The sequence below is a fragment of the Oryctolagus cuniculus genome, chromosome 18 (assembly GCF_051225735.1).
Source record: "Oryctolagus cuniculus isolate XC-2025 breed Fujian yellow rabbit chromosome 18, ASM5122573v1, whole genome shotgun sequence".
In the NCBI taxonomy this organism is placed as follows: domain Eukaryota; kingdom Metazoa; phylum Chordata; class Mammalia; order Lagomorpha; family Leporidae; genus Oryctolagus; species Oryctolagus cuniculus.
In genome coordinates, this window is record NC_142884.1 from 77,090,799 (window position 1) to 77,158,742 (window position 67,944).

At 65.0% G+C, this 67,944-nt stretch overlaps 3 long non-coding RNA genes and 1 pseudogene across 3 annotated transcripts; 3 read left to right on the forward strand and 1 right to left on the reverse strand.

Annotated features, from left to right (window-relative positions):
- The first annotated feature begins 247 nt into the window (after positions 1-247).
- LOC138846372 (uncharacterized) lies at positions 248-6,991 on the forward strand. Its single transcript, XR_016225512.1, has 3 exons — positions 248-830; positions 2,136-2,314; positions 6,047-6,991. It is a non-coding gene; the product is annotated as an uncharacterized LOC138846372 (long non-coding RNA).
- Positions 6,992-10,912: 3,921 nt separating this feature from the next.
- LOC138846681 (adenosine 5'-monophosphoramidase HINT2 pseudogene) lies at positions 10,913-11,762 on the forward strand (annotated as a pseudogene).
- Positions 11,763-12,014: 252 nt separating this feature from the next.
- On the reverse strand, positions 12,015-17,191 carry LOC149121042 (uncharacterized). Its single transcript, XR_016224636.1, has 3 exons — positions 16,906-17,191; positions 15,045-15,474; positions 12,015-14,875 (listed from the first exon to the last, which is right to left on the reverse strand). It is a non-coding gene; the product is annotated as an uncharacterized LOC149121042 (long non-coding RNA).
- A 30,242-nt stretch (positions 17,192-47,433) lies between these two features.
- Positions 47,434-65,095, forward strand: LOC138846593 (uncharacterized). The gene is made up of 2 exons (XR_016225006.1): positions 47,434-47,578; positions 63,999-65,095. It is a non-coding gene; the product is annotated as an uncharacterized LOC138846593 (long non-coding RNA).
- Positions 65,096-67,944: the final 2,849 nt, after the last annotated feature.

The window sequence follows — 67,944 nt, forward strand, 5'->3', positions numbered from 1 at the left end:
GCTATGCCTCCTCTCCCAGTCCCAGCCCGGCCTCTTTCCTGTGGGCAGGTGGCGCCCCCTCCAGCCAGGGGACAGGGCTTGGGGCGCCCAGGTCCTGGCTCCCCCCTCCCGCTGCCGGCAGCAGGAAGTTCACTCCCGAGCAAGGTGCTGGGGCCTGCTCCGTCCTCAATGTGCCCCCCCCCCCGCTCCACCCTCTGGCGACTGGATGCTGGTTTACATGTGGAACGTTCCCTGGTGAAGCAAGCAGGTTCCGGAACGTTCTGCGGTGCTGGGTGCACTACCCAGAACGCAGAAACTTAGCTACGCCTGCTGCCGCCTCTGACGCAGGTGCTGTGCGCCTGCCGGCCCCCTCAGCTGCCCAGGGCGTCTCTCCCTGCACCTCCCTTTCCTATACGCTCTGGGAGGCCCGGCCCAAGTGCGGCTCTTTGCCCGGCATTCCTCAGGCTGAGCTGACGGGGAGGCAGGAGAGGGGCTGGACAAGCCGGCCGGGCAGCCGTGGGCAGTGAGCCGCAAAGCCAGCGCAGGGTCTCAGCCAGGTGTTCCCCAGTGCGGGTCCTGATCCCCGGCCCCGAGCGCCCGCGGTGCCAGCTGTGGTGTTGGCCCGGGCGCCCCTGTGGCGGGCTCCCGAGAGCTGATAATGAGCGCCAGGCGATCCCGGCAGTCTGGAGGGGAACTGCTTCGAGATGGCCTCACGCTCACTCCCGGCACTGTGGACGGCGGCAGCTGAGCCCAGGCCGACGCTGAAAGTGACCCTGGCCGGCGAGCGAGGGAGGAGGGGGAGGCGGCCTGTCCCGACGGAGCCAGGGCTTCCCACCTTCGGAGCTGGGCAAGTATGCAGCACTTCATCCCTTCACCCTGGGGGGCGCTGCCCTGCCCTCCCCACGCGGCCTTGTTCGGAGGCCCAGCCGTGTTTCTGAGTTTTATTTCCCCGCACGGGGCCTGCAGCCATCGCTGTTTGGAACTGACTCCTAAGAAAAACAAAGTTGTCTTTTAAATGAAAGACAGGCCGGGTCCATTGCTCGCCGGGGCTTTTGTGAGAGACGGCAAAGCTGGACGAAGGGCCGGCCGTGTCGGCCAGAGGCTGGGGCACCCGCTCGCCTTGCTGGGAGGAATTCCGGGCTACTTGACGCCCGAGCGCGGGTTGGAGGCGCAGTCGGGGTCGTGCCAGCAACTGTGTGGGCTCCCCCACGGCCACTCCCCTGCAGGGAGGTCCTTCTCGGGGTTGGGACCGGTGTGAGGGGTGAGCGGGTGGGCGGCAGCGGGTCACCCTCGGCTTTCCGCCACACTCGTCACCTTCCACACCTTCTCCTCCATGGGGACCTGCGGACTCCATTGTACCTCTGGGTTCCTTAACAAAGGCCACTTGGCCAGTGCAGTGGCACAGGTGACAAGGAGGGGCTGCGGGAGGTCTTCCCCTGCTTCTAGAACCTTCCCCCCGCGGCATCCCTGACCGACGGGCTTGTGCGTCTGAGCACCTGCTCGTGCGTACTGGCCGGTCATCTCCTGACCCTGGGAGGGACCAGGCTTCTGTCCACTCTGAGGGGGCAGAGGGAGGGCTGTGCACAGTGGACGTGAGTCTCTGATCGTTGCTTGTCCACCCAAGCCAGCCTGACTGCTGCTGGGCCTGCACCCTCCGGCTATGCAAAGTGCCTCCCCACCCTGACAAAAATACATCGAGGTGCTGGGCCCGGCTTCCTCCGCAGGCCACTGCTTGCACAAACTGTTGACACCAGGCTCCCAGGGGCGGGGGAAGTCCCGGGCAGGCCCGGCTGTGTGAGCTCAGCTGAGTCTCAGCGTCTCTGATCCCATGTCCAGGAGGCTGTCCTGTGTGTCTAATTTAATGCACAGATCCAACGGCTGCAGTGTCCCGCTCAGCCCCGCTGCACAGAGAACTGTCTCCCACAGGGTCCCACAGCCGGCACGTGGCACCGCACGTTCCTGGCCCCGGGCCTGACTCGCCCGCCCATGCTTCCCTGGCTCAGTACAAAGTGCAGGCTTTGGGGAGCTGCGGCTCCCTGGGTGCCACGGGTGCACTCGGTGTCGTCCCCCCTGCTCCCCGCTGTTCCCTGCCGTACCCCAGTCTCAGCCCTGGCAGCTCCCTATCTGGTCACTAAACCCTTGGTTTGCGTTTTCAGGCTTTCATGCCAACGGGCTCAAGCCGCCTGTGCTGCTGTCTGGGGGCTGCGTTTCTGACGGAGCACCGTGCTTTGGTGTTGTCGCCCGCCAGGGTCTGAGTGTGGGCCCCGAAATCCCTGTCCCGGCATGGCACGTAACCTCCCAGGCCACGGTGCTCAGAGGCCCTGGGGGCCATCAGGTGAGCGGGGCTGTGGTGGGATCCCAGCCGGCAGAGAGCTCGGAACTCAGTGAGAGGCCCCGCCCACGAAGCCGAGGGAGGCTCTCCCTTCATCCCTGTTGCTGTGGATTCGTTTCTGTGAGGAGCAGCGTGGTGGGGGCAGGAGGCGCGGCGCGGAGTCACCACACAGACCCCAGGAGTGAGGTGAAAGCGGGCCAGAGGCCAGCAGCCTGCAGACTCATTTATTTCAGTTGCTACAGCTGCTTATGTAGCCGAGGCAGCCAATCCAGTCAAGGGGTAGTCTATGTCCTAACCAATCAAAGCCTGTTGCCAGGCAGTTTCCAAAGCCATCCAATCACGGCCTGTTGCCAGTCAGGCTCTCTTGTCATGTGGTTTCCGAAGCCATCCAATCGCGGCCTGTTGCCAGGCAGTTTCTGTTGTCAGTGGCCATCTTGGCATGACCTTCTCACCTTCTCATTCCACCACACATCCCGGCCTTTCCAGGAACCGGGAGAAGTCGGTCTCCAGTAGCTAAATGCCCCAGCGGGAGCTGACACAGCGGGGGCGGGTAGTTCTGTGTCATGAGAGGAGAGTCCCGTGGTCGGGACGCTCTGCTTATGCACCCACTGGTCAGTGCCGTTTCCAGTTTTTGGTGTTATGGATGCCGTGGACAGCCATGTGCTGGAATCCACCTGTGTGCCATGGGCGACACCCAGCTCTGCCTCCCCTACGCCCACATGTGTGCTCATGTCCTGGGCCCGGCGCTCTGCCTGTGCCCCCCGAAGCTCACGTGGGCTCTAATCTCCCAGGTGACGGCATCAGGGGCCGGAAGGCACGAAGGGGCTGTTGGGGGGTGGGGGGTTGGTGACCGTGTCCTGCGGGATTTTGAGCTGTAATTAGGGCATAGGCTGGCGGAGAGGGAGACCCTCTGGCATCTGGGCGGCCCCAGGCCCACGAGCCCTTAAAGGCAGAAGCCGTTTCTGGCCGGAGAGTGAGTGCCAGGGGGTGGGAGGCCTGGACGTGCCGCGGCAGGGCAGGAGCTGGAAGCACAGGCCACGGGGACAGGGACAGCAGCCCTGGGACCGGGACCGAGCTGTGCCGACAGCCTGCCCGAGCTCGGAGTGGGTTCTTCCCGGAGCCTCCGGCAAGGAACGCAGCCCGCGGCACCAGAGTCTGGCCTCGGGAGCCCAAGTCCCTCCCAGGAAACCGGGAGCGCCTGAGGGTGGTGCTTAGCTGCTGGTCTGTGTGACCGCGGGGACAGCCAGGAAATGGCTCCCGCGTGTTCGTGTCTCCTGGCAGGCGGAGGAGGCCTGGTCAAATCCAGGTGCACGCTTCTCATCTCCCCACAGTGCTCGCCCCAACTCACATCAGAGAGATAAATACATAAATAAATCTTTAAAAAAAGGTAGAGTGACAGAGAGAGAGAGAGAGAGAGAGAGATCCAGTGTGCCGGTTCGCTCCCCAAATGCTCACAGTGGCCAGGGCTGGGCCAGGCTGAAGCCAGGAGCCAGGAGAGCCATCCTGGTCTCCCACATGGGCGGCAGGGACCCAGGACTTGGGCCGCCACCTGCTGCTTTCCCAGGTGCATGGACGGGGGCTGGATTGGAAGCGGAGCCGCCGGGACTGGGCCTGGCGCTGCTCTGTGGGCTGCAGGCGTCACAGGGGGCCGCTCACCCCGCTGGCCACAGCGCCGGCCACTGTTTCTTGCTGTGTGAACTGTGGGGCAGACGTGGCGAGGGTGGGCGTCCTCGCCTCTTCCCTCCCCTCGGGACGCCATGCTTCCCGTTCGCCCAGTGAGGCCGGTCTTGGCCTGGATGTCCTCTTCAGGGCGAGGGAATTCCCTTCCGTCCCGAACCTGCGGAGGGCTTTTCCCAGAAGTGGACGTCGGTTGTGCGGCTGCTGGGACCGCCTCCCGGGATGGCCACGGGTTCTGCTTTCCAGTCTGGTGATGTGACGTGTTGAGACACACTCCACGCAAGACACACCCCATGCGACACTACCCACACGACACTCCCCACGTGACAACACCCCACGTGATACTCCCCACGCGACACTCCCCACGTGATACTCCCCACGCGACACTCCCCACGTGAGACACCCCACACGACACTCCCCACGCGACACTCCCCACGTGACACTCCCCCCGCGACAACATCCCACACGAGACACCCCACGCGACACTCCCCACATGAGACACCCCACACGACACTCCCCACGCGAGACACCCCACGTGGCACACCCCACATGAGACACTCCCCACTGGCTGTCGCTGCACTGCTCGGCGAGTTTTCCGTTGTTTGTGTGATCGGCTTGCTTTTCCGAGGGGCTGTCGGCAAGTCTTGCTCTGTGCTCACCAAGAAGGTTTGTCTGTGGCTTTCCTGTAGTGCCTTCATCGGGTCTGGGTATTCAGGTTATCCTGGCTTTGTAAACGGGGTGGGAAACTCACTCCCCTTTAATTTCTGGAGGAATTGTGAAGAACTGATGTTAGTTTTCCTTCAGTGCTGGTGAAGTCCACGAGAGAATCCGGCTGCCGTGGGTGGTCACGTGGCCGCTCAGACCCCGCCCCCTGAGTGGGCGCTGTCACTTTGTGTCTTTCGAGAAATTTGTCAACTTCCCTTGAAGTGCCCGATTTATTGAAATCGCTCAGAATTTCCCCCGCTGAGCCCGCGGCGTCTGTGTTGTGGCCGTGTTACGGCTTCCACTCCTGGTTTTGGTAAAGTGTGTCTCTCTCCTTCCTGGCGAGTTTGGTCGCAGTCACGAATGGCACAGCTCCGAGCCGGAGCCAGTTCTGCCTTCCTTGCTCTTGGTTCTGTCTCCTGTTCCGCTCATCGCTGCTCCGAGCTGGAGCGTTCGCTCTCTTCTGCTGGCTCTGGGCTTAGCTTGCACTTCTCGTTCTGGTTTTTAGGTGGAAATGAGGTAATTCATTGTGGCATTTAAAAATTTTTATTTATTTGACAGGCAGAGTGACAGACGGACAGAGGGAGAGTCTGGGGAGGGGCGGAGAGCAAGCCAGCTCTCATCTACCAGTTCACTCCCCAAATGTTTGCAACGGCCAAGGCTGGGCTGGGATGAAGCCAGGAGCCAGGGCTTCTTCCAGGTCTCCCACGTGGGCGCAGGGGCCCAAGCACTTGCGCCATCTTCTGCTGCTTTCCCAGGCCATTAGCAGGGAGCCGGATCAGAAGTAGAGCAGCCGGGAATTGAACCGGCGTCCATGTGGGATGCCAGCGTGCCAGGTGCTGGCTTAACCCGCTTCACCCCAGGAAGCTTCCTTTCGTCCCTGTCTTTGATCCTCTGTAAGATGCGCCCCACCCCCAGGTGCCTGGCAGGTCTCATCGTCCTCTCCGGTTTTCAGTAACCGATGATGAGGCTGGGTGCGTGTTGTGCTTACGTTGGTGTGGGTGTGGGCCACTCACCAGGACCGGGCCTTATTCACACAGGGTCTCAGCCACTTCCCCGCCCCCCACCCCCCTGCTCGGGGCCTCCAGGGCGCAGACCCTCTGCTTTTCAGCTGTCTCCACTGTGTCTTCAAGTTCACTAATTGCGTGTTTTACCGGGGGGCTCCTGTCCTAGGTGGGCACGGAGAAGGGGCCGGCTGAGGCCCGTCCCCTCACCCAGGACCTCGCAGGGCAGCTCCGAGCCCGCCACCCCATCCCTCCGTTCCCCACGGCCGCTGCTCAGTGCCTGCCTGCGCCCCTCAGCCCCTCTGCTCGTCACAGCAAGTCTCCTACAGGCGGCTGTCCACCCATTTTGCAGATGGAGGGCCCCCACCCTGTATGAGGCCACGCAGCGAGGAGCAGCGTCACCCAGATTTGAGCCCTGGGGTCGGACTCCGGAGCCCCTGTCTCCCACCCGCTCTCTGGCACTGAGGACCCATTTTGCGTGTGAGATGACTGAGGCACAGCCTGGGACATCGCCTGTTCGAGACCCCAGAGTGAGCTCCTGTTGACACGGAGGCTGCAGCGGACGGCAGCTGGGCAGCCAGGGAGTGGCCAGGTTCAAGTGGACCTCCCGGTGGACAGAGCCCAGGGCCGAGTGTGGGGCCTTCACCTCCTGTTTCCTGGGGCAGCATCACTCCCTGATGTCGGCAGCCGCTCGTGCAACCGTGGGACGGCAGGGGGCGTCCTGCCGCATCTTTGAGGGCTAACGTGACCCTGCGGGCGACACGTGTGGCTCAGAGCCGAGGGCCACGAGGGACAGCAGCAGCCACGACAACAACCCGACCGAGTGTGTGTGCTCCCCGAGCCCTGCCCGGCTCTGCCTGGCGTCCCCGAGCCGCTCGGCTGCCCTCCCTCGTCTCCCTTGTCCACGGCCTCCGCTCCTTTCAGGACCCGGCAGGCCCACCATCCTGGGCAGGGGGTGCTTAGACGGGAGCTGCCGCCATTTCATTACTAAAGAATGACAAAATCCGGGAGGCAGTCCCGTGGCGCAGTGGGTAAAGCCACCACCTGCTGCTCCCACATCCCACATGGGCACAGGTTCAAGTCCCAGCTGCTCCACTCCCGATCCAGCTCCTGCTAACGGCCTGGGAAAACGGCAGAGGACAGCTCAAGTGCTGGGGCCCCTGCACCCACGCGGGAGACTCAGAGGAAGCTCCTGGCTCCCAGCTTTGGCCTGGGCCAGCCCTGGCTTTTGCAGCCATTTGGGGGGGGGGGTGAACCAGTGGACAGAAGCTCTCTCTCTCTCTCTGTCTCTCTCTCCCTCTAACGCTTTCAAATAAATAAATAAACCTTAAAATTTTTTTTTTGAAAAAATCAAACCAAACCAACCAACCAAACAAAAACCCCCGCTCCGAGGTCTCCTGATGGTTTCCCCTTTCGCAGGTGGAGAGCAGACATCAAAACCAAACCTGGCGACCCCGCGGTGGGTTCTAGAAAACTCGACCGCAGGGACGAGGAAGCGCACGCTGAGTTATATAAGAAGTGGTGTGCGGCTGCTTCTGGTTTTGAGTCCGAGCTCCGGGGCGCAGTCATTGTGAAACGCCCTGCCCCAGAGCCCAGGTCCCTGTCCGCAGCGCCCGGCAGCCTGCAGCCTGGCCGGGGCTCTCCTGGGGCGGAGAGGGGGACACCTGCCAGCACGTGTCTTCCGCACACTCTTGTGAAATTGCAAACGGGGGTTCAAGACTCCTGGGTGTTTCCCGGACAAAGTGCTCATCTGCGTCGGCTCTGAGAAGCGGGTCGTGGCCGACACGGGCAGTGGCTGCCGAGGTGTGGGCGGGGCGCCGCCGGGCTCACACCGGGTGGGCGGCGTTTCTTCTTCCGGGAAGCAGAGCCGCGGCAGGCTCAGCCGTGTCCACCCCGGGTGCTCGCTGCTCTGTGGGGTCCGAGGTCCTGTCCTCCCCGGCTCGGGACCAAGCCGAACGCTTGGCTCCGCTCTGCTGCCCAAGCCTGCTCAGAGTCGTGGTGGAAGCGGCACGGCGCGTAATGTCTCCCGAGAGCCTGGACACATCCTGCCGACCTGGTGACGGAAGTGACACGATGTGGCTCCTCTTCCTCACGGCTGCGGAGCCGGCCCCTGCCCCCGACCGTCCTGCCCGAGGTTTAGGTCTGAGCTGCCCCAGTCCTCACAGCTGGACACTCCGCGGCTGATTCCACCGCCCAGGCTCCGGGGCACCCACGAGCCGCGCCCCCTTAGGGGCAGAGCACCGGGCTGGAGGGAGACGAGGTCGGCCCGATGCCTGCCTCCTGGACTCCTTCCAGTGGGGGGCAGGGTGACCGCCCGTGGGCTGCACAGGGGAGGGAGGGGCCTGGAGGGCGCTGAGTCTCAAGGACCGCGAGGGGTCTCTCGAGGAAGCCACCAGGGCGGGTCCTCGGGTTGCGGAACACAGTGGTGCCGCCCCCGGCAACGGCGCTGGGTCGCTGTGGTCACCGTGCCGTGCACTGGTTGCCCGTGGAGGCTCCTGGGGGGCCCTCTGGGTTCTGTGGTCGCCTTCGGGCCACAGAAAGCTGGGGCTGCCCGGGGGCAGGGTCGTCGGCATTGCTGCCGCGCCCTGGGCACCGGGCTGGCTGGGGCGGGAGGCGTCCAGAGTGCGGCTGGGAAGCGAGAGAGCACGGCGGGCATCCCAGCTCCCGGAGGCAGCCATGGCTGACGAGTTTGTGTCCCTTGGCTGAAGGCGTCACGGGAGGTGGGGGGTGGGAGTGAGAGGTGGGGCTGGTGGGTAACGTGGCCAGCACTGGGCAAGGACCTAGGTTCCATCGTTGCCATTAACCTGACCGTCGCTGTCGCCACCGCCACCGTCATCCGTACATTATCAGCATCATCACCACCATCGTCACCACCGTCCTCATCATTTCTTCATCGTCGTCACCACCTTCATCCTCTTCATCCTCATCTTCCAGACAAGGCTAAGGCTTTGCTCTCTGCCTTTATTATTTTTTAAAAATTTTATGTATTTGAGATCGAGAGGGAGAGAGCATGTTCACCCACTGGGCCGCTCCCCGAACGCCCACCGTGGCCAGGCCTGGGCCGGGCCAAAGCCGGGAGCCAGAGACTCACTCCCTCCAGGTCTCCCACACGGCGGGGACACGATGCCGGGAGCCATCCTCACTGTGTCCGGGGTGTGCATGGAGCCAGGGGGAGCCGGGTGTTGAACCCAGGTCTTCTGACGTGGGACTCGGGCGCCTCACCTGGTGTCTTTGCCGCAGCCTGGGAGGCGGCCCCTCTGAGCCCGCGGTTAGCAGGGAGCAGGGGTGGAGCTGATGCACGGTGGGTGAGGGGGGCTCTGAATTCTGCCCCCAACAGGCGTCCGCTCCGGGAGGGCGGGAGGGTGAGGCCGGCCTGGCGGGGGAGAGGTCAGTGCCCTGTGGGAGGGCACTTGTGCTGGTCAGAGACCGTTCTCTGTGGGCGGGGGAGGGGAGCACATGACAGGCAGGAACCCTGTGGCCAGCAGGCAGCGGAGAGGCCGGGCTGGACTTGGCTCAGGAGCCAGCGCTGTGGCGAGAGCCGGCTTGCACGGCCACGCCCCGGGGGCCTGCGGGCCTCTCACTAAGCCCACCTCCCCGACACCGTAATGAGATCGCGTTTCTTAGTCCATTCACACGAGACTCTGGGGACCCAGCCCCAGGCTGCCGCCCAGCTCCTCACGGTGCCTCGGCCCTGGCGCCTTCAGGGACGGCTCCGACTTCCTTGTGGGAGACGTGGAGGAACCCGTGTGGCTCCTCTGGTTCTCACAGCTGTTCCCCGTGAGGACTGAGTTTAAAATTCTGCAGAGGGGGGCAGGCGCCGCGGCTCACTAGGCTAATCCTCCCCTTGCGGCGCCGGCACACCGGGTTCTAGTCCCGGTCAGGGCGCCGGATTCTGTCCCGGTTGCCCCTCTTCCAGGCCAGCTCTCTGCTGTGGCCCGGGAGGGCAGTGGAGGATGGCCCAAGTCCGTGGGCCCTGCACCCCATGGGAGACCAGAAACACCTGGCTCCTGGCTCCGGATCAGCGTGGTGCGCCGGCCGCAGAGTGCCGGCCGCGGCGGCCATTGAAGGGTGAACCAACGGCAAAAGGAAGACCTTTCTCTCTGTCTCTCTCTCTCACTGTCCACTCTGCCTGTCAAAAATAAAAATAAAAAAAAAATTCTGCAGAGGGGCCTGCCGTGTGACGGAGTGGCCGTTGGAGGCAGCCGGCGTCGTCCAGCAAATGGGCGTGAAACGGGAGCCGGCTGCTCAGCGTTCAAATCCAGGCTTCGCTGCTTCTCACCGCGCGCCCTGGGTAGGCGCTCTTGCAGCCTGGATCTCATTAAGAAACAGGATTAGCAACACGGCGATGCACGTGCCGCAGGCGCTGGGGGTGCATACGACGTGGGCTTAAATCCGCGTTAATGGATAAATGTGTGAGGTTCCTGTGACGGTGGGGATGTTCCGTGGGCCGCAGTCGGCACGGCAGCGGTGTGCCCCTGGCCATGCGAGAAAGACGGCAGCTCCCTGTGGCCCCCCAGGCCGGCAGGGGGGAGCCATGTAATAGCCGGAGGGGGCTTCCCACGGCAAACCGTGGCCTGCACAGGTAAAGGAATCTTCTCCAGCTTAAGGAAAGCAGTTGATGGTTGGATGCAGGAGGCCCCTGCCTGGATGACTTGGGCCGCACCTCCAGGAAGCCCTCCCTGGTGACCTGGCCCAGCAGGATTCCACAGCCCCGCCTGACCCTGTGCTCCTAGCAGCGGCCGGCGTGACAAAGTCTCTCGCAGCCACTGGGTGGACACCTGGCCCGCTGGAGGGAGCGCCGTCTCTGGCATAGCCACGCTCAGCATCTGCCACCGTTCCAGGCCTCCAGCGGCATTCCCTGGCTAGGGCGCGTGCCATTCACGGCACACAGGGAGCACCGGCAAAACCGTGCAAGCTGACCTCTGGACTTCCAAGGGACAGCACTGCCCGCCTTCTGTTTCCTGTTTCACGGACATCAACGGGCATCCTGGGAAATCTCAAGGCTGGGCTCGGGGGCTCAGAGGCTCAGCAGCCCCGCTGTACCGATGGCAGAGTGAGGCTTGGCGGGGTGACACCGTGAAGCTGGCGGGTGAGGAGCTGGTAGGGTTGACAGGCTGTTGGGAAGGGCCCTGCGGGGAGGAGGAGTTGGGTGTTTGCGTGAAACCTGCTGTCCGCTGATTAGACGAGAGACGTGCCCCCAGAAAATGCAGAGCTTCATAGGGGAAGTGCTGGGGGACCAGCATGGTTCCCACGGTCACGTCTCCCAGGTGGACGGCAGGGTGGCCTGTGTTAACTGCTCAGGAACCGTGGCCCTGCCGAGACCCTGGTGGATCCAAGCGGCTGGAGGAACCAGTCAGTTGATCGGCACTCCCTATCCAAGCCCCCAGGACCCAGCCCTGGACGGAGCCCTCCCCGGGGGCCTCTCCCACCAAGCAGGGTCTGTTTCTCACTGCAACCTGCTTTCACTTGCTTTGCTCACCTCCCCGCTGCCCTTCCCGCTCTGGGAAGATGGCGGCAGCCGCGGTGCTGGCCGCCGGGGTGCGCGCGGCATGCCGGGCCCTGGTGGCTGCAGGGCCCCAGGGGGCGCAGGTCCGAGGAGCGGCGGGTATGACGGATGGGGGTGAAGTGGCCAAGGCCCAGCAGGCAGCCCCGGGGGGTGCGGCCCCAACCATCTTCTCCCGGATCCTGGACCGAAGCCTTCCGGCTGACATTCTGTACGAGGAGCAGCAGTGCCTCGTGTCCCGTGATGCGGCCCCTCAGGCTCCGGTGCATTTCCTGGTCATTGCCAAGACGCCCATTCCTCGGATTAGCCAGGCTGAAGATCAACAGCTTTTAGGACACCTCCTCCTTGTGGCCAAGAAGACAACAAAGGCTGAGGGCCTGGGAGATGGATACCGACTTGTGATCAATGATGGGAAGATAGGCGCACAGTCAGTATATCACCTGCATATTCATGTACTTGGGGGTCGACAGCTCCTGTGGCCTCCAGGTTGAAGCTGTCTACTGAGCTGGACACTTGCTTGGATGGTGAAGGGAAAAGTGGGCCCCTGCAGTGCTAATAAACCTATTCTCCATCAAAAAAAAAAATTCTTCACCACAGAGACAAAGAGCAGGCTCGGAACTCCTGGAGCATTGTGAGCTCAAGCTTCCTGCCCGTCCCGTTAAGGAAGTGCTCCCTTTCCCAAACACCCCTGGCTGGAAGACCGGAGGCAGAGAGCCTCCCGCTGCCCCTGGAGCCGCAGGCACCTGCTGCTTGGGGCTGTCTCTGGGGCGCTGGCTCCCTCTAGTGACCACATTGGGGAATTACATGGTGGCCCGTCAGGGTCCAAGGTAGACTACCCCCTCCAGGGCAGCCGGAAAGCTGACTCCAGGCCTCATCCTCGGAGACCCGGACTCCGGGGTTCTGGGGCGGAACCTGGACATGTGCATTCTAACAAGCTGCAGGGTGGATCCATGCTGCTGCTCCACAGTCCCCACTTAAGGGCACTGGGCGTGTGTGGGGTCTCTGGCCCTGGTGGCCGTGTGACCTCCGGCAGGGGACATCCTCTCTCTGGGCCTCTGTGTCCTATCTGATGAGTGGGTTTGATCAGGGGTCGTGGGGATAGCGCCCCTCGGTAGCTGCAACGGCCGAGTGCAAGGGGCAGGAGGGTGGCCACATGGACCCCAGGCCAAGGAGCTACATACCCTGTGCAGGTCGTGGTCGGGTCTGCTGTGCCCGTCCCCAGCACCCAGCGCCTGAGACAGGGACACAGGCCTGCAGCCAGGCAGCAGCTCACGCGGCCACGCCTGGCTGCCATGGGCCACGCCGGCTCAGTTCTCACCAGCATAGCCCAAGCAGGGGCCACGCTGGTGTCGCACGGTCACTGCCAGGCAGAGGCGTCGGCTAGGCTTCTCCTTCTGTGGGCGGCGAGGGGCATGGCCACTGGGGGCACGAAGGGGATGCCCCCCTTTCCTGGAGCAGCTTCTGCGAGTGGGACGTGTGCGTTTGATGTGCGCCGTGCAAGAGGGGCGGGCTGGCCTCCCAGGGCGTCCGGCTGGCCTCAGCCCCAGGGCAGGGCGCGGGCGCCTCTCGTGGGGCGTGGCGGCGAGGCCACTGTGTGTGGAGGGGCGGGAAGGGTTGGATTTCCTTGCAGGGCAGGCCCTGGCCTGGCTCTGGGCTCCCCCAGGTTTCCTTGGCAACCAGCTGTTGTCAAGAGGCAGGGTCAGGCGAGGAAGGTGCCCTGGGGACCCCTGAGCGCGGGGCGGGGGTGGGGAGGGTAGTGAGAGGGAGTGGCCAGAGCGGGTGTCGGGCCAGGGTCCTGAGCGGGTGCACTGGAGCCGTGGGAGCCGTGTTCACTGGGGGCTGGCGGCCCCAGGACGTGCTTCCCAAAGCAGACGGGAACAGATCTGGGGGCCGGAGACCGTGTCTCCACCTGTCAGGGAGCCGTCAGATGTGCACAGACGGGCTTCGATCGAGGGACCTGAGTTTATCCTGGTGCCGGGGCCACACGCCGAGGTCAAGGCTGCCTCCTGGCTGGCAGGCGCCGCCCCTTGTCCTCACTCACTGGAGGGGACAAGGCGCTTCCCTGGGGTCCCCTGGACGAGGGCACCGGTGCCTCTCAGGACCTCCTGACGCTGTCCCCTGAGAATACTGGGGCGGGGTCCTTGGTCAGAGGGGTTGGGTTGGGCTCCCCTGACTTCACCCCCCCACACAGCCGCCATGGCACAGCTTGGGGGGGCCCTTTGTTCACACCCGTGGCTCTTTCTCCTCCCTGGCACCAGGCGACAGCCTCCCCCAGGCCACAGGGCCCTGAGGAGCCGGCTTGGGCTGACGTCATCAGGTGTTCCGGGGACCGCTCCAACAGCACGGCGTCTGGGCGCAGAGAAACGGGGAGCGCACCTTTACAACTGCCTCCAGTGACTCGCTAATTTTGGGGGTGGGGAGAGAGTGAGCCTGCCGTCTTGTCCGCTGGTTCCCTCTCCAAATGCCTGCGACAGCCGGGGCTGGGCCAGGCTGAAGTCAGGAGCCCGGAACTCAGGCAGGTCCCGTGGGGTGGCAGGGACCCAGCTGCCTCGGGGCCGCGCCGGCCAGAGCAGGGGCCGGGTATTCAGCTCCGATGCAGGGTGTGGGCGTCCTCGCCACAGGCTAAACGCCCACCCCAAGCTCCGCTTTTCATTCCGGTCTCCCCAGACGCCCCAGAGTCCTCCCCATGCCCCTCAGCACGGCGTCTCCCGGCGCGGGAGCCAGGCCGGAGCCCAGGCGGCCTGGGGGGTCGCCCGACAGCCTTCAGGGACCCCACGTCGGGGGTCCCAGACCAACCAGGCCCTTCCAGAATCTTCCAAGCCCTGGGATGCGGCGTTCCTCCTGGAGGCTGCCCAGGCTCCCCCACCAGAGCCTCCCGCGGGGAGCCGCTGCCACAGCCCAGCTGCAGCTCCTGCGGGTGTCAGCTCTGGGCCCCGGGGGCTGTGCACGCCGCCGGGCTGCGCCTGTGTGGCCTCTTCACACCTCGGCACTCCCGCTCTGCCAGAGATAAGCATCTGTAGCAGGGGGCGGCCCGCTGAGGTGACCGCAGCTGCTCCCGCCCAGCCCACGTCCCCGCCAGGAGCCTGGCTGCCGGGCCCCCAGCCCGGCCAGGCCCATCCATCAGCAGAGCGGCTTTGATTCCGATAACGGGGACGGTCAGATCTCCAGCCCGGGACCGGCGGGCGGGGGTTTATGGCTTTCCCCAGGCCTTGTGTCAGCCAGGCTGGGGGCCTGCAGGGTGGACGGGAAACTGGCCCCCAGACAGCCTCCATGTGCGCTGCGCACGGAGCACCCGTCCCCTGTCACCGCCGTGGCTGGCGGGGGCCGCAGCTCGCTGCTTTTCCCACGGGGAGACTGAGGCTTGGCAAGGCTGGGGAAGGCGTGGCGGGCGCCCACTGGTGAGCAGAGCCTCCGGGCGTCTGCCCCCAGGGCCCTCGTGGGGCTGAGTGTGGCCGTGGGATGCATAGAGGTCCCCATTCACGGGTTCACCCCACAAAGGGTTGCAATGGCCAGAGCCGGGCTGATCAGGAGCCAGGGGCCAGGAGCTTCCTCCGGGTCTCCCACACAGGGCCCATACACCTGGGCCATCTTCTGTTGCTTCCCCAGGCCATCAACAGGGAGCTGGATTGGAAGTGGGGCAGCCGGGACTCGAACCAGCGCACATGTGGGATGTCGACCCTGCAAGAGGATGCCCCACACGTTTTCTCTCTATCCTTTAACGTCAATCCACCTGTTCCATTTTCTTTGAGGGGAATTTCTCTCTCTCTCCTCTCTCTCTCTCTCTCTCTCTCTCTCTCTCTCTCTCTGAGTTACAGAGAGGAATCTTCCATCTGCTGGTTTCACTCACCAGATGGCTGCAACAGCCAGGCTGAAGCCAAGAGCTTTCCCGGGTCTCCCACGCGGGTCAGGGGCCCAAGGACTCGGGCCACCCTCCACTGCTTTCCCAGGCCACAGCAGAGAGCTGGATGGGAAGAGGGGCAGCCAGGACTCGAATCCGTGTCCATACAAGATGGTGGCTTTACCCACTGTGCCGTAGCGCCCACCCCAAAGACAATTTCTTTTAGACCACAGTTAGGTCGTTTGAGACCTTCCTTCTGCCCGCCTCTGGTGCCGATTCTGGGTCATCTGCCAGGGAGTGGGCGACGCGCTGGGACTCCATTCGATTTTCTCTCTTCTGTTCCGCCCTCTGCATTCCTCGGTCGTGGACTTCTTTAGAATTCTACTTCTGATTGGAGCGCATTTCTTTGAATAATGTGGTGGCTATTCTATGTGTTCGCCTGTGCACACGCATCATAATCATAGTGTTATTCACAACCAATGTGACTACACGGGTGCAGTGTGTGAGACCCAGAGCAAGTGGCCGTGCACATGCGCGGCGTGGACGCTGGCTCTCATCAGGGTCAGGATGCCCCTTGCTGGGGGTCATTACCCTCCCTGCTTCCTAGTGACAGCGACAAAGGCACAGAGAGGTCCAGTCGCCCGCCCAAGGCTGCACAGCCCGTGAGGGGCACCGGGGGGTTGGGACCCCCACTGCTGGCTCACTGTGACCTGGCTGTCCCCTAAGGCCTGAGGGGGAGAGGTGGCGGCACCGCGAGGGTGGAAACCCCAGCTCCCCCTGTTTCCCTCCAGAACCTTGGCCACGGGGCCCCCTGTGTCTGGGAGAGGGGGCAGAGGCGGCGCTGGCTTTTGGAGACAGCCCTGGAGGCACCGTCCCCAGCCAGCCTGTGGCACCCTGGGCACCCAAGGGCACGCGGCCCTGGTGTGAAGAGGGCGGTGGCCATGGTGTCCACCTCACAGGCCTCGCCTCCAGGCTGCCTCCCAGGCCGTTCCCAGCTGCCTCCACCACGTCGTCTCTCCTGCTCCCCCGCCCGTCTCTCTCCTGCTCCCCCGCCCGTCTCTCTCCTGCTCCCCCGGCTCTGGGCCGGCCCCACCCTCTCCCGCTCCAGCCCCTCTCAGGGCCCAGAGGCCAGGGCTGGGGGCTCTGCTGGCCACCTCCGTGCGGGCGCAATTTTAAAATTTCCACTTCTGCGCTGGCTTCAGCCCCGCCCAGGACCTGGGCTTTGGGGAGTGGACGAGGGCTGTGCCCGCTGGGGAGCAAGGCGGGGCCGGCTTGGTCTCGGCTGGGCGTCTCGGCCTGCCTGGCCCAGCTTATCTCCACGAGAGCAGAGGCCTAGGAGTGCGGCCCTGGGAGAGGAGACTCCTCCTGGGCCCAGCTGCTGCCCGCTCCGGCCTCCTGCTCCTGCAGACCCCAGGCAGCTGCCCTCCAGGCCACCCCTGCCCCAGGCCGCCCCTGCCCTGGGCCGCCCTGGGTGGGGAGCCGGGGAGCGCAGGCCCTGCACTGGGCAGTCCTGGGGTGGGTAAGAGGGGAGGGGTGGGGGGGAGATCTGTGGGGGGGAACAGTAGCGCCCCCGGCTGCCAGCAGGAGGCTGGAACCGGCAGTGGAGCCGGGACTCGGACGCCCGCACCCCAGTGCCCACCTCTCAGCTGCCCCGGCAGACGCCCACACCGGGGGGGTTCTCAGCTCCCCCGGATACTGACCAGAGCCGGCGCCTGTGCAGAGCATTCCCGCTCCGGCCCCTGCTGCTCCCCTGCCGTCAGAACCCCCTGGGCAGGCGTGTGACCCCGAGCCTCACCTGCACAATGGGGCAGATAAGGCCTCCCCCCTCCCCCTCCTCCCCCTCCCCCCCGCTCCAGGGACGCCTGCGCACCGATGTCTCACGGGCACTCGGAGCACGGGTGGGTACCTGTCGCTCCCCCTCTTCGTGGAGGAACGACACAGGACCCTGCGCTGTTCTTTCGTCTGCTCGGCTCTCCCCGGGTTTGCTGCTGGTTCTTCCCGGGTTGGCTACTGTCCCTTCCACCTCCGTGGAAGGGCAGTTCCCCCTGGCCGCATTCCCCACTTCCGCAGGGGAGCGGCACACCGCCGGCCGGCTCTTCTCCGGGGCTGCACAGGTGTTCCCTCAGCTAGATGTTCCCCATAGATGTTGCTGGTGCATGCCGTCTCTCTCCTCCTTTATAGTCCTCCTCCGCCAATCCCAACTCGGCTGAGTACGCTGCTCTCCTCCAATCAGGAACAAGTCCTACAGTTTATTGGTTGAACTGGAGGCAGCTGTGCGGAAGCTGTTTACTTCTCTCCCAGCGCCATATTGTGGGAGAGCAGATGCATAGAATAAGTCCTAATTCGAGTAACTTAGTCTAGTCCGGATTGCTCCCCACAGGTACCCGCAGGCGGCAGCTCGGCTCACACCCCTCTCTCCCCTTCTCCCCCTCCCCTCCCTTTCTCTCCCCTCCCTTTCTCCCCCCTCCCCTCCCTTTCTCTCCCCTCCCCTCCCTTTCTCCCCCCTCCCCTCCCCTTTCTCTCCCCTCCCCTCCTGTTCTCCCCCCTCCCCTCCCCCTCCTCCCTCTCTCCCTCCCCCTTCTCCCTCCCTTCCCCTCCCCTTCCTCCCCCCTCCCCTCCTGTTCTCCCACCTCCCCTTGCCCTCCTCCCTCCCTCCCCCTCCTCCCCCCTCCATTCCCCTCCCTTCCTTCTCCTCCTCCCCCTCCCCCCCTCCCCTCCCCTCCTGTACTCCCACCTCCCCTTGCCCTCCTCCCCCTCCCCTCCTGTACTCCCCCCTCCCCTCCTGTTCTCCCCCCTCCCCTCGCCCTCCTCCCTCCCTCCCTCCCCTCCTCCCCCCTCCACTCCCCTCCCTTCTCCTCTCTCCCACCTCCCCTTCCCCTCCTCCCTCCCTCCCTCCCCTTCCTCCCCCCTCCACTCCCCTCCTTTCCTTCTCCTCCTCCCCCTCCCCCTCCTCCCTCCCTCCCCTCCCCTCCCCTTCTTTTCCCACCCCCCATCCCCGCCCGGCCTCTGACAGCTGTGAGCCTTGGAGCCTGAGGAGAGAGCAGGGGTCTCCCGCAGTCGCTGCCCACCCATCATGCAGATGGGGCCACTGAGGCCTGGCAGGGAAGCAGCAGAGCTGAAGCCACACTCGTCCCGGCCCTGCCGCCTTCCCTCCCCGAGTACCCCTCGCTCTGTCCCCCCTGCAAACCCCTCTCCCTCCTGTGCCTGCTGCAGGGGACTTGGTGTGGCCTGAGCCTGAGACCCGCAGACTGGCAGGTAAAGGCTGCACTTCTACGAGGCCTTGTTGCTAGGTGTGCAGAGTGACAGGGTCATGGCCAGTGGGACCTTGTCCATGGGATCCTGTGGGCACATCCCTGATCACGGTGCATGCGCGTGGCTGTTCTTCGACTTTCTAGTTGGCCAGAATGTGAGCATGATGGCCGGAGCTCCAGCAGCCATAATGCAGCCGGAGGTCCACACGCATGGTGGGGCCACAGAAGCAGCTCTTCGGCACTAGTGCTGCCTCTGCTCTCCCTGAGCACCACAGAGCACCAGCTGTTTGGCTCAGGACACCTGCTCTTGTTCAGGTTTCCTGGTGCTGGTGGCCGGGCCCCACCTGAGTCCATCTACAGGGCCGTATGGGGAGGGGTCGTCTGTGGCTTCCGCTGTGTGTTTGCAGGGACCCACGAGTGGCTTTGCTGAGTCTTCTCACAACACTTGTCACACCCCCTGCCTGCAGCTGGCAGTGTAGACAGAGCCCACACTCAGAGGCCGCCGCCCAGGGTGTGACTTGGTCAGATGGCGCCGGCCCCGTCCACCCCCAGAGCACCAGCAGGAAGCAGTGGCTGGGCAGGGGGGGGCTCCTGGCTCCTCCCCCGACCCAGGAGGCACAGGTGCTCCTGGGCTCGTCCCCGCCCCTTCCCGATGCCTCTCCCTCCAGGGCGGGGCACCCACCCTGCCCCACACTCCGTCCTGTCCTGGGCCTGGGCACGGTGTCCAGCGTCTGCGGGGCAGGAAGGGAGCCCTGGACTTGGCGCCGCCGTCCCTCACCTCAGATCCCACGGCCGCACGTGTGATGGCAGCCAGGGACCTCCAGGGCTCCGTTTTTGTTTTTTTAATGAAAGATTTGTTTTATTTGAAAGGCAGGATTGACAGAGAGAGAGGGAGGGAGGGAGGGAGGGAGGGAGAGGGAGAGACTACTGACTCCCCAAATGGACACAGCGGCCAGGGGTTGGGCTGGGATGAAGCCAGGAGCCAGGAGCTTCTTCCAGGTCTCCCACGCGGGTGCAGGGACCCAAGTGCTTGGACCATCTTCTACTGCTTTCCCAGGCCACAGCAGAGAGGTGGATGGGAAGTGGAGCAGCTGGGACTCGAACCAGCGCCCATGGGGGATGCTGGCACTGCAGGCGGTGGCTTTACCCGCTGAGCCACAGCCCCGGCCCCCGTCTCGGCTTTGTCAGATGCAAGATGAGGCTGGGCAGAGGCTGTGGGGACCCTGCCTCGCCCCCACCAGGCACCCAGCCATCCCCAGCCTCATCTTTCTCACCTGTGGGCAGGGACAGGGACAGGGAGGGTCCGCAGCCTGCGGCGTCTGCGGGTGCCGGGTGGGGCCGCCTGCGCTGCCCACCCCACGCATGCCGGGCGGCTGCTGTCGTGAGAACCCGGCCCGGCAGGGACGCCCGTCCAGGAGGCTGGTGCAGCTGCACCCGCTGGCTCCGCTCCCGTCTAATCCTCTCGCCTTGCAGGCCGCTTTGTTCTGCGTGAGGTCTCCGGGGTGCTACGGTGGGGCTGACAGACCCGGAAATGCCAGCAGGGTTCCCAGCGGGGCTGGCTCCGGGCTGCGCTGGAGACCAAAGCGGCCTCACACGTCTGACGTCTGCAGGGCCGGCCCGACTTCCCTGCTGTCCTCGCCCCCTGGGAGCCCCGCCGCCCGGCCGCCTTTGAAGCTACTGGGAACTCCGTGCCCAGGGCTGCTCCCAGGGATCTGGGACAGGATGAGGCGCTGGGTCCCAGGAACACTGCGGGCAGTCAGCGGGAACTTCCCGAGGGGACCCCTGGCCTGGGGGGAGCAAGCCAGGCCGGCGGCAGGCCTGACTGACCGCCCCTCGTCTGCAGCTGCGCGGGTCGCAGGGGGTGGGGTGAGCTCGCTCCTCTTACGCCCAGGAGCCCACACCGGTGCTACCACACAGCGCAGGCCGCGCCTGAACCCAAATCCAGCCCCTGGGGCTCGGGCGGTCACCCCGCCCCCCCCGGCCTCGAGTTTTCCATCCGGAAACGGGCATAGACTTAACGTGCGCCTCACAAAGCGCACAGATCAGAGCCCGAGCGTTGATGGGGCCGTGGGGTGTTCTGGGAGGAGCCGGCCACCTGGGGCCCGGCTCCAGGGCTTCCAGGTACCCCTCCCGGGGAGCCTCAGCCGAGCCCGGGGGACCGGAGGAGGGGCGACCAGGGTGGTCTTTCTCATTCGCTGTGATTTTCGTTTGGAGAGGCTGAGGCCCGAGGCGGGGGTGTGGTCTGCCCCCGACCCCACTGTGAGGCTGAGGTTTGAACCCTGTGGGTCCCCAGGGGGGCGGGAGTTGGGGCGGGGGATGAACGGCCTGGCCTGTTTGATTGGTCAGCCCAGGTTAGTGGGTGCTCTGGGTGTTGGGTGGATTTGGCTTTGTGCCCAACCGTGTCACCCAGGGACTCGATTTCTTGCCGTCTCTTCCCTCTTGGTTGCAGAAGGGCTCCCAGGGTTCCGGGCATCACCACCACACACCACCCCATTCATAGGAGAAAGAGCGGGTCCCTAGGAGCGGCCTCTCCTTTTCCAATGGCTTCAGCTCACCCCAGGACATCCGACCCCCAGGCGGTCACCTCCCGGCCCTCTCCACAGGAGCACCCCCCCGACAGGTGTGGGCCTGATGCGCCCGCGTTGGTCTCGGTGACAGGGATCCCCTGAACCCCGGGCCGGGACAAGCCCCTGCGTCTGAGTCACAGGGGGCAGTGTGGGCTCGTGGGACGGCTCCACGGGGCCCACGTGAGCTCCTGCCACGTGCCGGCTTTGTGCTAGGTCGAGGGGTTGGCCAGGAACTGTGCCAGGAGCAGGACGGTGGCACCGTGGGGGACGCACCAGGACAAGGCGAGCGCCCGGTGGGGGTGGACCTGAGACCTCGCCAGGCCCGTGTGCAGGCGCCGGTGTCCCCGGCAGAGCAGCCAGCCGGGGCTGCCACCCCAGGGCTGACGTGGCCGGTGGCTGACTGGCCGCACGCAGAGGCTGCACGGCCGAAGCCGCACCCTGCCAAAGGGCGTCCCCGAGGTTCCCTGGGGACCTGGATCCGGGAAACCCCAAGGCGGCGACAACAAACTCACGGAGGACCCGCCCTGGGCCAACGCTGCCTACCTGCAAGTCCGCTCATCCCCACATCTCAGTGCGTGGGAGGCGGGAGGCAGGTGGCGGGCGGCGGGCGGCGGGCGGCGGGCACGGACCCGCACGCGGATAAAGGCCTGGAACTCTGGTCCCAGCCGAGGGCGACCGCGAGGATTCCTGCAGCCTGCGTGGGCACAGGGAGAGCGCTCACAGCTGTGACGCCTCGCTCTGCCCCCCCCCCCCGCCTTTCTCTCTCTCTCTCTCTCACCCTGGCCCCTGTCCCTGCTGCCCAGGCCTCCCCCGAGCTCTGCCGTGCCCTCTGCCCTCTGCCCCCTGCCCCAGGACTCGGCCTGATCCGAGCTGGGCTGCTTTGCAGAGCTCTGGGGGCGGGGGGGGGGGTTCCCAGCAGCAAGTGCCAGCTCCCGGTTCCCAAAGTCAGACTAGGTGAGCCCAGCTCAGTCCTCCCAGGGTAAGCAGCCCCCAGCCACGGAGACCCAGCCCCCGCCCCATCCTCTCCCCCGCCCCTCCCCCTTCCCCACTCCTCTCCCTCCCCCTCCCCTTTCTCCCTCCCCCCTCCCTCTCCCACTCCTCCTCTCCCTCCCCCTCCCCTTTCTCCCTCCCCCTCCCTCCCTCTCCCACTCCTCCTCTCCCTCCCCCTCCCCTTTCCCTCCCCTCCCTCCCTCTCCCACTCCTCCTCTCCCTCCCCTCCCCTTTCTCCCTCCCCCTCCCTCCCTCTCCCACTCCTCCTCTCCCTCCCCTCCCCTTTCTCCCTCCCCCTCCCTCCCTCTCCCACTCCTCCTCTCCCTCCCCTCCCCTTTCTCCCTCCCCCTCCCTCCCTCTCCCACTCCTCCTCTCCCTCCCCCTCCCCTTTCTCCCTCCCCTCTCCCTCCCTCTCCCACTCCTCCTCTCCCTCCCCCTCCCCTTTCTCCCTCCCCCTCCCTCCCTCTCCCACTCCTCCTCTCCCTCCCCCTCCCCTTTCTCCCTCCCCCTCCCTCCCTCTCCCACTCCTCCTCTCCCTCCCCCTCCCCTTTCTCCCTCCCCCTCCCTCCCTCTCCCACTCCTCCTCTCCCTCCCCCTCCCCTTTCTCCCTCCCCCTCCCTCCCTCTCCCACTCCTCCTCTCCCTCCCCTCCCCTTTCTCCCTCCCCCTCCCTCCCTCTCCCACTCCTCCTCTCCCTCCCCTCCCCTTTCTCCCTCCCCCTCCCTCCCTCTCCCACTCCTCCTCTCCCTCCCCTCCCCTTTCTCCCTCCCCCTCCCTCCCTCTCCCACTCCTCCTCTCCCTCCCCCTCCCCTTTCTCCCTCCCCCTCCCTCCCTCTCCCACTCCTCCTCTCCCTCCCCCTCCCCTTTCTCCCTCCCCCTCCCTCCCTCTCCCACTCCTCCTCTCCCTCCCCCTCCCCTTTCTCCCTCCCCTCTCCCTCCCTCTCCCACTCCTCCTCTCCCTCCCCCTCCCCTTTCTCCCTCCCCCTCCCTCCCTCTCCCACTCCTCCTCTCCCTCCCCCTCCCCTTTCTCCCTCCCCCTCCCTCCCTCTCCCACTCCTCCTCTCCCTCCCCCTCCCCTTTCTCCCTCCCCCTCCCTCCCTCTCCCACTCCTCCTCTCCCTCCCCTCCCCTTTCTCCCTCCCCCTCCCTCCCTCTCCCACTCCTCCTCTCCCTCCCCTCCCCTTTCTCCCTCCCCCTCCCTCCCTCTCCCACTCCTCCTCTCCCTCCCCTCCCCTTTCTCCCTCCCCCTCCCTCCCTCTCCCACTCCTCCTCTCCCTCCCCTCCCCTTTCTCCCTCCCCCTCCCTCCCTCTCCCACTCCTCCTCTCCCTCCCCCTCCCCTTTCTCCCTCCCCCTCCCTCCCTCTCCCACTCCTCCTCTCCCTCCCCTCCCCTTTCTCCCTCCCCCTCCCTCCCTCTCCCACTCCTCCTCTCCCTCCCCCTCCCCTTTCTCCCTCCCCTCTCCCTCCCTCTCCCACTCCTCCTCTCCCTCCCCTCTCCCTCCCTCTCCCACTCCTCCTCTCCCTCCCCCTCCCCTTTCTCCCTCACCCCTCCTCTCCCTCCCCCTCCCCTCCCCCTCACTCTCCCTCCCTTTTTCCCTCCCCTCTCCCTTTCCCCCTCCCCTTTCCCCCTCATCCCTCCTCTCCCTTCCCCTCTCCTCTCCCCCTCTCCCTTACCCCCTCAGCCCTCCCCCTCTCCTCCTCTCCCTTCTCCCTCCCCCCAACTCCATTTCCTACCCAAGCAGAAGCCCTCTGCCTCCGCCCTGCCCTGGCCAGGCCCGCCTTCCCTGCCAGCTCAGTTTCACACGCCGGCCTGTGAGACCAGAGCTCCTCTCTCCGGCCCTTCAGAGGCCCTGCTTGGCGCTGGCTCTCGGGGAAGCAGCCTGGGGCTCCCAGGCCCCACTCCCTCTCGCTGCCTGCACACTGGGCTTTCCCGAGGTTCTCCTGGGAGCGACGGAGCACGCCTCCTGCCCCCAGCCGCTGAGCGAGGCTCCCTGCGCCAGCACACAGCACCAGCCCAAGTCGCATCCCCGTGGGCCAGGGGCTGGGTAGGGTCCCCACTGCTCTGCTCATCTAACATGGGTGCATGGGGGGTTCACACAGTGTGAGTTCTAACACGTCTGTGCTGTGCCTCCCCAAAAGAGATGCCCAAGTCCCACCCCGCAACCCTGTTGGAAGCAGGAGGCCACACTGGGGTCAGGGGACCTTAGTCCAATCCCACCGGCGTCCGGAGGAGGAGGACTGGAGTGGTCACATGCAGGGAGGACAGGCACCGGTGTCTGAGGCAGAGACCCCCGGGGGCCACCAGGGAGGCCTGGGGCGGAGCCTCCCCAGGAGCCAGCCCCTCTGGCCTCGCTTCCTGGGCCCTGCTGCCGGGTTGTGGCTGCCCGGGACTCAGAGGAGATCGGCCGCTCCAGGCTCTGAGCACAGGGGAGGCAGCGCAGCCAGCGCTTACTGGGGGCCGTGAGGCCCTCTCCTCGCAGCCCAGGTGCACACGCTGCTGTGGGCGCGGTGGGGGCTGGAGTCTGCACCCGTTTCTGAGTGCAGGTTCCACAGTGGGCCTGTCCACGGCCCGTCTCCTCCTCCACGTGCTGGCGGTGCCCTGTGCCTCACCAGCCCCCCACAGCCTCAGTTTGCCCATCTGCGGGGGCGGGGGGGATAATTTCCCCTGCAGGGCTCCCGGGACGCGATGCGGCTCAGGTGCTGCCCTGCCCCTCCGAGCGCACGAGCGCAATAAGTGGTTGATGCCCATCAGCCCTGGGCCTCCGTTCCCGGGGCAAGGGTGCCCCAGCCTGCGTTTGAGGGAGGGATGGGGTCTGAACATGACCCCCTGGAGGCCCTCAGATTGTGGTTGCTGGGAGAGGGGGTGTTTGGAGGTGTGTTTAGGCGAGGGCTAGTTCAGGTGCAGTTAGCTAAGGACGGAAGTACCCCAGCTGACCCTAGATCTGAGGACAGGACACGCAGACAGGACACAAGGCCAGGGAGTGCTGGGCGGGGGCGGGGCCCTGCCTGTGCCCTGACGTTGGGACCCACCCCCACAGGAGGGTGCTTGCTGCCCCAGCCCCAAAAGCCACACGGGGGCCCCAGGCTCGGAGAGCCCCTCGCTGCCACCGCGGCACCGGGGTCCTGGGGCACTGGCTCTGCTCCCCACGGGCCAGCACCTGGAGCTGCCCCGCCCAGGTCCCTGCATGAGGTCCGGCTCCTGCCGAGAAGTCACGGCCCCCTGCCTCGGAGTGGGAGCTGGGGCAGGGGCGGGGGTGGGGGGGGCAGGCGGGGCACAGCCCAGCCTGGCGCTCTGGGAAACCACAGCAACACAGGAATAATGAGTGCCCTCGGCCGCCGAAGTCTTCCCAGTACTGCTGCTGTTTTCCTCCCAGGCCTGGGGAAGAAGCCCTTCTGCCAGATTCCCTTGTAATGAGGGCGCGGGGTCACTGTGGACTTGGCCGCTGTCCCGGAGCCGCTGGCTCCGAGAGCGCCGGCTGCCACGAGCCCAGGGGGCCACCGAGTGCTTGGGCTGGCGGGCGCTGCCCTCTGGATTCGGCCCGGTTTCAGCGGCAGGACTCACTGAGCCTGCTCGGGCACTTGGCTGTGTGTCTGCGTTGCAATCTTCCAGCTCTAAGACCAGACCCAGCGTTCCCCGTGGAGACTCAGATCCAGAGGCCTGGGCTGAGAACGGAACGGAGCCGCCCCAGTGCACGTGTGCCGGTCCCGGTTACGTGCTGGGTGCACGGGTTCACCACACGCGTGCTGCATCGGCGTCTCCTCCCCTGCACGTTTGAAGGCCGCAAACATCGTGTGTGGCTTGCGCGTTCGGTTTCTTTTCGGTGCCGTGGTCTACGGGGCCAAGCTGGGGGTCCGGGTTCCATCCTGAGCAGGAACAGGGCTCTGGTTTCGGGAGAACTTGAAGTTCCTCGCACCAAACCGAGGGCTGCACCTGTGGGGTCAGGGGCTTCCCAAACTCCTCCCTCAGCCCAAGCCGATTCCCGCCGTGATTTCCTTTAAACCTGCGGCTTCTGGCCTGCGTCAGGAGCCAGCTTACACGGCACACCGAGGGACAGGCACGGGCACAGGTGTCCGGTGTTCAGGTTGTGGACGGTGCCGGGAGCCCCTGCGCGTGGCCGTGCCTGTGCTCCGCGCCCGAGGGGAAGAGGAAGGCTGGGCTTCCTCCCGTGCCCCTGACTCAGCCTTTCTCGGATCGGCCGGCGGCCCTTCTGCACACGTGGAGTCGGCGGCTGCTGGTCAGTGGCTGGACGGGAGCCAAGGCCTTTTCTCTACATGGGGGAGAAGTTGAGCTTCTGAGTTCGGAGCGTGGAAACCACCTAGAAGTCCGCCGTGGCTTTGCCGGGCATGGCCTCTGGGGTCTCCGGGGGCCCGTGGCCTCTGCTCGCCAGGACGGTCGTGTTCCCCAGCAGCGGGGCTCTTGCTCCCTCGGGGCCCCTGTTTGGCACGAGAAGGCAGGCCTGGAGGATGCCGGGTGCTTCTGGACTTCCCAGCATGCAGGAGGCCGATGGGTGGGGACGGAAGGGACCTGGGCAGGACCAGGGGAGTTTCCCACACACAGGCTTACTGTCCCAGTGCAGGCTGAGCCTGTGGCCTCCCACCAGCACCCCAGGGTGCAGCCATTGCTGAGGGAGACGTCGGAATGCCCTCGGGTGCCCGGGAGCAGCCATGGGGGCGGGGAGGCACGAGGCAAGGTTGGGGCGGCCCTTCCGACTCGCCCACCGGGCGCCCGGCCTTGGCCAGGGGCAGAGGCGGCCTTTTGGACTCCACAGCCGATGCCCCGAGACTCAGAGCTGTCTTCAGGAGAGAGGCACACGCTTGTCCTAACCCAAACACTAGCGCCCATCCCGGGCAGCGCTCACAGAACACCCCTCACTCTCTGACCATCTTCCTCCCGTGGAGAGGCGGGGCCTGCACTCTGCCCAGGAAGCCCAGAGTGGGGTGGACCCCGGGCCGTGCGGCTCGGGAGGGGCCCTGAGGCTCCCCGCTGGTTCCACGGGGAGCAGGGAGCAGGGTCCCGCCCGCAGGAGGAAGCTGATTCAGGACCAGCAGTGAGGCGAGCAGGGACGCCGCGGTGGGGAGGGTCCTGGAGAGGCCTGCACTGAAGGACCCCACCCTGGCCCGCTCGGGTGCCTGCTCGGCTCCTCCTGGGAGCTGGTGTGCAGTGCCCAGGATGCCAGCCCCAGGCAGCTGCCCAGACGCGACCTGACCCCAAGGCCCCCTTTGGCTGCGTCCTTGTGTGGACCTCTCCTGCACGGAGCAGCCACGGCGGGCTCCGAGGTCTGGGCTGCGCACTGTGGCCGCCATGCTGCCTGTGTGCCCGTGGCTCTGTTTTCTGCGAGGTGCTCCACGGTGACTCGCTGCCTTCCGGGGGTGGACAATGGGCCAGGGCAGCCAGTGACGTGCCAGACCTGCCTTCGGTGGACACACGTGCAGGTCAGGTCATGCAGGTGGACCCTGCAGCCTGACGCCCCTCAAGGGGGCCTCCTGTGTCCTGCCATGGTTGTGGTTTGAACGTCTGTCCAGCCCGTGCTACAGACGGGCAGCTTGGAAAGGTCTTCGTGCAGCTTGAGTGGCCGTAGAGTTCTCGGTGACGTCAGATGCGCTCCAGAGGGAACCGGTGACGTGGGAGCGTCCTCGCTGCCCGCCACGGCCCCGCGCTCCAGAGGGAACCGGTGACGTGGGAGCGTCCTCGCTGCCCGCCACGGCCCCGCGCTCCAGAGGGAACCGGTGACGTGGGAGCGTCCTCGCTGCCCGCCCGGCCCCGCGCTCCAGAGGGAACCGGTGACATGGGCACTTCAGAGGGAACCGGTGACGTGGGAGCGTCCTCGCTGCCCGCCCGGCCCCGCGCTCCAGAGGGAACAGGTGACGTGGGCACTCCAGAGGGAACAGGTGACGTGGGAGCGTCCTAGCTGCCCGCCCGGCCTGTCCTCTGGGTCGGAGCCCTTCTGTGCAGCCTCCCGGGTTGTCGCCCTCACTGCTCAGCCTGGGAGGAAGCCCTGCGGTCGCCGCTGGGCCCACGTCACTTCTGCGTCAGCCTCGGCCCCTCCTTGCTGCAGGAAGCCCTCCGTGTGGGAAGGGTCCGCAGGCCTGACCCAGGGCATCCGGGTTATCTGGGGGCCTCTTTCTAACGAGAGGGAAAAGCACACAAGATGGAGGAGAAGCCTGCGGCCCAGGGACCCCTGCTGCCACCAGGGCCGGGAGGGGCAGGCGACTCCTCCCCGGACCCTCGCAGGGGGCGTGGCTCTGCCCACACCTTGAGGCCAGGCTCCTCAGCTTGTCTGTTGGTTCATGCCCCCCCCACCCCGGGGGAGGTCCCAGGAGGTGAAAACAGGTGTTCCACGACACAAGAGAGTCTTTCCCTTCGTGTCCAGGGAGATGAGTCCTGTGGGCACAGGGCTGCAGGGCCCAGGCCAGCGTGGGTTCCACTCAGAGGGCCGGGGCGGGGCCAGCCCGTGGGTTCCAGAGGTCCGGGGCGGGGCCAGCGCGTGGGTTCCACTCAGAGGGCCAGGGCGGGGCCAGCAGCCCGCCAGGCCCTGCAGCCGGGGTGAGGGAGCTGGCTGGCTCCGGCACTGGGTGTGCGGTCCGCAGAGGGTCACGCGTGGTTGCGTGTGGGATGCGTGCCGGTTGTTTACCGGCCTCACTGTTGGCGGGTGCTTGCGTAGCATTCAGCTGAGCCCATTACAACTGCACTGCATGATGGGTCTTGCTGAGAACATTCCAGAAGGCATTGTTGGGTGCCCGCACGCCTCTGCCTTCCTGTGTGTGTGTGTGGTGGGGTGCACACAGGAGTGGCGTGGTGGAGCCGCCAGGAAGAAGGCTCTGCCGGGTCAGCAGCCGCCGCAAGCTGTTTTCCCAAGTCTCGGCGGCACTGCTGGACTCCTGGCCCCGCCCGGGGGCTCCTGGAGGCCCTGGGTGGTGTCTGCCCCTGCGTCCCCCAGGCCAGAATCCCAGGAGGTGCGGCCCGGCGCTCGTGGTCCGAGGGCCTCCCTTCCCGCTCCTGCCTTATCTCTCCCCCAGGCCACCTATCTCTGCAGCCCAAATCCTGCCTCTGAAGTGGGGCCTGGGCTTTGATCTCCCTTTGGGGGATTTCTGAGTCCCTCCGAGGCCCGGGCCAGAGATGACTCCCTGGGGAAGGGAGGCCCCCACTGCTCAGCCCTCAGAGCCGGGCCTCCAGGGCAGCCTGCGCCCTGAGCAGACGCCCACTGCCTCTTATCCGAGGGCCGAGGCAGGAGGAAGCCCCGGCTCTGGGGAGGGAAACCACGGCCCCCCAGCCACGCATTTGGGGAGGACGCCCTGTGTGCCAGGGCTGGGGGCAGTGGTGAGAGAGGCCCCACCCCCGAGTGGGTGACGTTTGCCGGCGCAGAGAAGCAGACACACAGCTGCTCTGAGATGCTGGGAGGTGGCGGTGGGGGGCGGATACAGGAGAGGTCAGGAGTCAAAGCTGCAGAGGAGGGGCGTGAGGGAGGCCCCAGTGGGCTGGTCCCTCAGGCCGCGTTCACGGTTTCCTGTGCGTTCTCTGCACCTGTGCTTGCCCAGGCAGGAAGCGGGAGGAGAGCCGGCGCTAAGCTGGAACCCTCCAACGGCCCCGAGAAGCTTCCGGAAACCACATCACAGCCAGAGGGGAGCCCGGCCTCCGCGGGCACCCAGGGTTCCAGCTTCCAGCTTCCAGGGCCTGGGGCCCACAGGGCCCTGTCTCCCGGCTGAAAGGGTGGGCGGTCACCATGCACGGCCAGGCGCGAGGGGCAGCTTCAGGGCTGTGTCTGCTTGGGCCGCTGGTGGCTTCCCGGGCAGGAAGGGGCAGCGCAGGCGCAGCAGGCGCAGGAGGGGCTGTGGTGGGAGGCGGCCGCTGGCGACGGCTGGGTGGTCACTCAGGCTAGCTGTGGGCGGCCGCCTTGGGGAGCGGTAGAAGGGTCCCGTGAGAAGTCCCTCCCTTCTTGGCCGTGTCAGGGCTGTTCCTGGGGTCTCTGCTTGGCCAGGAGGGCCTGTGGCTGGCTAGCAGGTGGAGAAACTGGGGGGACACAGACCTCAGCCCACAGCAAATGACCACAGCACCAACGGACCAACCACTGGGCCCGTGGCGACACTGGTGGGCCCCTGGTGACACTGTCCTACACACCTTCTGGCCAAGTGACCAGCACTGTTGCCCTGCCCCCCGCCCCCTGAGTCTGCACAGGGCCCAGAAGGCTGGCCGTCTCCTTGACCAGGTCACTCGTATGGATGACGACGGTGGCAACCACAGGCAGGCACCAGGGCTGTGCTCCGTCTCTATCTGTGGTCCCCTCAGTAAGGATTCACCAAGCAGGGACCCTGCGAGGGTCTCTGTGGTTTGCTGGCTGAGGGCATTTGCCCCTGTTGCTGCTACCTGCTGTGTGACCTTGGAGCAGAACGTCCCCTCCCTGTGCCTGTGGGAGGGGCTTCCCCAGCTGCCCGCCTGCCTGTCTGTCCACGCTGATGGCTCACGCCCGTCTCCACCTCTGGGCGGGCAAATTCCTCAGCCTTGGCCCGTGGGCCTCCAAGGGCAGATAGGAAGCTGGGGAGTCTGCGCTCAGATAAGAAGGTGCTGACTGCTCACATAGCTGTGCCGAAGCCCCGCTCCAGCAGGCAGGCAGCAGCTCGGAGCCGCGGCGCTCCTGTGCCGCGATGCTGTGCCAGGCACAGAGCTCGGGCCCTCCGGAGACAGCCTTAGGTCCAGCCCCACTGCACTATGCGCCTCGGGATTCCCAGGCCTCCCCGGGCTGGGGGCACAGAACCCAGAAGCAGCCGCCGAGGGCGGCGGGAGGGGCCGCTAAGACAGCACAGACCCTGCTCCTGGGCGCCTGTGGCCGCATTGAGCCGGACTCCCACTTCGGGAGAGGTGGTCGGCTGACTGCACCTGCTGGCATAGGTGTGCTGGGCTTGGCTGGGGGACGCTCCGCCAGGGCAGCCCCTGGTCACCCTGGCACTGCAGAACTCTAGGCCAGGAGTCCGTGGCACATGGCACGGGGGGGGGGCACGTGACACCCCCTGCCCAGCACCACACCGGTGATTCCCAGTGTCTGAGCAGGAGCGGATGTGGAACCACGCCGTTGTAGGTCTTAAACTCGGGGAGTCCTGGACTCCTCTGTGTGGTGGAAGCCGCGGGCTGCCTGCCTGTGAAGACGGACCTACTTTCGGGAAAATAGTAGGTCTGAGGGCCCTAGGCTAGGGGTTCAGTTCTGACCGAGGTGGACACGGCCACGTGCGCCGAGATCCACCCTTCCTGCCCACTGTGAACGGCTGTGCTGGGCTCCCGGCTGCCCAGCAGGACGCACCCCCCCCCCCGCCCCCCCCGCAGCCGGGTGAGGCCGCGTGACTGCCTCCTCACCAGAAAACTGGAACAGGGGTGACAGACAGGTGGGGGACTCCCTCTGTCTCTTCCTCCCCCCGGGGCGGTCAGTGTGACAGTCCCCCTCCCCTGCTAGGCTGGGGACAGCACTGCTCGGCCATGGTGGAGCCTGGGTCCCTGAGACAGCGCGTGGAGCAGAGGTGCCCACGGACCACAGCGGCTCTTGCCGACATTGCTGGCAGCCGGAGGGGTCCGCCTGCTCCCTTGGCCCCTGTAGCTGGGGTCTTTTCTCACAGCCGCTAAGCCTTTGCCCCAGCACATGCTACCACAGTGCCCGTTGCCGGGGCTGAGCGGCTGCGCTAGGCAGCGCTCGGGGCTCAGTGTGGAGCTGGAGAGAACCGGTGCCGAGCACGGGGCCGGGGTGCCCGTCTAGGGTATGTGAGTGGGCGTGGTCTGCAGAGCAGTGTAGAGGGTGGGGTGGCCGCAGGTTCTGCCCCAGGACCCCGAAAAGCCCCCAATTTCCTTTCAGACCACACGGCCACTGGTGCGTCCTGCAGGGCTCCGGGCTCCGACTGTCCTGTCGCGACCCTGGCTTTCCTTGTACCCAGGGCTCCTCGCCCCTCCTGTCCTGCGCCCTGTCACCCCGAGCTGCTGGGGGCAAGTGCCGGCCCCTCCCCAGCACGAACGAGAGCTCAGGGGCCTGATTCCTGGGCCGGCTGGTGCAGGCGGGAGTGCCGCGGAGCCAGGCTGGTGCAGGCGGGAGTGCCACAGAGCCAGGCTGGTGCGGGCAGGAGTGCCGTGGAGCCAGGCTGGTGCGGGCGGGAGTGCCGCGGAGCCAGGCTGGTGCGGGCAGGAGTGCCGTGGAGCCTGCAGCCTGGGCCTCCCCGTGCTGTGCTGGAGGCGACCCCAGGCCGTGGTGGGGACTCCCACCGTCGAGGCAGAGGTGCGCCCGCCGTGGCTCGCCCTCAACCGCCCGTTTCCGGCCGAGGAGCTCTCCTTGCGAGGAGACTGGCCCACAACTGTTTCCAGTAAGCCCGGGGCCGCGGGCAGGGGTGGCAGGGAGTGGGTGGACCCAGGGCTCCTCCTGTGGGCCTGGGAGCCTGGGTTACGCCTGGCCTCGGACGCCGCCGGGGCACTTGCACACCTGCTGCTCCCTGGCCGGAGGTGCCCAGCAGCCGGCTGGGTGAGGGTCCGGGGCAGGGGCACCCACGTTGCCCATTCCCTCTCTACCCCGAGGAGGCCGTGTGCCAGGCAGTAGATCTCTCGTCATGGCCTCGGCCATGGGTGGGGAGAAACGGAATAGGTGACAGGCAGGGCCACACTGCGCTGTGGCTAGGACAGCACGGGGAGGGGCTGGGAGCGGCAGGGGTCTCTGGACCCCCGTCCCCAACCCCAGAGTGTGCCAGACCCACACCTGCCACACGGTGCTGTGGCAGCTCGGCCTGGCAGCCCCCGCCCCGGCCGGGTATGACTGCCCCACGGCCGGCCTGTGTTAGTGGCAGGGTTCAAGGGCACAGAAGGCACAGGGGCAGGAGCTCCTCCTGCTCCCAGCGATGTCTGGGCAGGGCTGCCCTGTGGGGTCCTCAGCCCTGCGGCTCAGTCCTGCTCCTGGGAATGCGGCTCCGGTGCGCAGGGGTGAGATGGGGATGCCGGGAGCTCTCGGGAGACTCAGTAAGGCGCTGGCCGCTCTGCCCCGCCCTGTGCTGGCGTCCAGGCATCCGGGATGGACGAGGCCAGGAGCCTGGCGTTGACCGGCCCACTGAGGGGAGTTGAGGGCTGTGACAGGCCCAGCTTTGTGCAGGGTGCTGGGCCAATGGCAGTGTTGCAGCTCAGGGCTCAGCGACCCAAGGAGCAGCTCCTGTGTGCTGGGCACTGGGGACAGGCAGAGAGGTGACCGACAGCCTCCGTCCTCGCTGAGCTGACACCCGGAGGTGACGGCAGCTGGCCGGGCAGTGAGGGACAAGTGTGCAGGCTCCTGTTCGGACGGCGGGCCTGGTGGGTGCCAGGCGCTGTCCTTTGTACTGGACACACACGCCGGCCTGGGCCAGGTGGGCTTAGGAATGTGGAGTGTGGGGTTGCAGAGGGCACACAGAGGGAGCACTGTCAGTGTGGACGCACAGGGGCAGAGACATCCAGAGAAGTGCGAGGCAGGGAACGGCCGCCGTACCCATGGAGACGCTGCCATCCTTCGTGTGCCCGGTCTGTGCTGCCTCGCAGAGGGCAGACGTGGCTGTCAGTGCGGTGTCCACACCCAGGTCCGTGCCGGGGGCTGTGCCGGTGCCTTGGGCCTTCAGGGAGGGTTTCTCCAGGCTGGGAGGGGCAGAGCGAGTGGCAGCAGCCGAGGCCTGGGAGCCGGAGCTGGGTGCCGAGCCGAGGAGACGCGGGTGGCCCTGTGCAGTGTGGCACGAGTGGAGGCCGTGGCTGCCTGGAGGCCAGGGCGTCTCGGGGCCGGGCCTTGGGTTGGGGGCTGCCCCCCCCCAGCCAGTGGTCTCCAGGTCTGAGGCCCAAGGGGCCTCCTTCTGACTTGGTTTTTGTCCTCCTGGAGCCGCCCGACCCTCCCTCGGACCGAGGCCGCCCCGGACGGTGGCCTGTGCCCTTCACTGCTCTGCTGCGGCCGAGGGCCTGGCGCTGTGCTCTGGCCAGGGTCGTGGCTCTGGTGGTGGCGACACCTGTGACAGCGTCCTAGAAACAGCGTCTCTGTGTGCACGCATGCACATGGGGCCACGGAGAACACCCAGCAACGGTGCAGCAGCTGCCACAAACCCCAAGCCCCAACCCCACCTATGACGAGACCCACACGGGCTTCTTGAGTGCCAGGTCAGGGAACAAGGCGCCGGTGGTGAGCGCCAGGCGTCGGAGCAGGGCAGGTGCACGGGAACTCCCCCGTGCAGTGTGCCGAGTGCAGGCCGCGCTCCTGGAAACCAGACGAGGTTCCCACCGGCTTGCACGTTCTTCTGGGCTGGGGGGGGGGGTCCTGTCCCGCAGGAGCCGCTTCTTGGCTGTGGTGGTGCGGCTCCTCCCCGGGGAGTGGCCCCCTCTTCCCACAAGGTCAGGGGGTGCTGGGCTTGGGAAAGTCCCTGGAATCAGCTGTTGATGAGGATGTTTAGGTTATTTTTTTTCTAATTTGGGAGACACAGACAAAGAGAGAGAGATTGAGCGCCCAGTCCACTGGTTCACTCCCCGAACACCTCCAGCGATTGGGGTGGGGCCCGGCCAAAGCCAGAAGCAGGTTTCCCACGCGGGTGGCAGGGACCCAACCACTTTAGCCTCCCCGGATCTGCGTTTGCAGGAAGCCGGAGCTGGAAATCAGATCTGGGCTCTCCAGCGGGCGGTGTGGGCGTGTGGCGGCCGCTGGGCGTGGCTGCCAGGCAGAGCGCGCGTTCTCTGAGCCGGGTGCTCCCCTCTGCACCGTCGCGGGCACAGCCTCCCCGCACCCTCATGTCAGGGGCTTCATTCATCCAAAACAGAGGAGAGACCGCCCGATGGGCTGCGATGGGGCCTCTGCGCACACGCTGTGGCGAGCCCACACGGCACAGCCCCGTCCTCACGGCCTGCTGATTCACGGCAGACGGTGGATCTGAAAATGTGCTGAGTGAAAGAAGCCAGACGCAGCGTGGCTCCACGGCGCGGGAACGAGTCGAAGGCAGCGGCAGAAGGCAGATCGGCGGCTGCACGGGGCCAGGACTGGGGGGCAGAGGTGGCCTGCGAGGGCCCAGGCGAGGGCTTCGGGGCGTCTGGTTTTATTCACAGGGTGACACAAATTTGTCAAGTCTTCTTGAAAGACACACTTAGAATGAGTGCATTCCTCCAAAAGCCAATTTAGAAGTAGCTAGCATTTCGTAAAAATTTAGAGTACCCATGTTAACAGAATTTGTGAATGTTTATTTTCATCTTGAAAAGCAGAGATCAAGAACTTCCTTCCCTCCCCGGTTCACTCCCTGCAATGCCAGGGCTGGGCCAGGCTGAAGCCAGGAGCCTGGAACTCCATCCAGGCCTCCCACGTGGGCGCAGGGCTCAAGCACCTGGGCCGTTCTCCGCTGCCTTCCCAGGCGCGTTAGCAGGGAGCTGGATCGGAAGTGGAGGAGCTGGGACTTGAACCTGCACTGTGATCTGGGGTGTGGGTGCCCCACGCCAGAGATTTTTTAAGAACTGAAAGTCCCCTATAAAGCACCCTCGGGGACAGCCTGTGACGATTCCGGGGCACACGGCAATCATGGCAGGCGTTTACTCTGTGTTCACGCATGTGTGGCGTGTCAGAAAAGCAGTCATGGCTCATATATGCTTCTTTCATTCATTCTTTCAGCCTCTTGCTGACGACATCCCTCCACGTCCCTGCTGCTGGCTCTGGAGCGTCGCCCCCTGCGGGCTGCCTGCCTGCGGGTCTTCTGGGCTCTGTGCCGCTCTGTGCCGTCCTGACCGCGGAGCCCCATCGGCTCGGAGCTGCGTCTCTGTGGAGTTCTGGGCAGGGTCCCGATGTCATTCAGGCAGTGGACGAGCAATGTCCGGCACCGGGGACCCTGGTAGGGCTGTGAGCCCCTGCATCAGGGTGTGGGAGAGCCTGTAGGGCGAATTCCAGGAGGCGGCATGCACCCTCCTGCTGGCTCCTGGCCCCTGCTGGGTCTCTCTGCCCACTCAGCTTCCCAGAAGCCAAGCACTGATGAAGCTCCCCTGGCCTCTGCTATTTGTGGGTGTGGGAGGCGCGCTGGGGAGGCCCGGCACCTGCTCGGAGGGAGGCTGGAGCAGCCGGGAGCCTCCCTCTGCCGCTGGTGCTGGGAGGTGTGTGTGGGGAGGCCCGTCTGCCTGGCAGGGCTGGGCAGCAGGCCAGGTCGGGAGCCTGCCTCCCTAAGCACACACGGGCTGTGCCGGGCCCCCGCGCAGCGTCAGCAGGTGCACTGCCAGCACCGGGCTGGGGCGGGGGAGAGGGAGGCAAGCTGGGGCCGAGGGCCGGAGCGCGCCCCAGATGAAAAACTCTGCGCTTTCCAGAAACACTGCTGTGGTCGGCGTGGATGGTGATGACGGTGCAGGCTGGGACCACACAGCCGACAGATGCAGGATGGGCCCCGGCCCTCAGCTCCCAACCCGTGGTGCTGCCAGCGGCAAGGCCTCCCGCGAGCCCTGCCCTCCCTTGGCCTGCCTCCCCTTAGCGATGGCTCAGAGTTAAAGGTCCCCAAGGCTGCTGTTCCCACTCCTCCCCCTCCCCTGCCTCCCACCCCTCCCCTGACAGGTGTCAAACCCTCCTCTGTCAGATGGGAGTACTCTGTCCTCCAAGGGAATCACAGCGTTTAAATGATCCCTTAAAAAATCTCCAACAGGCAGTAATTACACAGAGAGAAACGGGGGTGGGGTGGGGGGGGCAGGAGCTCTCGCCTGGGTCCCGTGGACACCCGGGGCGGCGAGGCCCGAGGGTCTCTAGGCACGGTCTCTCAGAGTGCCCAGGGAGCAGTGTCCACAGCTCCTTGGAGTGTCCGGGAGCAGTGTCCACAGCTCCCTGGAGTGTCCGGGAGCAGTGTCCACAGCTCCCTGGAGTGTCCCGGGAACAGTGTCCACAGCTCCCTGGAGTGTCCGGGAGCAGTGTCCACAGCTCCCTGGAGGCGTCCCTGGCCCTGCGGGCTCCTCCCAGGGTCTCTCAAGGACCCTAAGCCTTCGGGGTTACCTAGGCTGGCTTTGGACCCCTGCTGTGTCTTCAGCCGCATCCTGAGGACCGACTCGCCAAGCGCGAAGCTCCAGGTGCCGCCTCTGCTGTCTGGAGAGAGGTGCAGGTGGGGCCAGCCCTCGGGAAGGTCGAGGAGCAGTGAGGAGCGTCCAGGACCGGGCGTGCCCGCGCCTCACGGCCGTGGGGCAGAAAGCCAGGGAGGCAGGTGCACCTCCTCTGTGCAATCACTTTCCAGCCTTGAGAAGTAACGAGCTCCCATCCCTGGCGGCACACAAGCCTGGGCAGCTTCCTGGCGACTGAAGCGTTGGCAGAGGCGCAGACTGGACGGGAACCCAGCCTGTGGGTGGACGCAAAGGAAGGACCTGTGACTGGACCCTGCCCGGCCCGGGGTGGCCGCCCTCGTGGTTTTGTGGGTGTCCTTTTGGGCAGTGTGCGCCCCCAGTTCTGCTCCTGTTCCTCTCCACTGGGCAGGGTGGGGGTGCAACGGAGCAGCCTGTAGAAAGCTCTGAGGCTGGGGCCGGGGCGGCGTGGGGCGGGCGGGCGGTAGCCCTGGGGGGCGGGGAGAGTGTGCCTCTGCGTGTCTCAGAGGGGACCCCTTCTGCCAACCCTGGTGAGCCGGTGAAATCCAGGGGGCTGCCTGGCGGGGGCCGTGGGAGCCGTCCATCAGTGGAGGGTGGGGTGGGGGCACAGGTCAGAGGGCAGGCAGGAAGCCTCAGCCCACCCCGCCCCGTGCCCCGCGCAGGCTGCCTGGACACAGGCTGCTTCCTCTCGGTCCGGCTTTTGGGGGAAAAGGAACTAAACTCAGTTCCTGTGGAAAGGGGAGGAAGAGGCGAGGGTGGGAGCTGCTGACGGCCGAGCACTTTCCCCGCGCCGGGCCGCCTGCGTGGGAACCCGCGGGCGGAAGTGAGGTTTCAGCAGTTGTTTTCTGAGGTTGATGGACGGCAGGAGACGTGGACGTGCGGACAGTGGGTCCAGATTTCTGCTGCTTTCCAGAGAAACAGCGGCACGGTGCACTGCACCTGCCAGGCTCCCGGCGGCCTCCCGCACGCAGTGTTATGGGGGTCTGTTCACCACCTTCCGGGGCCGGGGCTCAGGGCAGGCTCCCGGCCTCAGGCAGCTGTCTGTTCCCGGCTCTGCTGTGTGCCGGGTACTCAGCTCTTCCCTGTGGCTTCTGAGTGGCAGGAGAACCTTAGTTCCAAAAACAAGCAAACCGACGAGGGCTCAAGCAGCTAAAAAACACAGTGATCCCAACACTGCGTTCTCCCCACCTGTGGCCGTGCTGGCCAGCGAGGACGAGGTTACGGCTGCACCCACCAATGGCTGGGCAAACTGAACGCGGACAAGGACCCAAGATTACCCACCCACAGGCGGGGGGCTGAGGTTCCCAAACACAGACGGGGGACAGCTCCGAGCGTGGGGCTCCCGGTGCCAAAGGGGTCCCGCAGCTCCGGAGAGAGGAAGGACCTCCCGGTGGCTCCTCCGGAGTTTAAGGCCAGGTCATCACCGGCTGCCTTGGAGCTGGGGAGCAAAGGATCCAGTTGAGCCCTGCGGGGGGCTCTGGAGGGCGGGCCCCACTGCCGAGGTCCAGAGGAGCGAATCAGACCCGCTGAGTGCATCGGGGCAGGCACTGTGGCCACGGGGAGATGGCTGGGGCCTGTGGGGCGGGGGGCTGGGCTGTGTGAGCCGTGCACGGGGGCACCAGTGAGCCGGTGACTCTGAGCACCTTGCTCCTCTGAGCCTCGTCCCCCGACAGCCGAGACCTCTGCGGTTCCCCGTATGCCCTGCTTTCTGCTGGTGCCACCGGCCGCTGCTGCCCTCCGCCCTTCGCACCCCGTGCCAGGCAGCTGCCCCATCCGTCTGCCACGAGCTTCTTCCGCCACCGCCAGAGGCAGCGAGTCCCCGCCTGCGGCCCGTTGAGGGCAGGTGAGCTGCCGCCAGCCAGCCCGCTGGGCGCCCAGGACGCGCTCTGTCTGCAGCCGGAGGTGCCGGCCGCACTGTAGTGTGACGTGTCGGGAGGCCTGAGAGACACAGTATTTCTCATTTTCCCTGTGTTTGAAGAATTTCATAACAAAGTTTAACAAATCGAGTTGAGGGTGGATAAACTCCTTGGGGAGAGTCTGGCACTAGCGTATAACTTGGCAGAGGGCCCCTGTCTCTAATGTGGGCTGAGGGCTGGCCATGGGCCTCTCTTGTGCGTCCCCGCTGAGCCAGGCTGCCCCCCAGCCTGTCCCAGGTCCCAGGCCCCAGTCTCGGGGTCCTGGGCCCGGTGCAGCCACAGTGCAGTTAGGCCACACCCCTGGGACCCTGAATTCCAGACCTTCATTCCAAACGGGTCCCTCGCATTGCCAGAGCCCAGGGTGCTGTCCACCCCTGGTCCCTACAGCCTGGCTGTCCGCCCTGGCTGTCCCAGGAGCTGCCCCAAGCCTGGGGTGGTGGAGCCAGGGCGGCCCAGGGAGCCTCTTCCTCCCTGGCACATTCAGATGTCAGCGTTTGAGAAGTGCTTTCCTCTCCTGGGGGGTGGGTGTTGGAAAGTGCTGACTGGTGGGAGCTAATTATGGCCCCTGGCCCGTGGGGGGGAGGGGCAGGTCAGGGTGCACTGGGTGGAGACAGGCAGGGTCAGGGGGGTGACCAGAGGTGGGGAGGGGGCAGTGGGCAGCTCTGCACTTGTGTGGACTTCGCGGCCGGGGCAGGGCCAAGGGCTGCCTGGGGTTGGCACCTGGCATCTGCCCGGCGCTGGCCCGTGTTTGGTCCTCAGAGGCCACTCGGGCTTAGAGCATGGATTTTGGGATGTGGTTCGGGTGTTTGGAAGCCCTCCGCTGTGTAGGGAGGCTGTGTGTGTGTGAGTGCATTCCTGGGGAGCGCCCAGGACACAAGGTCCACAGGGAGAGGAAGCAGATGCGTGGGTGCCGGGGTGGGGTGACAGCCGATGGGCCCAGAAATGTTCTAACCTTGGACGGTGGCGGTGGTCGCACAGCTCTGGGAACCTACACTGTCCGGGGTACTTTACGGGGGTGCAGTTTTCCGTGTCTGAATTTAAAACCCAATAAATCTGCTAACTAAAGAGAGTAGTTGGGACACATTGATTTTTGTTTTTATATCATTAATACATAACCAGTGTTAATATAGAATTGATTATAGTTACTTAACAATGTAACAGAATCAAAACATTATTTTGTTATTAAATATAGTTAATGGAATCTGTGCTACATACCACGCGTGAAATAGATCCTCTCCGATTAGTGCTATGACATAACTATCGGGTCAAAACGTGGACCCGCCTTTTTCTGCATCACCCAGGGGTCAGTGCCGGCAACCTCACGCATCTCCCGGCTTTTCGCTTACTGAGCACTGTTGCTTTGTGAGAGCTGTGGGCTCTGAGTGCTGGCTGTGCAGGTGCGGGGCTGGCTTTCCCACGCACGGCTCCTCCTGGCCGGCGCGCCTGGCTCTCCTTACGTGGACAGTCTGCACCCACGGACCGACCAGCCGTGGATCAGAAATATTTGGGAAATGATAGCGGCTGTCCTGGACCTGTGCTGACTTCCTTCTTGTCCTGTTTCCTGAACAACGCCCTGCAGCATCTCCGACGTGGCCTTTGTGTGTCCTGGGGCTGCCAGCGACCTGGAGAGGGTTTCAGGTACCGGGGAATGTGTGGGTTTCAGAGAAAGGCCTGGGGCGTCCGGAGCCTGGTGTCCCTGGCGGGTCCTGGAGCCGATCGCCCTGGGTCCGGGACAGAGGTGGTTTTCGGGGACTTGCTCTGCCCTGCCGGGCTGGAGAGGTGACCGCAGCTCAGCCAGGGCCGGGGGCTGCCGGCTGTGGCTCTCGGGGTGGCTCCAGGATTGGGCTTTGAGAGGGAGGGTCTGGTACTGCACAGGGGCCCTGCAGGGCAGGCGTGCTGGACTCAGGGCCAGACCCGGGTGGGGGTGGGGGCCAGCAGTGCCAAAGAGCTGGCAGTGACCACAGCTCCCCTGCTCCAGGGGAGACCTCGCCAAGGGCCGGAGCCTCCCTGCCGCTTCCTCCTCAGAGTCCAGCGTGCAGGACACGGCAGCCTGCCCTCCTGCCCCGGACGCTGCCCGGCCCGCGGTGCGTGCTGGTGGCCTCTGCCCCAGGGCCAGAGGGCGGCTGTCCTCCATTAATCATCAGGACCCGGGCCTGAGGGGGACAAGGGCCCCTTCCTGAGGAAGCTGAGCAAGGGGCAGCCGTGGCCTTGGGCAGTGAGGCCCTGGCCCGCAGGAGCAGCCTGGCCGAGCCGGATTTGGGGTGGAGGGGTGGGGAGAGGCCGCAGGGGGTGCTGGGCACAGTTGCTCAGCAGCAGCCTGAGGAGGGCTTGGAAGCTTCCGGAAGGCTATAGTTTTCCTCTGGGGCCACCTCTCCCAAGTGCAGGATCAGACGAGGGAAACCCCAGCGCCCTGAGCCTGGCCCTGGGGGACGCTCGGGGGCCCAGGGGCTCTGGAGTCTGTGCAGGTGGACGCTCGGGGGCCCAGGGGCTCTGGGGTCTGTGCAGGTGGACGCTCGGGGGCCCAGGGGCTCTCGGGTCTGTGCAGGTGGACGCTCGGGGGCCCAGGGGCTCTGGGGTCTGTGCAGGTGGACGCTCGGGGGCCCAGGGGCTCTGTGGAGGTGCTGGGGTCTGTGCAGCCCAGAGCTGGGCCAGACTTGATTTCCTCATTTTCCTGCACCTCGCCAGGGTTGAGAGGGGCTGGCTGGGGCTCACCCTGGGCCAAGGTGGGCGGTGGGCTCAGTTCTGCACATGTGCTGGGGGCCAGCTGGGCCTCCTCACAGCACGGGGCCTGGAGCTGCCAGGCCTCCCTACCCCACAGGCCCCAGGCCCTGTGACCTCGGCGAGCTGCTCAGCCCCTCAGAGTCTCAGCTTCTCACCAGGGTCAGGACAAGGACGACAGGGGAACAGTGTGGGAAGCGTTCATCCGGGCCTGGGCAGCTCTGGGCTGTCTGCTCTCGGCCCTGCCCTGGGATGCCCAGCACCTGCCACAGGTCCCATGGAACACCAGGTGGGGGGGGCAGGGCAGGTGCTCTGTGCCGAGTGCAGCGGTCCTTCCTCTGGGTGAGGTGGGGGTGCTGCAGCCTGCAGGTGGGGAAGTGATCCTGCCACCCAGGCCCCAGCACCACCCAGAAGGTGGCAGGGGTCTCCTTCCCACAAAGCACACCTTCCTGCTCCCGAGGGCGATCGCTGGCCCCGCCAGGCCCGGAGCAGGTGTCGGTGTCTGAGCTGTGGGCCCTGGAACCAGGCCGGGGCTGCGCTCACCGCTGAGTGACACTGACCAGTTCCTAGGCCTCCGGCAGCCTTCAGAGGCAGAAACGGTGCCCGCCCCAGGGCCCGCGTGGACGTCAGGACCTGGCTTCTGTGGACTGGGGGCTGACACCCAGTGTGGGCAGGGCTGCGCCCCCTGGGGCTCAGGGTAGGACCCCTCCTCGCCCAGCACCTCGGGGGGCTCTGTGGTGTCCCACAGCTGGCAGCTGCATCACCCCGGCCCCGCCTCTGTGGCCACCTGGGCTTCTCCCTGGCCGTGTTTTGTATGACCTTGCACGGACACCAGCCCCCGGACAGCAGGCCCTCCCCACACTCACGGGACCCCACTGTCGATCACTGCTCCTCCGTGAACCCAGCGAGGTTCCTGGGGCACAGGGTTCACGGTCCAGAGGGAAGCAAGAACCCAGGAGAGAGCTGCCAGCCCCGGGGCCCCTCTGGTCCCAGGAGCTCCCACAGTGCTCCCCTACCCTGGCCCCGTCCCACCCTCTAGGGTGCCCACAGAGGGTGTTCCCTCTGACATTTGCTGGGACTCTGCTCTGCCTCGGGGGCTGTTGGGATGGCCGGAGGCCCTCTCCTTCTTCCCCTCTCTCCCCTCCTCTGACCTCCGCACCCTCCCCTGAGCCCCTGCCACCTCCCGCCCCCCAGGAGCAGCCTCCAGCGTCAGCACCCCCGCTGTTAGCTTCCTTTGTTCGCCAGGCTGTTAACTTTCTGACTGTAGCACAGGGCGCGATTTGGGGCTGCGTCCCTGGTGCCCAGCGCAGCTGCTCACTAAGGACGAGACAGGATGCAGGCCGGGGTAGGGGGACGTGCATCACAGGCAGTTCTGAGTTCCGAGCAGCTGTGAGGCCGTCGCCCTGGGTCCCTGGCCAGCTGGGAGATTGACAAGAGCCCTGGGGTCCTCCAAGCCCTGACAGTCCCCGAGAGCGGCCATGCCCCCTTCCTCCAGCAGAGGGCGGCCCATTCCCGACAGCGCCCACAGGCGCTGCCTTCTGCCCTCTCCCCGACCTCTGACACTGGATGGCCAACGCGGCAGACTCAGGCCCACAGTCCAGACGCCGGGAGAGGCCCCTGGCGTCGCTCCCCACCCTGCTCGTAGCAGCTCGCTGCTCTGGGGGCCTGGTGCACACGACTTAGATTTCACTGGCTCAGGGACGGACCTTGGCATCGGAGGATTTCAACACCGGGAGGGTGGGCGCCAGCCTGTCGCCACCCACCCTGCTGCTGGTGCTGCAGTCGCAGAGCGCCCCCTGGAGGAGGAGGCAGGGGGCTCCACTGTGGTCTCTCTGGTTGTAATCAGCTGTGTGACCCTGGGCAAGTCACCTGCCCTCTCTGGTCTGCTCACCCTCCTGTTCAATGGGGTGCTCACCGGGGAGGGGTGGGGTCCCAGCCAGGTGCCTGGGGTGGAGCAGGTCTCGGGAGGACGCCCAGCAGTGCCTACGCAGACACAGGAGCACGCAGGCCATGCATGCAGGCTGTCTAGCGCCTGGCCGTGGGGTAGGGCCGAGGGTGAGGTTCTGCCGCGAGCTGCCCACGTGACCCGCGTGTCTCCGAGCCTCAGTGTACGCATCTGCAGGCAGGGTTGTTGTGGGTCTTCCATGGGACGGCTTCCTCCTGCCACCCGAGGCCTCTGCCCACCCTGGCTGCTCAGGGCCCCCGTGTACGCTCCAGGGGGTCCCGGCACTGAGCCGGGCCAGCGTTTCTCCTCCGCGTCAGCGCACCTGCCCCCGCCTCCTCCACGGGGCCAGTGCTCCCTTCAGCCCCGGGCTGCACCCACGGCAGTCTACGGCGAAGGCTCGGTGTCAGGGAGGGCGTCGGGCGTCCCGAGGTCTGTGCAGCGCTCAGCGGGGGGCGCCGTGCCCGGGGAGCCAGCGGCCGGCACAGCTGACCGGTAACCTGGTCTTCGATGGCGTGAAAGGAAGCTCACGGACAGTCCGCCGGCCACTCCCAAGGGCGCACCTGCTGAGTGCTGTGTGGAAGGAACTTTAAGAACCGCAGGAACGCCAGGCCAGAGCCCCCCACCCGGTGTCCACTCAAGGCCTCTGCGCCCTGACCTGTGCCTGCAGGGCTCCTGCCGCGAGCCCGAGGGACACCCCCAGCGCCCCGAGCCGCGGCCCTGCTTTGGCGGCCGAGGTTGGAGTCTGCGGTGGGGTTCTCGGGGCTGCCGCGGGCCGGGAGCTCTGGGCCTGGCTCTGGGTCCGTGCCTGCGCCCCGGGCTGCCCACAGGAGGGTCCTGTGGCACCAGCCAAGGGCGGCCCCCTTGGTTCTGTCCCCCTGCCCCGGTTCCCGAGGATGAGGGGGCGCCCTGTCCCATGTCACACCCCAACCCTTCCTGCGACCTGGGCCAGGGGACTCCCCGCCACGGAGCGCGGGTCCCCAACGCGCCTTCCGGGAGCGACCCGGAGGACCCCACCCGGAGGACACACGTGCGGTCCCAGGGCCAGCCCGGCCTCCGCGGAGGTCTGCCGCTGACCGGGCAGCGCGGCTCCGGCTCAGTGCCCTCGGGCTGTGGAGGACTCGCCACGTGGCGTCATGGCGCCACCGCTAGGGGCCAGCGAGAGGCGAGGCACGTCTGGTGGTCAGTGCGGGCCAAACCCAGCTCCGCCCTGGCCTGGAGCGCGCACCTCCCAGGACCCCAGGGCTGCCGCCGCGGGCTCGGCCTGGCACAGGCTGTAACCCGACAGCGCCCGGGGGGACGGTGACCCCCGTGCCGCTCGCCGCGCCCCTGTTTCCCGATTCTCCGAGCGAGCCCTGGGGCTGCCCAGGCTCGGAGCCCGCCCCCGCTTGGAGCGGCTGACACCTGCTCCTGGGGCTTGTCAGGAGGTGGGCAAATACGATCGGCCCATTTCACAGAGGGGAAAATGGAGGCTTAGGGACATCGGGCTGCCCGGTGCCGCGTGGCTAGGTAGTGGAGAACTGGGTTTTGGTCCCTGGACAGCCAGACCCCAGGTCAAAATCTACGCGCTGAGGGGAGACCGCGAAGCCCTCAGGACAGCGACGCCGTTCCGCGGCCCCGCGTCTCGGCCGACGACACGGAGTCCGTGTGTCCACCCGAGCCCGGCGCCTGGGCGCACTGAGACAAAGGCCGCGTCCCGGGAGCCACGGGCACGGGCGGGCGCTCGCTGGGGGGCCTGGGCCGCTCGGCAGGGCCCGGCGGGGGCTCCCGGCCGCTCCCCGCGCCCCCTTCCCAGAGCCCGGGCGCACCTCGGGGCGCGCTGCCGGCATCACGGCTCCGTCCTCACAGCGCGGCCGGCCGAGCGCGGGGCGCGGAGAGCGGAGAGCTGGGTGTGGAGAGCAGGGCGCGGGGTGCGGAGAGGAGGGCGCGGGGCGCGGGGAGCGGGGCGCGGAGAGCGGGGCGCGGGGTGCGGAGAGCAGGGCGCGGGGCGCGGGGAGCGGGGCGCGGAAAGCGGGGCGCGGGGCGCGGAGAGCGGGGCGCAGGGAGCAGGGCGCGGAGAGCGGGGCGCGGGGTGTGGAGAGCAGGGCACGGGGTGTGGAGCGCAGGGCGCAGGGCGCAGGCCCCGCTGCTGCCCGTCCCGCCAGGCCGCGCCCCGCAGCTTCCCGGATGCTGGTGCACGGGCCGCTGCCCCGCGGTTTACGTGATGGACTTGCGGGGCGGAGGATGGAGATGGAAGTCTCCCACCCAGCGGCCATTCCCGGGTGGGCACCCGGCCGCCGCCCGCCCCGGGACCCTGGCGGTGTCCGCGCTGCCGCGGTGCGTCCCGGGCTCTCCAAAGCCTCGGAGCCCCCGGTGCCCCCAGCCGGCCGCGGCGGGGCTGAGCGGGTCCAGCCGGGGCGCAGGGCCTGCGCAGGGAGCCGGCGCCCCGGGGCGCCCACAGCCCGGGGCCGGGGCCCGCCCTCTCCTCGCCCCTTTTCCGCCGCCATAAGGACGCCGCGCGCTGCGGACAGGCACGGAAGGGGCGGGCACGGGAACCAGACGTCGGGCACGCGGCCCTCGGGGCTGGGCCTCTGTCCGGCAGGTGGACTCGTCACGTGTCTCCTCCGCTCCCGTGGTCTCGTCCACGTGCCAGAGCACGTGGTCGCTGCACGTGCTTCCGGGTTCCCTGCCACCCCCACGCATATGGTCTAGTCCGAGCGTCCTGTACCCCCCCCGCCCCCAATGCACGTGGTCTAACACGTGCTTCCGGTTTCCCCGCCTCCCCTAGGAATGTGGTTTAGTCCAAGCTTCCCGTTTTCTCGCCCTCTAGCAGACATGGACTCCTCAAGTGCTACCGGTTTCCCTGCCACCTCCACGCATATGGTTCAGTCCAAGCTTCCTGTTTTCTCCCCGCCCAAGTACACGTGGTCTTGACACGTGCTTCCGGTTTCCCTGCCACCCCCGCTCATATGGTTTAGTCCGAGCTTCCTGTTCCCCCACCCCGCCCCACCCAGTACATGTGGTCTCAACAGAACAGGTGCTTCTGGTTCTCCTACCCCCCCCCCCGCATATGGTCTAGTCCAAGCTTCCTGTTTTCTCCCCGCCCTCAGTGCACGTGGTCTTGAAACGTGTTTCCGGCTTCCCTGCATCCCCCCCACACATGTGGTTTAGTCCAAGCTTCCTGTTCCCTCCCACTCCCGCCCACAGTGCACGTGGTCTTGTCTCGTGCTTCCAGTTGCCTTGCCTCCCGCACACGCAGATGGTCTAGTCCGAACTTCCTGTTTTCTCGCCTCCAGTGCATGTGGTCTCGACACGTGCTTCTGGTATTCCTGACACCCTCCCCAGGCATGTGGTTTAGCCCGAGCTTCCTGTTTTCTGAGCCCCTAACACACTACTTGTCATGTGCTTCTGGCTTACCTGCCACCCCCACGCATATGGTTTAGTCCGAGCTTCCTGTCCCCCCACCCAGTACACGTGGTCTCGACACGTGTTTCCGGTTTTTCCTGCCACACCCCCCCCCCCCGCATATGGTTTAATCTGAGCGTCCTGTACCCCCCCCCCCCGTCAGTGCACGTAGTGTCATCACGTGCTTCCGGGTTCCGTGCCTCACACAGGAAGTGGTTCAGTCTACTTCCTGTCACCCCTTGCCCACGGCCCACGTGGTCTCGCCTGCTGCCATGCTCCTTACGCACTTGGTCTCCTCCCGAGCATCCGGGTCTTCCTCATTGTGTACGTGGTTGGCTTGTTTTCCTGGCCCCCACCACGTGGTCTTGTCCCCGCCCCAGCACGCGTGTGCACTCACCCCGAGCGCCTTGTTTCCCTCGAGCACCCACCCCGCGCACGTGGTCTCCACTGAACTTCCTGTTTTCCCTGCCCCGCCCCCAAGCGCAAACGCTGGTCCCGGCTTCCTGTTGTGCCCCAGCGCAGGCACACGTGGTCTCGTCACGTGCTTCCGGTTTCCCCCTGCACTTCCTGTTTACCCCTCCCCTCCGTTAGGCCTCCTCACGTGCTTCCTGTTTCCCGCCCGCCCTTGCGCCCTGTTCTCGTTTACTTCCGGTTTCCTAACCCGCGAGCACGCGGCGCTGCCTCCAGCCGTGACCCCGGGGGACAAGGCCTGCGCGCCAGGCAGGCGGAGGCCGCTGCTAGGTAGGCCCCGCTCGGCCGTCGTCGGGCGGGCCTGGCTGCCCCAGCGCGCGAAGGAGGCCCAGGGCCCGGCGCCTGGCGCTGCTCCCGGTGCGGGCCCGCGCCGCGGCCCGACGTGGATGCCCCTTCCCGCGCTGCCCGCGGCGGCCGTGCCCGCCCCGGCCTGAACGCGCCAGCGCGGGGCCCAGGCCCTCCCTGCGCCCTGCAGAGGCCCACGGGGCTGGGGCTGCGGCCCTGGCGAGGTGCCGGCCGGTGCCTGAGGGGCGCGCGGAGCCCCCGCCGCGGCCTGCGGGTGCCCCCGGCTAGAGCGGGCGGGGCCGGGGCAGCTGGGTGCTCTGGACTTCCCTCTGCGTTATCTTAATCCCTTGAGACGGCAGGGAAAAAAATGAGCAGCCTGGAACAGGCCTCCGGGGCCGCCTCCCACCCCTGCGCAGCCGCATTCCTGAGGACGCCCTGGGCCGGGGTCTCTCCCCGGGAGGCCCCGCGGCCACCCGAGCGTCCCCGCCCCCGCGCTGCGCCCGCTCCCTGGCCCCTCCGAGCCCCGTCTCCCCTCTGCTGGGTTAGCGACGCCCCACAGGACTGCCTTTTCCTGGGGGCCGGCGTGGGCTGGGCCGTGACGCTGCGACGCCCGCCCACAGCCCCCGAACCCCAACCCCTACCCGGGGCCGAGGGTGGGCCGGGCCTGGGGGCTGGGTAGGGCCCGGTGCACCCTGGGGTCTCCGCTAGCGCCGCTCGGGCGGGTTTGGGGGTCGGGACCGCGGTTAGGAGAGTCGCGTTTAGTGTCCTGGTGGGGCGGGGGCCCACGCCACCATCGCCGTCCCCGCTCAGAGCCCGTGGCGAGTGTCCTGGCTCCCAGGGGCACCGGCTTCCCCGCATCTCGGGGCTGCTGGGCGACCTGGGCCCTCGGCCCGCGGTGGACTTCGGCGGAAGCTGCCTGGGGCGACTGGGATGTGACCCCGACGATGGCAGGCCCCGGGTTCGAGCCGGGATGAGAGACGGGGGTTCCTCGGGAAGGTGCGGATGGCCGAGCGGCCCTGCTCTCCGCGTGCGGGGCGTGCGGGGCACGGGCCCGGGCCCGGGGCCGGGGGCGGGCTGCCCTGTGCTGGGATCCCCGGGCCTGCCGGGCGGCAGAAACAGCGGCCCCGCCGTGCTGGCAGGGGCAGCCAGGCCGCTCTGCTCGGCACAGATGCGGTTCTGAGCGCTCGCTGGGGCTGGCCGCACACGGAGGGCCGTGGACGCGGCCCTGTCTGTCTGCTGTCCGAGCACCGGTGTTTGAGGGCCGACCGAGGGGCCAGATTTGGCTCCCAGAAGCCGGTGGGCTGAGGAGCGGTTTGAGGCCTCGGAGGCCCGGGGCGCAGCGGCGTCTGGTCGGGGCGCAGCGGCCAGGGCCGCGTCTGGTGCACGGCCCCACCCTTCCGCTCCGCTGGCCCTCCCTGCATTGTTTGGCCTCCCTGGCACCGGCCGGGCCTCCTCGGCCGCCATGTGCTGAGAGGCGTTCTCACATTTTTCTCCCGAGTCGGGCTGGAGCGTAAACAGTGCTGGACGGCGGGCATCCGGGCTCCGGGGTCCCTGCGGCTCTATCCGGTGTTTGTCCTTCCCCAGGGTGGGGTCTGGGACAGGCATTCATGTGTCCCGGGAGCAGGCAGGACAAATGGCCTCTCCGCGGCCGGTGCAGAGGGCTTGGTGTTTATCCGGCTGGGCCACGTGACCGCCCACGTTCCTTCCATGACACGAGTGCACGAAGCGTGTTCTGTCTGCTTCACAGGAAGTTTATGGCTGACGGTGGAGTGTGGCGTGAGGCCCGTAATCAGCTCCTGTGTGCGCGGCCTCTGACGATTTCAGGGGGAGACGCGCTGCCCCCATGCCCCCCCCCCACACCAGGCAGCCTGGGGAGGCCTTTCCCTGGGGGAGGGGAGCACAGCGAGACCCCCGCACCTGCAGGGTCAGCGGGAGGCTCAGCCCCTGGCGTGTGTTCCAGACAGGAGCCCCTCAGGGAGCCTTGAGACGGCTGGTCCCAGGGGTCCACGCTGCAGGGCAGGACGGGGCACTGCCCAGGCCGCCGGTCACTCTGAGGCCGACAGCGCGTCAGCAGGGCAGGCCCACCCTCAGCGGCTGTCCCTGGTGGGCCCTCCCGGCCGTTGTCGTCACCCCGGCCAGGCTGTGCAGCACGGGGACGCAGGGAGCCTCTCTGTCCAGGGTACGACAGGTGGTCAGATGTCTGCAGTTTCTGTAAGACCTTGGACGAGTTACACAGTTCAGTAAGGCAAAACTTCCGAATCCCAAGCGGGTCCCTCATTGGCAGTTGGCCCGCAGCTGAGCCGTTAGCAGTGTGAGCTTCCGCGGAGCCCAGGCACGTCGCCGCACACGGGGGGGGGGGGGGGGGGGGAGGCACGTCGCCGCACGCTGGGGGGGGGGCGGCCAGGCACGTCGCCGCACACTGGGGGGGGGGCACGTTGCTGCACACTGCGGGGGGGGGCGGCCAGGCACGTCGCCGCACACTGGGTGGGGGGGCGGCCAGGCACGTCGCCGCACACGGGGGGGGGGGCGGCCAGGCACGTCGCCGCACGCTGGGGGGCAGCTCCAGCAGCGCACGCCTGCTCCCGGGTCACGGCTTCCTGAGACCTCGTGGCCCCGGAGCGGCTGGGCCAGGCTTCAGCTCAGCTGGCAGGCAGGGCCTCCCGGGGCCCAGCCCTAGAACGGGGCACGAGGGGGCTGTCGGGCGAGAGCAGGGCGGGCGGTGCCACCTGCCCGCGGGACCGAGCGCCCCTGCAGCTCCCTGGCTCTGCAGTCTCTGGCCTCTCCTGGGGCCTGGAGGCGGGCTCTGAGGGAGGGGGAGTGGGGGAGGGCGGGTGATGGATCCTGCTCAGGGTTTCCCAGCCCCTCCTTGGTGAGTGCTACCCCGGAGGGTCTCTGCGTTAGCCGCGGCCTGAGGGGCTGGCCCCTGGCCGCCGACACAGCTGCACTCCTGGAGGGTGTGCTGGTCCAGACGGGCTTCCTCCGCTTTATCTTGGAGGTGGGGGCTGGGGGCAGGCGAACGCCCTGGTCAGACCTCCCTGACTGCCCCCCAGGTGACCCTGGCCTGACTCACGGGGACCTCGTACACGAGGGCCAGGAGCAGAAAACTGGCCCCCACCGCGTTCCAGATCCTGGATGGATTCTTGACAGCGTCCCTGTCAGGGCAGGGGTTCAGAGCCAGGAGCCAGGGCTGTGGCCAGGCTCTGGCTCTGGGCTGGGCTCCGTGCTCCTCTCGGGCACCAGCCCCTTTGATCTCTGCTGCCCAGAGTGAGGTCTTATCACCGTGCCTGCTTCTCAGGAGGGTGCCGGGCTCAGGCGTCTTACCTGGTGTGTGGCGCTTAGTGGGTGGAGTGTGCCTGCCCCCCCCCCCCCATGTGCAGACCGACTGCTTCTCGGGCGAGTGCAGGGGCCTGACGGGTTTGGTGGGGGCAGGGGTGGCCGGATCCCATCACGTCTTTGCCCTGCTGTCCCCTCCTGCCTGGGTCTCGGCGACCCTGAGCGCGTCGCTCAGCGTTGAGAAGCACCGTGGTTCTCTGTGACACACTGGACATGTCTCCCCTGGCTGGGAGCCTGTTTGCGTGTCCTCGGCCACTGACCGTGCCTGAGCGAGGCGTGTGTCCCTGGGGTCGGCGCCCACAGTGCTGCCATGAAGTCGAGGTGTCTGTGGAACCATGGCCCAGCGAAGGCCCCAGGGCAGCCCCTCCTGATCTGGTCTCCGTCTCTCTTCACGTGGCTTCTCTGTGTCTGCACCCCCCCCCCTTGGATCTGGGGACCTTCCTCGTCTGGGGTGATCTCATGAGGCTCTAAATGTAATCACATTCCCAGACAGGGTCGCAGCCACCTGCTGTCCCACACCTTCATCATCACACTATTTATTTATTTATTTATTTGACAGGCAGAGTGGACAGTGAGAAAGAGAGACAGAGAGAAAGCTTCCTTTTGCCGTTGGTTCACCCTCCAGTGGCCGCCGTGGCTGGTGCATTGCGGCCGGTGCACCGCGCTGATCCGAAGCCGGGAGCCAGGTGCTTCTCCTGGTCTCCCATGGGGTGCAGGGCCCAAGTACTTGGGCCATCCTCCACTGCACTCCCGGGCCACAGCAGAGAGCTGGCCTGGAAGAGGAGCAACCGGGACAGAATCCTGTGCCCCGACCGGGACTAGAACCCGGTGTGCCGGCACCGCAGGCGGAGGATTAGCCTAGTGAGCCGCGGTGCCGGCCCATCATCACACTGTTGACGCTGCTGACATCCCCCACGCTGTCTGGGGGTGCTGCCCACAGCAGGGCAGGCCCTGGGTTCTCCCCCACGGCCCTCATGGCCTCTGCATGGGACGTAGCAGAAGCCAGTGGGGTGGGGGAGGCCTGGGTGCTGAGTTCCTGCCCCCACCCCCCCAGCACGTGTGTGCATGGCTGAGGGGCTGCCGGCCCAGGGGCGGTGGTGCCCAGGTGGCCAGTCAGGAGGTTGCAGTGGTCAGGGGGCCGGTCAGGAGGCTGCAGTGGTCAGGTGGCTGGTCAGGAGGCTGTAGTGCCCAGGGGCCGTGTCAGGAGGTTGTAGTGGTCAGGTGGCCGGTCAGGAGGCTGTAGTGGTCAGGGGGCCGGTCAGGAGGCTGCAGTGGTCAGGTGGCGGTGTCAGGAGGTTGCAGTGGTCAGGGGGCCGGTCAGGAGGCTGCAGTGGTCAGGGGGCCGGTCAGGAGGCTGTAGTGGTCAGGGGCCGTGTCAGGAGGTTGTAGTGGTCAGGTGGCCGGTCAGGAGGCTGTAGTGGTCAGGGGGCCGGTCAGGAGGCTGCAGTGGTCAGGTGGCGGTGTCAGGAGGTTGCAGTGGTCAGGTGGCCGGTCAGGAGGCTGCAGTGGTCAGGGGGCCGGTCAGGAGGCTGTAGTGGTCAGGGGCCGGTCAGGAGGCTGTCGTGGTCAGGGGGCCGGTCAGGAGGCTGTAGTGGTGCCTGCTGTGATGTCCGTTTCCTGCCTCCCTCCACGTCATGTGTGTCCACCCCGTCCTTCGTCCTCCTCGGAACCGAGGTTGTTTCTGTCCTTGGCCCTGTTCGGGGCGGGGGCCTCCTCCACTTCCTGAACTCAGCCCCGCATTAGCTCAGCCGAGGCTGGCGGCTGCCAGGTTGGGTCTCACGGAGCTTTTTCACCACTGGGGCAGCGAGTACTGAACTGGATGTCCCCTGGGAGCAGGGGGGCCGTGGAGGCTGAGGGTGGGCCTGCACTCACAGACGGTACAGCCAGCACCGGGCTGAGCATGCCCACCGCCCAGCTTCTGACCCGGGGCGACAGGAACCTTAGGAGGCTGCCGAGAGTAGGGGCTGGGGCCGTTTCACTGACGTGTTTCCCAAAAGGCCTCCGCCTCGGCTGACACCCCGAGCGCTGGGCTCTCAGGGCTGCCCTGGGCTGGGTCTTGGGGCTGAAGTCCCCACTTGGCCAGAGGAGCAGGCTCTGGGCTCCAGGTGCTCAGGAGATACAGCCCTGTTAGTGACCTGGCCCTGGGGCTGCTGGCACTGGGCCCCTGAGAGCAAGAGGTCAGCCCAGCGCAGAGAAAGGGGCCATTTCCGGGTGTGCACTCCAGGCAGGAGACAGGCTGGAGCCTGGGTGGGCTGTGGGTCTTAGGGCAGAACCTGGCTCCTGTTGCTCACCTGTGGCTTTGAACTACAACTCTTAACTTCTCCAGGCCTCAATTTGATTTTTTCACCTGCAAAATGAGACTAATGCGACGCCCACAGAAGAGGTTGGGGTGCCCAGCAGTGCGTGCATACGTGCGTGTACGTTTGTGCATGTGGGTGTCTGCGTGTGCGCGTGGGCGCTGGGAAGCCTGCAGCACACCAGTGCCGTTCCGTCCCCACCGCTGCCCCTGTCACGTTAGCAGGCTCATCCCCCTGTGGCTGGGGAGGCCCCGACTTACAGAGGCCAAGAGGGCGCACCTTCCCTCACGTACTCCGTGCACGTTTTCTGAGTTCTCGGCCTCCTCGCGGCCCGTCCTCATGGAGAGGCCCGCCACACCGTGGCAGTTTCAGGAATTTCTAAGACTCGGTGCAGAAATGAGTTTGAACGCCTCCCACTGATACATTTGTATTTCAAGTTGAAATACTATTTTGTATATGTTTTGGCTTAAATATGTTTTGAAAGTTAGCTTGACCTGCTTTGTTTTAGCTTGGAAAAACAGCTACTAGAAACTTGAGTTAGGCGTGTGGCTCCGGCTCGGTTTCTGGTGTTCAGCAGAGGTGGCTTGGGGCAGAGGTGGCCGGCCTAGTTCTTTTGTAAGTGAATTTTGATTGGTGTGCAGCCAACTCCGTTCGTTGACCTGCTGTCTGTAGCCGCTTTCTCCGCGTGACGGCGGAGCTGGGTCTGGCCTCTCCCAGGAAGGTTTGCGGAGCCCTGCTCCGGGCTGCGGGCTGGAGGCCGAGCCCCAGCCTCAGCTCGCTCTGCGGCGCTCACAGGTGATTCTGCGTCATCTTTTTGTATCTCTGTCTTTCACAGAGTCCTAGAAAGGAAAGCGTTGTGTCCGACCATGAGTGTGCAGTCGTAGGTGCAGGTTTACTGTGAAAAAATGCAGTAGGAGACGGGGACAGAACAAAGGGTGCTTTGGAGCTGACCTGAGCCTCTCCCCACGGGGTCAGGAGGACCTGGTGCCTGTTGAGGGGGAGCCAGGCGGGCGCCCGGGCCTCGAGCTGAGCCCGCCACTGAGCCGGGGAGCCGAGGAGGGAAGCAAGGCCCATCTGGTTTGCGTTAGGTTTATAAGGCTGATAGCAAATAAGGGTATTAGAGCTAATTTACTTATTTAGAGAAAGACGACTCAACCCAGGGGCTGATTGGGAAGGGGCAGTCCCCTCCTCCTGGGCTGGGGTGGGGGAGGGGAGGGCTGCCAGGCCAAGGCCCTCCTGCGAAGATGGGTATCTTTTCAAAAATAGCCCTGCAATCGTGTGTGGCCTCAGGCTAGGACTGGGGGACTCCCGGCCCCTGCCTCCTTGGCTGGCCGGGAACACTCCACTAGGAGGCTGACCCTGTCGCCGACCCCCTGGATGGTGGCTCCCAGGACAGTCCTGGAATGCAGGTGCCCTGCAGGGTGAGGACAAACCAGGGCAGACAACACAGCAGCGTGTCCAGCTGGCCTGGGGTATAGCTGCCTCAGCTCTGTCCCTGAGAAGCCCTGTACTCAGCTCGTCTGCGCCTGCGCCTGCGCGAGCCACTTCCCACCCACACTGCCCAAAGCCAGGTCCCGGAGGCCAGGAGTGATGTCACAGCCATCTGCTGCCTGGGTCCCTTCAGACCGAGGCTGTGGCTTCCAGAGTTCTGTGCTGAGGCCGCTCCCTCCGGTTTGGGTTTAGGGAGAGAATGGGGGCTTTGGAATAAGACCGGAATGGGTTCAAACCCCAGTGTTGCCAGATCCCACCTTGGCGATGCTTAGGCGGAGGCCAGTGGGAACCAGGGGAGACGAGTGTGGTACCACCGGGCTGGGTGCTTGATGCAGCCGAGGCCAGGGGGGCGGAGTCGTTGGGGCAGTGGGGGTGGGGAGGCGTTTCCTTGGAGTTCCGGAAGGCAGCTTGCAGCACCAGACTCGAAACCCAGCTGGAGCGTTCTGGAACTTTCTCTCTGCCCGCCTCTTCCTCCGCCCTCCTTCACATCAGGAGGGGAAGTTGCTCCATGTGTCTTGCATGAACTGATTTCACCCACTTATAAGGCACAGCAAGTTCATGGCTTCATTGGAAGACGAGGCACTTGGGCTTTGAAGCCTAAACGGAAAGTGGCAGCCCCTGGCTGCCCAGAGCTGCTCAGACCCTCCCTTCACACATTGTGTGTCCAGGGTGGCTGGGGGGCTGTGGGTAGGGCTTGGTGGGCAGTCCGTGGAACCCTCTGCCGGCGTCGGGCCCCTCTGTCGTTGCTGGTGTGATCCATGCTTACGGATGAGGAAGCACAGCTACCAAGTAAACCTCGCCTCTCTGGGTTCTCCCATTCGGCTCCTTTCTCCGACCTGCTGGGAGCTCACACCCCATCAGGAGAGCTGACCCCTGCCCTCGGTAAAGCTTGGACATGCCCAGTGCTGGGGGAGGGGGCTCTGCAGGTGCCTGGGCAGGAGAGGAAGAGGCTGTGGCATGAGTGGTCAGCATGGCGTGTCCCTGAAGGGTTAATCCTGTGTGTGGCGCTTTGTGACTGTCTTATGTCACAGTGGTCAAGACTCATTCAGTTGTCAGTGACAGACTCGGGTTACACCTTAGTGAGGGACTGGGTAATGGAAGGACCCTCCCAGGCCCTCGGGCAGGGCTGGGAGGAGTCTGCCTCTCTGCCGGCCCTGGCTCTGCTCTGCTGTAGGTGGCTTTCTCTTCAGGGAGTGTCTCGCTGGCCGGCCTGGGCCTTCACACTTCATGGTTGGTGCTGTCGATGAAAGAGGATGCCATGTTCTCGGGTGTTCCAGCAGTATCCGGGGGTGACCCTTCCTGGCTTGGACACATGCCATCTCTGAGCCAATCCGTGTGACCAGTGGTCTGGGCTTGGGTCTTTGTTCACTGAAAACAGGGTTTGGTATCTCACGGCTTGAGAGTGCAGAAGGGGTGGTCCCCACAGCAGACAGGCAGGCTGACCCCAGCAGCTGGAGTGGTCAGTGTAGCCATGTAGCGCTGGACGGGTCACTGTCTGACACGCTCCCCCAAGACCCACTCAGGAACAGCGCCTCCTGCCCGTGGCCCACCCTACTGCCTAGCAGGCGGCCATTGTCAGATGGTGATGGGGATCTGGGCTGTGGGATGGTGTCATCAGCGCTCTTGCCATGTAGCAGATGGGGCCTTCTGATCCTGGGCAGAGGACGAGGAAGCTCCATGGGAGAGAACATTCTGGATCTCGTAAGCCAGAGTGGGAGGCTCTGGCATGCAGAGCATAGCGTGAGAGCCCTGGTGTGGGTGCTGGAAGTTTCCAGAGAGAAGGAGGCTTTGTGGACAGGCGGTGCGATTTCACAATCCCCAGCGTGTTCAGCCCTGTCACGGCAGAGCTGCTGAGCAGATTCTCAGCCCTTCCAGGCTGTGCTGTGGCTGCCTGTGCTGGGGCCCTTCATTCCAGGTGGAGTCAGGCCCACTGACCCACAGACACATCTGTGCCGATGCCCCTTGGCTCACTCCTGCATATCCTCCAGGGCCATTTTCATGTCCCTTCTTCTGTGCTGGAGCGGCCAGGAGTGGGAGCAGCATGTGTGGTTTGCTCATTAGTGCATCTCCAGTGCCTGGAGTGTAGCATGTGCTCAACAGAGCTGCTTGTCTAGACGGATGCGGGTGGTGGAGTGAATGGATGCGTGTTTGAACGGCTGGGTAGATGGCTGGGTGGGTGGAGTACTGGATGAATAGGTAAACGGATAAGTGGATGGATGGGGGGGTGGATGAGTAGATGGATGGTTGGGTGGGTGGGTAGATGGGTGGTTGGGTGGCTGGGTAGATGGATGGGTGGGTGGGTAGATGGATGGTGGATGGCTGGGTAGATGGTTGGGTGGGTGGGTAGATGGATGGTGGATGGATGGGTAGATGGTTGGGTGGGTGGGTAGATGGATGGGTAGGTGGATGGTGGATGGATGGTGGATGGATGATTGGGTGGGTGGGTAGGTGGGTGGGTGGGTAGATGGGTGGTGGATGGATGGGTGGGTGGATGGTGGATGGATGGGTAGATGGATGATTGGGTGGGTGGGTAGATGGATGGTGGATGGCTGGGTAGATGGATGGGTGGATGGATGGGTGGGTGGATGGTGGATGGATGGGTAGATGGATGATTGGGTGGGTGGGTAGATGGGTGGTGGATAGATGGTTGAGTAGGAGGGTAGATGGACGAGTGGATGGATGGATAGGTAGATGTTGGGTGGGTGCATGGTTGGGTGGATAGGTGGATGAGTGGATGGATGGCTTTGTGGCTGACAGAATGGCAGAGGACACTGATGCTGAATGGAAGGCCCACTGAAGGCTCAGTCATGGGACTGTTAAGAGCAGGGTCTCTGAAGCCGGAGCGCCTTGGTTCCAGTCCCATCTCTGCCCTTTACTAGCTTGCTGGTCTTGAGGAAGTGTGGCCTCTCTGAGGCTGCATTTTCTGGTCAGTGAAGTGTAGGCCCCGCAGTGCGTCCTGCCAGGATGGTCGTGCGGGTCCCACACTCACGCGGCAGCACTGCTCTCGGAGTTCTCTGTTGCCATCTGTGCTCTCTGGTTCCACTGTTTTCCACAACAGGCCCCGAGCACCAGGGAGTCTTGCTGGGTGTGTCCTAGGCCTTAGGGACACAGTGGAGAGGAAGACGTCTCCACTGGCGCAGAGCTGGCACTTTGATGGAATGCGTTTTCTCCTTTGCGGGGCTTCTTACAATTTACATGCGTCTCTAAATGCCTGTGTTTATTTTTCATTAAGAGTTCCCCCATCGCTGCACTATACTGTCTGGCAAGGCTAGGGGCTCCACTGTCTTCTCAGGCTGCTGTCAAAGGAAAAGCCCACCATCTTTCTCTTTGCTGTTGCCTGGCCCCATGCCCTGGAGCCTTGCCCCTCCCTCTCCGTCCCTCTTAGCTCTCTCTCCTCCCCAGGCCAGATCTGCAGCTCCATTCAGCTCTGCCTTCAGTACGCGCCCAAAACCCAGCTGACTCCTCAGCCCTGGGTCTGTCCCCTCTTGTGCAGGAGGCCCCTCACCGCGCAGGGCACCTGCTCACAGACCCCACGTCTGCCCTTCCTGCTCTGGGGCTTCCTTCCCCACATCAGCCTGAGGGCTCAGAGCACGTGCGTCCCCGACTCAGTGTGCCGAGTGCTCCCCTCCTCACGCCAAGTTGCAGCCACAAGCCTTCCATGATGTTTAGGTCCCCGTGTGAGCAGTTCCTGGCACACAGCCCAGACCCCATCTCCTGGGTTTCACTGCTGGCCTCCCCGTGCCGGCCCTGGGGCTGTGTATGTTCTGGACTGCTCTTCCTGGGGGCTGCACAGCCCCTCCCTCCTGCCACCGCCTCTTGTCGGCAAGGCTACCCCACCCCCATCTGCACACAAGGGACACAGAGAGAAAAAGGCAGGTGTGGCAGGGAAGAGGAGGCAGCATGGGCACAGCAGAGATTGGAGCATCCCCCAGAGCAGGAGGAGGCAGAGGCAGCCCCCTTGAGGCTCCACAGGGAGTGTGGCCCTGCTGGCCCCGGCCTCAGCACCACAGGAACAGGCCCATGGCCCTGGAATGGTGGGGGGGTGGAGTACAGTGGAGGAGGGAGCACATGGGGAGGCAGGAGGCAGGGAGGGGTTGGACCCCAGTGCAGCTCTTACAGCCACACTCCTGCGAGAACTGCTGAAAGGGCACCCCCCGTAACCCAGGGTGACCTGGCCCCTTCCCGCCCCCACAGATGGCTCCGTCTGCGCAGGCGTTCAGGAAATGGGTTCACTTGTGTCTGATTTCTTTCATTCGTGTGATGCTTCTGAGATGCATCGCTGTTTGTTTTTTACCGCTGAGAGGTGCTCGGTGATATGGACGTGCCGCTGTTTGTTCATCCTGCCATCCACAGACAGACATTTGGGTTGTCTGTGGCTTGGGGCTAACCAGTAAAGCTGTTGGGAACATTTTGTGAACAGGTATTTTGTGAAAATGTTCTCGCTTATTTTTGGTAAATTCGAGTGTTTCAGGTGGAACCCACCAGGCATTGTGTTGGTTATCTCAGAGGTGGTGGAGCCTGGCTGGCTGTTGACAGCTGGGTTCCCAGCAGCCCCTGACGTCAGGTGTGGTCATGGCGGCTGGAATCCATGGGATACGTGCAGCCGTGAGGAAGTCAGGTCCTCCTTGTGCTTTGCCCTGCTGTCAGCCTAGTGCAGGTACGTGTGCTGACCTGAAACCCTGGGCTGAAGCAGAGTGGCAGGCGGAAGGCGTGGTCTCAGTGCAGGTGGAAGGCGTGGTCTCAGTGCAGGTGGAAGGTGTGGTCTCAGTGCAGGTGGAGGCGTGGTCTCAGTGCAGGTGGGAGGCGTGGTCTCAGAGTGGCAGGTGGAGGCGTGGTCTCAGAGTGGCAGGTGGAGGCGTGGTCTCAGAGTGGCAGGTGGAGGCGTGGTCTCAGAGTGGCAGGTGGAGGCGTGGTCTCAGAGTGGCAGGTGGAGGTGTGGTCTCAGAGTGGCAGGTGGAGGCATGGTCTCAGAGTGGCAGGTGGAGGCGTGGTCTCAGAGTGGCAGGTGGAAGGCGTGGTCTCAGAGTGGCAGGTGGAAGGCGTGGTCTCAGTGCAGGTGGGAGGCGTGGTCTGAATGGCAGGTGGGAAGGCATGTGGTCTTGGGTCCTGGTTTGGGGGAGGCCAGTGGTTCCATCCTGGACCCTGGAGACCAGGAAGTGACCCTCTCTAGGGCTGGGCTAGGGCCCACTGTGTGTCCAGGTACAGCCTCTGCATCCAGTCCTGGGACAGACAACAGACAGTCTCCGGATACCAAGGCAAGGTGGGAACAAGACTAGGGCCACAGAGTGCCCAGGGAGGCCACTGATGGACCGTGACCCAGAGGTGGTCGCTTGGGCTTCTGGAGCCTCAGTTTCCTCGCCTGCAGGATGGGCCGGGTCAGGGCCACCCAGAGGGTGAGTGCCTCTGAGGAGCTCCCCGCGGGCCCTGCAGCATCGCGGGAGCCCCTGGCTGCTGGGCCACCCCAGGCCTCAGTGCTGCTGCTGCCTCCACTCAGCAGGAAGTGGCTCCCAGCCTCCGGAGTCCGCCCTGTCCTCACTGTGGGGAAGGAGGGTGGAAGGGTGTGGGACAGTGATGCCTTCTGAGATGGCTGCTATGTGCCGGGTGCCCTGGTGGCCCAGAGCAGGGGTTCTCAGAGCGAGATCCCTGGAGCAGCCCCGTCAGCACCACTGGGGAAGTTTCCAGAAATGCAGGATCTTGGGCACCCGGCCTCACGGGATCAGTGGAGCTGGGTCTGGGGAGCCAGAGGAAAACACTGTCACGGCAGGGTCAGCCTGGGGTAGGGGGAAGGACCCCTTGGGGTCTGGGCCCCGAGAATATCTCCAGCCACTTGGAGAGTTTCAGGAGAAGGGTGTGGGGGAGGAGAACTTTCTCTGAGACCCCCAAGGTCCCCCACAGCCGCAGGCCCCTGCGCCCTCACCACCTCCACCTGTGAGCCAGGGAAGTCTCCTCCCACACACGCGACTGGGGAGGCTCAGGTGCCGGCAGTGCAGGCGGCCCTCCTGCTGGCTGCCTAATTAGGCCACATCTGGATCTAATTAGCCATGAGGCTCCACCAGCACGGGCGCCTTTATCATCCCTGTGGCAGAGGCAGCTGGGAGAAGAATGGCTGTGGCTGTACTCTGCTTCCTGGTGCGTGGTGGGAAGGAGGGGGCGGTGAGGACTAGGAGATAGGAGGGCCGCCGACCCCTGCCCACATGGCATGGGTGGAGGATGGATGATGGATGGCGGGTGGGGGCTCACAAGACCGCAGCTCCTGTTCCTGGGGCCCTGGGGTGCAGGAGTTGCTAGGCTCTTTTTAAACACCTCGGTGTGTTTCCCAGCACACGTATAACACAAGGGCATTTTCCTCAGCTCCTTAGAACTTTCTAGACCAGCTGCTGTCAAACCCCGGCACTCGAGGCTCTCCTGAAGGGTTTGTTAATACACGGCAAAGTGGGCCCAGGAATCTGTATTTCTCACAAGTTCCCACAAGGTCCTGATGGGCTGGGCCAGGGCCTTCACTCTGAGAACCTGCACCCCTGATTAATGCGGGTCCCTAACCTGGCTCTGCAGTCCGTCCTGCCTGGCTCACAGGGTCCTCCTGGCTGGGGCAGGAGGCTGCTGGGTGCGCACCGAGTGCACGGTGCCACCAGCCTGATGCCCAAGTCTCCCAAACTGGAGAACGGGCAGCTGTCGCTGAGCCCTCACTGTGTCCCAGGCCCTGTCTCAAGTGCATCAGAAAGCCTGAGAAGTAAGGCTATGTCCACGCCCACTGCAGTGATGGGAGCCCAGAGGCTGACAGGGGCTCAGTACCTGCTCAGGGGCCCGGGATCTGGAGCCCCAGTGCTGCCCACCCAGGCTGCCCTGCTCTAGGAGTGAGGGCTCCTCCAGGTGCCCAGGACAGGGTGGTCAGTCCCTTGGGCTGCAAGGGGGTGGCCATCCCAGGGCCTGGTACCCAGGGACCTCGGGACCTGCTGTCAGGGGCTACCCCGCCCCTGGCTCTGACATCAGTGGTCCCAGTGGAGGCAGGAAAGAGCCTCAGAGACCAGGTGTTTCTGCCATGAAAGCTTCTGCATTCCCACTGTCAGTGCCGTGTTCCACGGCCCTGCTGAACCCCGCGGGACCCACCTGTGTGGGGCTTAGCCAGGAACCCAAGAGTAAGCTTAAAATGTTTCCCAGCAGTCAGGGGAGGTTAAAAAGCCAACTTCCCCTTTTTGGAAAGTGTTTTAAAATTTTTATTTATCGGAGAGACAGAAACAGGGAAGGAAGGAGAGAATGAGCGCAAGAGTGAGGGAGAGAGCCGGAGACTGAGGTCTGCTGTTTGCGCCCCAGGCGCCTGCAGTGAATCAGGAGCACAGTCCAGGTCCCCGACTACCTGAGCTGGCACTGCTGCTCAGGGCCTGTGCTGGTAGAAGCAGGAGCTGGGGATTGAACTCGGGGTTTCAGTGTGGGACGTGGGTGTCTTACCTGCAAGGCTGCACGCCACATCGATTGTATTCCCCCTCTGGCTGTCCCTGCACTCCCTGCTCCCAGGGGGCACTGGCAGTGACAGCCACACCACCAGGGTGTCAGTGCTGTGTGCAGACTGAGTCGTCAGCTCACAGGGCAGGCCCTGTGGGCGCCGGGAGGGCTTCGGCAGCCTGGACTTCATGTTGTCTCTGGTTTGCTCAGAAATTCCTGCTCAAGGAAGAGGAAGACAGGAAGCAGGATCCAACAGTCTCCCGCGTGCTGCAGCAGAGTGGCGGGCTGGGGCCTCCTGTGCCTGAGCAGACAGCCCGGCCCTGGGGAAGGCTGCCGAGCGCCTGTCTCCTGCGCTTGCCCCTGGGGATTGTGTTCCTGGTTTCCGGTCTGGGACGTCAGTGCACCCTGGCCGAGCACCTTCCACCCTACCTCCTCAGGGGGCTCTGAGGCGCTTGTCCAAACAGAAGGTGCATCTGGTAGGCCTGGCCTGGGTCACGGCCTCCCAGGCTCGCAGCCTCAAGTCTCCTGTCAGTAACGGCACACGCTGGCCAGGACCCCTTTGGAATGTTGAAGGGTGTCTGTGGAGGGTTGCCCTCCTGGGAGCGTCTGGTGGGTTCTCTGCTCTGCGTGTTCACAAGCGTGCGCAGGTCGGGACCCTGGTGGTGCTTCCTGCGTGTCTTTGCCAACTCCGTGTTTCCCTCAGAGGCACACACCTAGGACGAAGGTGGAGGCTCTCACAGTGGGCCGGGCCTGGCTTCCTCTGCCTCTTCCCCTTTGGGAGGGCCATGACCCTGTAGGTGCACACGGCCGTGGGTGACTAAGTGCTGACTGTGCATCCACACTGCACGTGTTACCTGTGCAGCTCCCCTGACTGCAGGAAGCAGGCGCCTTGGTTGTCCTCAGTTTGCAAACGTGGGCCTTGAGACTCACGGATCACGCAGTGTCGCACAGACCTGGACGCTGACCTCTTCCAGTGCAAAACTGGGGTCTTCTCAGGGTGTGGGACTAGGGGGCGGGTGTCCAGCAGAAAACCAGGAAGTGGGAAAGAATGAAGCAGGGTCTTTGTGGGGTCCCCAGGCTGGTGTGGCCCTCCCTGCTCTGCTTTGTTAGCCCTGTGACCACAGGAAGGGTGCCCAAGCTCTCTGGCCTCCAGTGGGGATCCTCAAAGGCATTGCTCAGGCTGGCCCAGCCCCAGCCACCCCTCGTCTGGGCCCAAGGCCCCCTGCTGCCCGGAGCACCTGCCCTTGGCTTCCCTGCCTTGTAGCGCCCACCGTGGGGGTGCACTCACCTCCCTGCACACGCAGCTCGGGGCTGGACTAGCTGGTGTGCTTGCAGCATGCAGGATCCCCCAGGAAGCAGATGCAACACGAGTGGGCTTTGCCCTGGCTGCACGTGGCAGCCTTCTGCGTCCTGGCGCTGGGGCTGCAGTCCAGGGTTCTGCTCGACACTGTCCCAGTGGGGGCCAGGGCTGGGCATCTTCCCGTCTCCCTTGGCTGTTCCAAAGCACCCAGGGCAGAGGGTGGGAGGTCTGGAGCACTGGGTGCTGGGGGGGGTGGTGAGACTAGCAGGCCTGGTTTGGGGGAGGTCTGGAGCGCTGGGTGCTGGGGGGGGGGGTGAGACTAGCAGGCCTGGGTTTGGGGGAGGTCTGGAACGCTGGGTGCTGGGGGGGGTGAGACTAGCAGGCCTGGGTTTGAAGGAGGTCTGGAGCACTGGGTGCTGGGTGGGGGTGAGACTAGCAGGCCTGGGTTTGCTCCGCGTCCACAGTTGCCTGCACATCTTCCTTTACATAGAAAGCATTCTCTGCACTAGTACTTCAGTTAATTAAAACTTCTGTCTTTAACTAGAATCCCTGTAAAATGCTTCACACAGACTGGGCACTCATGGACGCTTTGCCACGCCAGGCCCTGGTGTCAGCATTTTGCTTTTGGAGGCGTTTCACCTTGGCGGGTGCCAGCTGCAACGCGTGCTGCCGTTGGTTCCATTCTATACGAGGAGCGGAGGCAGGAAGGCCACATTGCTGGCCAGGGCTGGGCTGGGCTGTGGCCCACATGGTGGGCAATGGACTCCCAGCCCATGCAAAGGATGTGAGCAGCGTGGCCTGAGCCTTGCGTGGCTGGTGTCTGCTCATGTGCCTGCAGCGCTCTCTGCAATTCATGCTGCATTAAACCCGCCTTCACCCAACTACGAGATGCCCTCCACGTGCACGCAAAACCTCCAGGACACCAGAGCAGGTACCTGGCTCTCTAGGAAGCTGTGTGGACCAAGAAGGAGTCCCGTGCCACCTGCAGCAGTCACGCTGGGAGCCTGCTGACCTGGGCATCCCACAGAGATAGGCCAGCCACCGAGGGGCTGTGTCGTTGCTCCACGCGCAGGGCTGAGAAACCTGAAGGATTCATGGACTCCTGGCTTGTCTCCTCCACATTGTCTCATAGGCTACGGATCCAAACTCCCATCTGGTGACTGAGTATCTCTCAGGCCGTCCGAGCTCCTGGGTGGGGAGTCTTTATCTACCAGACAGCAGCACCTAACAAGCCTCAGTCAGTCAGTCAGTCCCCGGAGTGATGGGAGATGTGTAGGGAAAGGAAGCAAAAGAGTCACAGACGTAGTCAGAGTGCACACACATGCAGAAAGCAGAGCGTGAAAACTCTAGAACTGCAGGCGAACAGGATACCTTCGTGACGGCTTTCTGAGACCAGAGGAGAGCTCTACGCTGCACTGACCGTATTAAAGTTGAGACACAGAGTTCTGTTCGTAACAGACGCACCGTTAACAAGTGCAGTGCGAAGCCACACACTGAAAGAAGACGTCTGTAGCTTAAGTGACTGCCCCAGCCTGGGGTTGCCTCCCACCCGTCCCCCGTGCTCCTCACAGCACCAGCCTTCCTCACGTCCTCATCGATACGCTGTTAGGACTGTGCTGCGTGGCATCTGCCGTGACTTTAGACCTGCATTTAGTACATTTAGTACACTGTGGGCAGTAAGGCTGACAGTATTGGAATTACCCATTTGCAATCTACTCTAAAGATCTATTGTGAAATCTATTACAGAAATCTATTGTAAAAAATTTAAAAAATTTATTTGAAAGGCAAAGAGGGAGGGAGAAGGAGAGGGAGACAGAGAGGGAGAGGGAAACGGGGAGGGAAGGGACTTTAATCTACTGATTTTCTCCCCAGATATCTACGACAGACAGGGCTGGGCCAAGCCAAAGCCAGGAGTTCAAGCTGGGTCCCCCATGTCCGGGGAAGGGACCCAAGCACTGGAACTCACTCACTGCCTCCAGGGTGCACACTAGCAGGAAGCCGGATGGGGAGGAGTAGGACTTGAACACACACTCTGATAGGGATGTGGGCATCCCGAGTGGCATCTTAACCGCTGCCCCAATCACCCACCCTGTGCTGTAGGAGACAGCCTGGCAGGAAAGAATGGCAAGGACATGAACAGGGAACAAGCCGGTCTCCAAGGTGCAGGCACTCACCCAGCAGAGGAAAGCATGCACACAGTGACAGGTGACTTCCCACGCCTTACACTGATGAAGCTTGGAGTGTGGCCACGGCAAGCGTGCAGTGTGCGGAGCAGTGCGTGCCGGCTGCCGTGGGGCCGGGCTGAGAGCTCTGCTCTCAAGCGCTGCCATGACAGACTGGGGCCACGTCCTGGAGCCCTTTCTGCACATGCACGTCTTGTGTGCGTGGCTGTGAGTGAGAGGATGGCCGCTGTAGAGATGCCAGGGTCCTCTGTCCTTCCCAGAGGTGGCAACCCAGTGACAGGGTTCATTCAGCAGAACAGGAGCTGGGACAGTTGAGGGAGCTCACTGGGCAGATCGCGAACTCGAAATAGAACTGTTTACCCAGCAGCCGGGAACTCGGAACAGTAACAGAGTTTATTTAACAGATTGAGAACTCAAAATAGTAACACAATTCATTTAGTAGATGAGGAATGTGAAACAGTAACAAGGCCCATTCAATAGAATACTTGGTATCTGTAGCCACAAACTGCAAAAGGAGACTTCGGATGGGAAACAGAAGCTGCAGAAGAAAATGTGCCCGGGATACTTTTAAAGCCCCCCACCCCTTGTTTTCCAAACCGGAAAGCAATGCTGAGCTTGTCCTGTGCCCCTGTGCTGGTAGGTAAAACGGAAAACCAAAAACACTCCTGGGGATGGCAGAGGTGCCTCGGGGGCGGTTGCGGGCCTCAGTGGGCTGTGAGGTCGATCTCCCAAGCCCCCCGGGATGGGAAGCTGGTTCGGCCAGATCAGGACCATGGCCCGTGGGTGGGGCACAGGGTGGTGCTGCCAGGGCCTGTTCGTGACCTTGGCGGTTACCAAGGGGGGCTTCCCATACCCGTGCCCAACATCAGAGCCGCGGGAGGTGTGTGTGGTTCCAAGGGCCAGGAAAGCTGCCCCCAGGCCCCACAGCCTTTGTTCCCACACTAGGGGCCGGGGGCCCCTCCTCACTCAGACGCACAGTGAGCGCCGGTGGCGGCTGGGGTGAGCGGCCACCAACCTGGAAAGGGGCCGTGTTCCCCCAGAAATAGTCTGCAATGGAGCGTAAACGGCCAAATATTAGCCTGCCACATAACAGGCGATGAGAAAATGTCGGTCTGTTTCTTGTATGTGATGCAGAAAAGCTATTTAAATCTATGAAAAAAGCGCCGAGCGGCGGCCGGGAGGGGTGCGGGCGGGCTCCGCGGGGGCGTGGGCGCTGGACGGCAGACGCGTGCGCGGCGCCTCGTTGTGGACCCCGCATTCCTTCCGCACGGGCCTTTGTCTCCCTTCTCCCTCCCCCGTGGCCAGCCCCCTTGCCATATTTCACATGCTGTGATTTCACGGAGCCCTTCCAGGCGGTGTCAACAGTCCATTTGTGCCAGGGCCTTCTGTAAACTGTGGCCCCGGGCTCCTGGCCTGACCACCCACTGAAACAGGCTGTCCAAACAGCGCGCGTCTGGGCCTCAGACACAGCGAGCCGGGGAACGTGGCTCCCGGCCAAGGCGTTTTTTTCTCCTTGCAGAGGTGGGGGTGGGTGGGGAAGCGGCAGCCAGACCCTGGGAGCCCCGGGCCCTGCACAGATGTGGTCATTTGCAGCTGGCGGGAAGTGGCCCCTGCCTTTTGTGCGTTCTTCGTGGCTGTGGGAGAGCCACGGAGAGCCCGTCTCACACTCCCTCCCCAGCCCCATCTGGGCTTCTCCCAGTCTCATCGGAGATGCCCGTGGCCAGAGTTGGACACCCCGCCCACCCCAGTTCTGCCGGCTCTCACCGCCAGGTGCAGCTCTGGCCAGGTCCTGGGTGGTCCTTGGGCGTCCCCAGCACCGTGTTGGGGTCTTTGGGGGCACAGCTGGGGAGATGGCAGGTGCTGCTGACTCCCTGTGAGCAGCTCACATTTTGGCCACCCGCCAGTTGCTGGGGAGGAGCTTGCCCACTCGCCTGGGCGCTCGCTGTTATGGGTGAGCCCATCTTACTGACAGGGGAACCGAGGCACAGGAAGTCCAGATAAGCTGCCCCCAGCCCCGCCCCGGGCACTGACTCCTGCAGAGGCCGCCGTGTTTCCCAGGACTTCCCGGCAGCAGTCACAGCCCAGTGGCACACCCAGGGAGCACCTGCTGGGCTCGGCCCTAACGCTTTACGCCAGGGAACAGGTCTGCTCTTCTCCAGGAGCTGGGAGTCGGTGTCGCGATTCCAGGTCCCTGGGGAGGAGAACACTCAAGGCAGCCCGTGGTCCTGTGTCTGTGCCAGTGGAGGCGGAGCCACAGCTGTCACCTGGTTACTCCATGGGTGAGCACGTGTGATCCACACAGCAGCC